General features: G+C 38.8%; 4 protein-coding genes across 4 annotated transcripts; 2 read left to right on the top strand and 2 right to left on the bottom strand.

Moving 5' to 3' along the window:
* The first annotated feature begins 474 nt into the window (after window positions 1-474).
* On the top strand, window positions 475-5,678 carry LOC144666413 (uncharacterized). Its single transcript, XM_078527845.1, has 3 exons — window positions 475-752; window positions 1,295-1,479; window positions 4,717-5,678. The coding sequence occupies exons 1-3, from the start codon at window positions 643-645 to the stop codon at window positions 5,220-5,222; spliced, it is 801 nt and encodes a 266-aa protein (XP_078383971.1). The 5' UTR covers window positions 475-642; the 3' UTR covers window positions 5,223-5,678.
* Window positions 5,679-9,295: 3,617 nt separating this feature from the next.
* Window positions 9,296-29,547, bottom strand: LOC144666621 (uncharacterized). Its single transcript, XM_078528021.1, has 10 exons — window positions 29,516-29,547; window positions 28,816-28,905; window positions 28,205-28,276; window positions 24,952-25,023; window positions 22,661-22,717; window positions 19,713-19,921; window positions 16,596-16,721; window positions 14,403-15,965; window positions 12,961-13,377; window positions 9,296-9,358 (listed from the first exon to the last, which is right to left on the bottom strand). The coding sequence occupies exons 1-9, from the start codon at window positions 29,545-29,547 to the stop codon at window positions 12,971-12,973; spliced, it is 2,628 nt and encodes an 875-aa protein (XP_078384147.1). The 3' UTR covers window positions 9,296-9,358; window positions 12,961-12,970.
* A 14,308-nt stretch (window positions 29,548-43,855) lies between these two features.
* LOC144664999 (uncharacterized) lies at window positions 43,856-44,405 on the bottom strand. The gene has a single exon (XM_078526187.1). It carries the CDS (start codon window positions 44,369-44,371, stop codon window positions 43,856-43,858), a length of 516 nt encoding a protein of 171 aa, XP_078382313.1. The 5' UTR covers window positions 44,372-44,405.
* Window positions 44,406-54,911: 10,506 nt separating this feature from the next.
* On the top strand, window positions 54,912-57,043 carry LOC144666620 (uncharacterized). Its single transcript, XM_078528019.1, has one exon. It carries the CDS (start codon window positions 54,912-54,914, stop codon window positions 56,928-56,930), a length of 2,019 nt encoding a protein of 672 aa, XP_078384145.1. The 3' UTR covers window positions 56,931-57,043.
* Window positions 57,044-58,987: the final 1,944 nt, after the last annotated feature.

Raw genomic sequence — 58,987 nt, 5'->3', positions numbered from 1 at the left:
GGACAAAAAAAATTCTGAGTCCCCGACGGGAATCGAACCCAAGGCCTCCCAGATACCGGTTGGGCGCTCTTACCAACTGAGCTGCGAGAGACTCGTGGTGAGCTGGGCTATCGCAGCTCAGTTGGTTAGAGCGCCCAACCGGTATCTGGGAGGCCATGGGTTGGATTCCCATCGGGAAATCAGAATTTTTCTTTGTCCCATGCTCGTGTCATTGTTGAAAAATGAATCTTCATTACAATCGGAGGGAAACAAAATCAATTAACCCCTCTCTGGCTTGCTGGTATAATGGAGGATAATGCCCTTGGCTGAAAGACAGTCCTCAAAATTTTACTGTTTCCCTCGAGGTTTATTTCCTAATTGCGCGCGCTGTTTATTCATCGAGCGCGTGATTATTCCACCGTTCAATTCTCGTTACTAAGCATAACGCATGCCGCATTTTGACTGCGCGCGCTGTAGAAGTGAAACGACACAGAACATAAACTGCCTTTAACGAACTCGGAAAGATCAAAGCCAGCCGTGTAGCAACATAATATATACAACCAGCATCGTAAACTGAATCTAAGAACGAACTCATTTCTAAGGCGGTCGTCCAAAACTTTGGTCGGTAAAGTCGTTTTTATTGGTTTAATCAGGAGCGAGTGAATGCAACGAAACTCAGAAATCATGAATGTCAGGATTTTTGAAGAACGCACAACTCGATCAAAGTCTCCCAAACGATACAGTTTGAATAGGAAGACCAAAGAAAAAGAGAGGTGAGTCTGTATGATAAAAATTCTGCGATTGTTATATAATAATTGTAGCGAAAGTAGTTTGAGTAGTAGTCGTGTTTTTTCGTAGATATTTGAATTGCTTCTCTTATGTTTCAAACATTTCCCGAAATTATACCGGCGCCCGAAAGTATCGCCGATCGTTGCTTTCGACAAGTTAGAAATAAACATTTTGCACTTGCTATTTCAGATGGACTGGGTACTTACTTTCGGGTAACTTAAACGCATACTCTGATATGTGAACGGATTGAACTACTTAAATTAAACCGAAAATGTTTTAAATGCGAATTTCGATGAATCGTTTGCGTTTGCTGGCCGACGAATTAATCGCAGCGTGTAAATTTGCTTGGAACAAATTAGGCCGACAAATCGTAACGTGTAAACTGGCCTTTTTTGAATTGCGAGGATAAAAATCTGTGGCACTGCAACAGATTTTTAAAAATAGGGCCGATTTTTAATTGCGCACTCATTTTCCTATCAAATAGTGCCGACAAATCATATTAATTTACTTCGCTCTATTCCAAAAGGAAACAACTCGCTGACTTCGTTGAAGTCGAGAAGCCGTCCTCGTCCTTCTCTTTCCGTCAGAATGCAGCAAGCGACAGATGCGGGGAGGAGCTGTCATCCCATGAAGCTCGGAAAATAGACTGCAGTAGAGTGGAAAATGGAAAATCAGCCTCAGAAGTTGCAGTTAGCCGCGATAATAAAGTCTGTAAGTACTACTGTTTAAAAGGACTATGTCACGGATTTTACAAGATTTTTTAACAGCCAAAATTTATATTTGTGTCGCAGGAAACCTAAAAATAATAGTCCATTTGTATTAAAAATTGCCATATTAGAGCACTGAAACTATTTACGAGCCTCTTTGGTTGCAGATCACGGCTCGGATGGAAACGGATTGCAACTTGAAAAAGTAACGCTTACTTTTTCAAGTTGTTTCCACGCGTCTTCAAAAAATCGATATTTATAGCCTTAGCTTGATTTCTATCCGGAAATTAAAGTTATATGTTCCTTTAGATGTTCAAAGATAATGTTTTTATGGGTTAAGTACCTAATTTCAGAACAGTTTAGACCAAAAATCTGCGAATTTTCCTTTGACATAGCTCCCTCTCTCTCTTTTAATTCGCTTTCTCCGAGTAAACAGACGACTTTTTGTATAGACTACAACCTTTGACATAAATAGTTTGGAAGGTTGTAAAAATAACCCGATTAATTTAGCGAAACTGTTTTTGCTCGTAACTCGCCGAGCACAATCGGGACAGGCCAAATCGTGCTTTTATTAAATCGTGTTTTTATTACAAGAACTAGTCATTTACATGAAAACCATTAGAAAACTACCAGATTTAGAACGGGAAGAGAGACATTTTTTTTAAAAAAAATATAGCTTTGTAGCGTTTTTTACAACTAAATAATGAACAAAGTAATTTTGGGTAAAATTTCAGTAACCATTGTAGCCACTAATTAGGGACCGGTCATTATTTATCGCCTGGGGAGGAGTGGAGGATTTTGGAATAAACATGGTGAAATTTAGGTGATCCTCCCCTTTAAACGTTATTCCATGAAGTGATCCCCCCTCATTACTATTGATAACTTTCGTGATCCCCCCCCCTCTCGATGTCTTTGCACCCATTGCATATTCAGTTACCGGTTATGGAGCCCTGACAAAAATATCTTCTGCCAAACCAACACTCCATGAAATTGAAGATTTTTTGTAACAGCATAGCCAACAGATTAACGACTTTGTGTTTCGTTGCAAGTTATCTGGGTTCAGGAACTAGCTGCTTGAACACTGAACAGCAAATGCGATGGGCGCTAATTAAACATGCTAAACATAGATCTCGAGGAGCCGTCAAACAAAGCGAATAGTTTTCCTAAAGAGTGAGAAATACGGAGTGTACCAAAACATTAATAAGTTCATTTCAGGCATAATAAAGAGTTGCACTCGAAGAGGATAAGTTCGCCTATTTAGTACCCGAAACCTGAGAACCCTGTACCCGGAACCTCAGTCCGCTACTATAGGTTTACAAGAGCTGGACCAATCTCTAGGAGAGGTGACAAATGCAGTTTTTAATTATTATCAGGTCTAAATATTAAAAAAGAAAAAAAAAAACATGAAAATTCTCTATTTTTGCGAAGGTTAAGAGAAACGTTCATCCGGGACATCACAAATGTCAAAATGCTTTATCTCCGAAATTAGGAACTGAATCGATACTAAAATTGCACTAAGGTTATTTCTTTTTATACCATAACCGAGAGAATTCTCGCGAATGTCAAAATGGTTTTAGAGACCAACTTTTAGAGACCATAGAAATGACACCATAAAATGTCCAAAACATTGCAGTGAAACCACTCGCCTATCGGCTCGTGGTTCCACTTGAGTTTTGAACATTTTCTGACGTCATTTCTATGGTCTATAAGAATGTAGACCATGGAAAAATGTGGTCGATTTGTTAATTGTCTAGACTGTGTCAAAGGGATAGACCAAACGCACGCAACATATCCCAACATTGTTGCGCACAGCATGTTGCCATCGTTTGGCCACCCTGTTGCATGTTGCAACATGTTGGATGATCAAGTTTGAAAATGGTCAAATGTTTCTCCCAACTTCTCGCAACATTTTTGGATGTTGCATGACGTTGTACTCGATTGGCCATGTTCGCGCAACATTGTCGAGCCGGAGCGTGCGCACAAATTCGGTTTGCGCCATCCAACATGTTGCAGCATATTGCGCTATGCTGCGTTCAAATGTAGCGTCCGTTTGGCCGGCCAGCACCTTCACAACATCTCGCAACAAGACCCAACAATGTTGCGATATGTTGCGTTGAAACGTTGCGTCCGTTTGGCCGGGCTAAAAAGTTTTTAAAATTCCTTCTCTAATTTCAACATTTTTATATTGTATTATTAAGTATAAAAATAAGCGAAAATAAGCCACGACGTTTCGAACTCATCTTGAGTTCATTATCAAGTAGATATGAGTAAAATAACGGTCGAGTTAAGTTTAAATGCTTTTAATTCGCGAGAGAAAACCAGCACTAAACACGCAGGCGGACTCGATACGTGCGAAAGTATTTACCTAATTAAATACCGCACTAACTAACACTGTGAACGCTATTGACCGCGAAACACTGCTTTTAAAATATTCTTATTTATTACACGACTAAGGCGGTCCGAGGGCCAATAACTAAATCAGCCAATCAGATTACTTTATTTCCGGTCCCGCGAGGGCCGATATTTTCCAAGTATCGGACCGGGTGTTGTCCCAGATGATCCCGCGCTAATTCCCGCGCGATTTAGCGCAAGATTTTTTGCAAGATTTTTTTTTTGTAAAATTTTTTCGGAGTTTTTATTGCTTTGAAAATGAAATGACCTTAAACACAGAAATAATCTAACTCCTTTAGCGCACGTAAAAGTTTTGCCGCACATTGTTTTCCACGACATCTACCGGGTAGCAATTCTCAATACACAAAGTTTCCAGTCGTGTAATAAATCTCTTATTAACCAAGCTTGCTCGGGACCGTACTGGGCGAATATTGGCCCTCGGTCTTTTTTGTACGGACCTCGCTGCGCTCGATCCATACTGTCAAGACCTCGGGCCAATATTCGCCCAGTACGGCCCTCGCGCGTGGTTAATAAGATATATATACTCTATCACCTCTATTTGCATTTAAACTTAACTCGACCGTTATTTTACTCATATCTACTTGATAATGAACTCAAGATGAGTTCGAAACGTCGTGGATTATTTTCGCTTATTTTTATACTTAATTGTATATCGAAATGTTCTCTCATTAGAATTTTATATTGTACTTACTTTTATTGTCCCAAGGACCCTATGGATACCAGCCTCGTTGCTGAATGTGCTACCCTGTTTGACTATTAACCTTGGCATTTATTAGCCTATTTGGACATTGAAAATATAGATCAACAGTTTATTTTTGTTTTGTTTTAGGTTTCAGTTCTCCAGTTAGAGAAAAGAAAAAAAGTCGACCACTTTGTCCACCCAATGACACCACAACAAAAACCTCGGCTCCAGTCTCCCGGCAGCCTGGCGTCCCTACAGGCCCCATGGTGCCTTGCAGCCCTGGTGACTTTAGAAGCATTGCAAATCAGTTGAAAAACAACTCTCCAAGAAAATCTGGAAACCCATTCTACGCTCAAGTCCCGTACACAAATTGTAACCCTAGCTATGGCCAACACTATGGAAACTTTCAAGGCATGCAGGGTCTGCAATCCCCCAGTCCTTTACACAATGGATTTGGCGAAATGAGCTCGAGTCATCCGGCTATGATTCGAAACATCCCCCAAGAAAACACTTTCGTGCGGTCTTACGTGACGCCTAATGAAAGTGCAGGCTTCCATGTTGGTCCGATCAGTACGCAAAGAAACAGCGAAGCTTACAACGCTTTCACAGCTTATGGCAATCCATTTGGAATCTTCTGGAGCCGACAGAATTAAACTAGATGATCAATATACGATCAAGAAGGCTTTACATAGAGAACTGACTTCTTGAAATGCTCCAGCCCTATGAAAAGCGCTCTAAAACTCATACACATATATTTGCTATGCGCGGTTCGATACGATGTCGCTTTATCATGCTTGAACTTCTGAAAGTAGACCTAGTTATCATCATTTTCATTATTTGGTAGCAAAAGAAACCAAAACTACTTCGTATTTGACAAGAAAACAGAAGGCATATTTTCATCCGGAGTGGTTATTTTGACTAAGTATATTTTAACTATTTTTTTTACTTTTTACTTTCGTATAATAAGGGATTTTTCATTACGTTCATTACATATCATATGCTTTCTAATTATGATCCCGGCCAGCTAATGTGTTCAACGATACCAAAGCGAAGAAATTTGTTTTGTAATATAATAACAATGATACATTAAAATCTTACTAACAAATAAAAATCCGTAGTTTTGTTAAGTAAACTACTATTTCTTTTTTAAGTGCTATATTAATTAACAATCGTTTTATGCTTCAGCGTGCACTGTTGATTTATGATGCATGCGGGATGTTTGGAGAGCACAAAAAGCGTAAACAACTCTAGGGGGTGGTGGAAGAAATCGGCTTTTCTTTGAAGGCATAGCGGTGCCGGGCAACGGTGCGAGTCTGTGTCAGCAAGCCGTTGCTAAGAAAGACGACACCTAAAGTTTTTGTTTTTCTCAGAAAGATTAAAATGTCAATGACTGCATGCGTGTGAAATGCGAATAGTGGCAGTTTTTGTCTTTGATGTTTCACGCCGCTGAGATGTTTTTTTGCATTTTCAGCCAGATTTCTTACCTGATATTTCACGTCTTTTAGAATGGTTTGGCGTCGTGGAATAACAAGCAAAAAATGTGTCACAGTTGACATTTAGAAACCAAAAAATGGTAAATCATTTCAGAATCATTGGAGTTATTTTAATTAGTATAATTCGCAAGCCTTACTTTTGCCAGAATGGACACCGTTATCATTGTTGTTATCAGTCTGGCAAACTTCAAAGGAGCAAGCAAAATGCAAATAGCTTTTGTGTTTTGTGCGCGGTCAAGACCAAAACATGCGAACCATACAATGACCTTTGTCAAACTATTCACTATGCCCTTAGCAACCATTCGATAGTTACTGCGCACACTAGGTTGCTTGGCACTGCTTTGCCGCAATTTTGAGTCGTAGAAGAAAGGAATTTTCTTCCCCCTTTTACTATGTAATATACCTCGCAATAACCGCGCGTCACTCTTAACAATTCCAACAGCTTTTACGTTTTACAATGTTTATTACTCCTGCTTTTTCGTACTACAAAAATTAACAGTGGAAAAACAAGGGAAATTAAGGGAAATGTCTACAAACAAGTTTTACTTTAAATCAGGCACGTGCGATAAATATTGCTTGTAAGTCGGATAAATATGGATAAATATGAGTTGAAATGGATATATGCTTTGCCTTTTACCAAACATTTACAGAAAACCGTAAAAACTGTCTACATACTTCTTTATAGCAGGGATACTAGATAAATACAAAAATTGTCCTAAGACAATTCTAAATACAGCACGCACAATTAATAATATCAATGAATATAAGCGCACATAAGCCTTTTGGGAACCTCCCGGGGGCCCATCTTCCCTTCTTCCCCCAGAAAGTTCCCTTGTGTTACCTTGTTCCCTGAAAGTAGTACTTTGTTGATTTCTGTGATCCATTTTTGTTACAATATCGATGCAGAAGCACAGCATTTGTTGCCGTGTTCCTAGCTTAATTTCCTCTTATTCTCTTCTTCCCAATTACTTTATGGCTATGTTCTCTTGTTCCTGAAACAACAGCCTGTGTTCCCAGCTTTTTTTCCTTTTGTTCTCGTTTTCCTAATTATTTTATGGCCATGTTCTCTGAAACCCCTGGGTGGCCCCGTTTTTTGCTTAATTTCCTGCCAATACACCAAAAATAGCAAGCATGATCACAAATATTTGCTTGTTTACTTATTCTTTTCAAAAATAAGTAAACAAGTATTAGTGTCTATGATTAATATATATGATTTAAGTTGAATATATATTTCCCTTCAGTTTACGTGGCGAGGTCAATAATGATGCTAGGAAATAACATATGAAGGGACGGATTGATTGTTATGTTTTTCAGTCCTGCTCTTCCATTGTACCAAACGTTACACCAAACTAAACGAATCATCTACAAATATTTTTTTACAGCGGGAACCAATGATTGATATTTCTCTAAAACTGGATAAATATAGATGTAGTAAATATGTATGCTTTGCTTTAAGGCCCTGCAAAACAAGGAAACATGTTTTTATAACTGTTTCCTCGCTGCTTTCCGTATGGCAAAACTGGGAAACATACGCGCGCTAAGAATGTTTCTGGAAACATGTTTCCTCGTTTGCCAGGCCTTTACAGAGAACCTACAAAATTGTCTACCAGTATTATTCTACAGCAGGCAAAGGAAATACACTCGAAACCGTTTTTTAGCTTACGGACACCACCCTATCATGGACCCCTTAGTTCGAAGCACACCAAAATTCATATAAACTCTATCTCTGTAATATGGACACCTCCATTATACAGACGCTCTTCCCTTTGGTGTTCGTATTAAAGAAGTTCGACTGTACTATCGAAAATGAAAAGTAATAGTACATATACCTTTTAAAATGCAAACCTAAATCCAAACGGATCCATTTGTCTGTTTTGCTTGTCCATCCCTTACAAGTGACGTGACTTTTTTTTTAGAAGCGATAAATATAGCTATAACAAGTCAACTTATTGTTTTTTAACCCTAGACCTCTAACAAAACCTTAAGTAAATATGTGCGACTGTCTAGCTTCTAATTCCTTTATAGTAGGCACAGGAGATAAATGTGACAAATGGCTTGAGACATTTTACATCAGTTTGCCACCCCTTTGAGTTTTTTTTCGGAAATTTTGAAAAGAGGATTTACTCTATAATGCTAAAACTCTCAGTAGCTCGGACATCTTGATTCGGAGTCCAGCGCAGTAGCTATTAGGCCACTGCGCCTTCGGCATCGTGTAGAGTAAGTCCTTTCTACTCAGTGCAAAATTATTTCTCTGCGCATTAAAAGAACGAAAACCCTAGCGGGGTCTATCCACCCCCTATCCCCTTGTACCATGGTGGTGGTATGAATTTGCTTGTACGTCCAAGGGTTAAATTACATCAGGAATGAATCAAGAAGAAAAACCAATCGCGTAAATAACAAATATTTTTATGAAGAAAAGAAAAGAATTGCCCTGAGCGGGATCTGAACCGCCTTCCCCCTGAACCCTGGTAGGTTGTGATGATAAGAGCGGTTTTCACTTGAGTGTCGAAAGTAAATTGCTTTTGCTTTGGTTTTGCATTACTACGCTTAGTGATTAGCTTAACAATCTCGCGCCACTTTCTCAGCCAATCAGAACTACAACCAAAACCAATCGTGACTCGCTCGCGCACGTTTTCCCGCGCTTCGTGCCAGCTACATGTATTCGCTTCGAGTTTTAATTGGTTCACTGGATTGTCTGTGTTCTTTGTGATTGGTCAGAGTAATTACTTTGGTTTTGGTTTTACGACACTCAATTGAAAACTGCTCTATTACATAACAACCAAGCTGGTAACGCAATTATTTTAGATGGTGAGTACGCCGTACGTGAGAATCCCGGGATTTTTTCTCGGGTGAGATATCGATGGGAAAGCCTTAAATCCCTCCATAGCCTGAAACTTAAGGATCGATATATATGGTGATTCACAGGCAAATAACCAACTGAGGCATAAGCTAATCGGGAGGGTCAAATTAATGAGATAGACTTATTTTATTAACAGCAACGAATGAAGAGAAACTAATGCCGTAAATAGCAAATATTCGTATAAAGAAAGAAGAATTAAGGTCACGATCAGAGCAACTCTTTCATCAATGATTCCTACATTTCGCTAAGCAGGTTTCATTGTTATTAAAAGTGGCTTAAATTAACTTCCTTAATCAACCGCTGCAGGGAGGTCTTTGTGTCTCTTGTCCTCGAGTCTCTGTTTAGACGAGCTCAATCAAGTGCTACTTTGACCATTAGATAAGTGCTGATACAGTTCCTAATTATAGAGATGGCATCTGATGCAGAGGGCTGATACCTGTCATAAAAGAGTAGATAGTTTTTACTACGACTTATGTCGGCTGGCCATGCCAGGGCTAAATGCAGTGACATGTTTGTGTTGTTGCACGTATATATAGAAGCTGGTTGTATCCATAGAATTTTGTATACCAGCGCTAGAGTGGTGCATTTAAAGAAACCGCGTTTATTGGGTTTGAATCGATTTGATGTAACGTGCGGCTACAAACATCTATGCAGCTACGTCAAGGAACGTTGTATCACAGAAGCATAAAAGTTTACACAACAACGCCGAAAATTAAAGTTGGTAAAAATAGAAAACTGCGGCACAGAGTAATGTCGGTGCATACTAGAAAGAAATAACAACTTTTCATTCATTTTAACTTTCTTTTTCTTATTTTTTACTTGTTGAAGTAAAGGTAAAGTCTGTCTCCGAGCCATGAGGCCCATACAGCCGAAGCTTATCCCGGTTTCCATAGCATTAAGCGACTAGGAGTATTGCTACTCCCCCCTGGATGGGATGCTAGTCCATCGCAGGGTTACCCCCAGCAGTAAATTCGCCGGTACCCATTTATACACCTGGGTGGAGAGAGGCACTGTGAGAGTAAAGTGTCTTGCCCAAGAACACAACGCAGCGCCCCGGCCAGGCCTCGAACCCGGGCCGTTCGACTCGGATTTGAGCGCGCTAACCATTAGGCCATCGCGCCTCCCACACTTGTTGAAGTAAGCTGGCCCTATTCAAAAAAAAAGTTAGGTAAATATTCTAAAACATAACACGATACATGTGTAAAATAAAAAGTCTTGTAGATGTATTTACCAATATGCAAAATTCTACTAATTTCATACACTACCATTCAGCGCTTAATACCTCAACTGGACTTTTTTTAAAGATAGCTCTATTCATGGTTTCTCCTGCCATCTCGCTGAAACACAGTTAACTTACGGGCTTCGAATAAGTACAGTTAACTACTACTACCCAGAACACCTTTCGGCATTGAAGCGTACATCTTTAACATTCTGAAGGACAGCCTTTCTCTAGACAGCTGTATGTGTATTTGCTGGGTCATGTGCTACAAATGCGGAAAATTAAAACCAACCAGCAGATGCTATGGAATTGATTCTGGCTGTAAACTTGCTTTCTGTAGGTTAATAAAGTTAATAAAGCGACTTGGTAAACTTTGGCTGTACCAAAGGGGTGGTGGTTGAGGGTTGATCTTGTCGAGCAAGCTCAAGAATATCTCCTTAACGTCGCGGGGGATACTTGGCCATGAATAAATTCATAAGGCAAAGTTTTTTGCATGGGTACTCCTTTAAAAGTTTATATCTTGGGCGTTTAGACGCTGACTTCGCTAAAGCTTGACAAATAAGCTTACAGCATTACCACAAATACACCTTATTTACCTCCCTGTCGTAACAGGTCATGGAATTAGATATCGGCGCTGATTTCTTAACTTGGACACAAAATTGTCTGTTTTTATCCTTAGGAACGCTTTCCAAGAAAACACGAATGCAAAACCTATGAGTATGGTATTTTTGCTCATCTTAATCCACGGGCTATTGCAGAACGTGCAATGCATTGCAAAATAGTGCATTTTACCAGACAGCGCTATGCACATCCAATTATTGATGCAAAAACATGACGAAGCCTGGTCATAAATATTTCGCACATTTTCGGTAGTAGTCGCCGCACTTTGTACATACATTTTTCATTAAATCATACCAATGAGCAGATCCTGTTCTTTAAGGCCCCGTCCACACTGACTTGGGTAAATTTGAAAACGCATCTTTTTTTCTCCGGTTAGGCCAACCGTCCACACTGAAACGGCGTTTCGGTCACCGAAAACGAAACTTTTCAAAAACGTTCACCAATGAAGCGTATCGTTTTTAATTTACCCGGGTTAATGCGGACGGAAAACATTTTACGTGCAGGAACACTTTTTCCACCAAAATGGAGCAAGAGTAGCTAGAGTGTCCAATAAGAAAGAGACCAATAACACCAAATTTGCGAAGGGGTTAATTTTTAGATCTAAACCTCATGGGAAAAATAGCGTGGCTATGGGAATTATATTGCGTGGACTGCGTGCCAATTCGGAGAAAGATGAAGCAAATGTCGTCAATGACAAATATCAATCTGCTGCGACGGTTTGCGAAGACTCCTCACAAACATATCAAGTAGAACGTCTGGTTCGTAAAAGAAAACGATTTTTCCTAGATTGAAGTTTGTAATCTGCTCACTATATGGCACGCTTGTGTTAAATTTGCTTGCGCGAATGGCAAGCGCACCACTTCAATGCAATATATCTTCAGCAAGTTAATGAACATGCACTGGAACCGAGGAGCAGAGGAGCAGGCCGGAACAAAAAAAATGCTAACGGCCTAGCACAAAATATAAACCTCTTGGTACGTTTGAAAACTTTTCGCAAAGAAAATTGAACTGGCAATTTCGGATCGGTAATTTACGGGTAACAAATTCTTAATGTGCTTTGTGCAAGCGCGATTTCCTTTCTTATTTTGAGCCAATAAAAGGCGCCCAGACGATTGGTTCTAAAAATTATAAATAAATAGTCTTCAGCAAATCTGATGACAAAAGACGCAATGCCAGGGATGGAAACATTATCTGAAAGATTCTAGTATCACAATAACTTAGGGTTCCATTTTTAGTTGAGAACAAATAAATGCAATAAAATGGGGAAGACCAACTGAGATACAGTGGGACCTCGATTTAACGAACCTCTATGGATATTTTGAAGTCCTCGATATAACGAACGATATTCTCAGCCCCAGTAATAGTAAAATATATGGAAAAGAACCTCGATATAACGAAACCTCGTTATAGCGAACATATTTTGCCAGTCCTTTGGCCATTCGTTATATCGAGGTTCCACTGTAGCAAGAAGGAAATGGGCTTGGATCGGCCACACACTAAGAAAACCAGGCACTGACACCACCAAGCAGGCCTTAAAGTGGAATCCGCAGGGGAAAAGAAAGGTGGGAAGACCTGCTAAGACCAGGAGAAGATCAACTGAGGAGGAGTTAAAAAAAGCTAACATCAGTTGGAACGCAGCAGAGAAGGCGGCAGCAAATAGAGTTCGGTGGCGAAGCATTGTTGACGCCCTTTGCTCCACCAGAAGCCTAAAGGAATAAGTCGGTTAAAGGGGAAGTGTCACTGAGATTAAGTGCTACTTGAAAATCCAATGAAGGTGTTGATATTAATTGGAAATCCACTAATAGTGGCCTGCTCTTGCTAAAACGTATTGTACTAGTCATGAAAACTGTTAAAAAGTGGTGTGGCTACTGACATGTAAGAAAAAAAGTGGCCTAAAACTTAAAAACGGCGGGCCGACGTTTTCAAGTTTGATAGTGTTACTTGGAGGGAAATCATTTACAGCTATTGATTATGGTTTATTCACATCTTGGAGAATGGATTTATGCCTTTCTTTTGTTGTTCAAGGGATAGTTTTTTGTTCCGTGAGTGCATCCTCATAATGCTAGCATAGTTTACACAAAAAACGTAGAAAACTTTACACGGCACTGTCCCTTTTATCAGTTTAGCTGCATAACCATAGAAAATGATAAGGCGTATTATTTTATCTGCATACAAAATAGTTAGTAGATTGTACTCACAGTGATTTATTTACAAGTGTGCCTCTTCGATTGACTCATGCACGGTGTCATTAGGGGTTGTGAAAAGCGACAATAACTCCGTTTGTATGCCTTGATCACGTTTTGTGCTGCTGTACTTTACGGCCTGACGATTGTCATCCTTCGCCTCCACTGTCTCGCCGCCATCATCATCACTTCCCTCGTTTTCTTCAAGGGTAACATCAATAGCGCCAATGTCTTTTATAACACCGCTAAGTGTAACCATTTCAAACTCTCCAGTTTGCACTTGGGTTTTAAGGACGTTCGTCCCAGCCATACCAGCAATTTCCCCCTGCAAATCGCTAAGAGGGAGAAGCAGAGCAAGGCAACAAGAAAAAGACCAATGTGGATTGTTGCGCCACTCCTTGAGGAAATCATAAAGGAACAAAGCGTACTCGACTGAAAGCAAACCAAGAATGAAGCTATCTTAGAACACTTTTTGGAAGAAGTTTTACAGAAGGGGAAGTCCCCCTCCCTCCGTTTTCACTCCTGTAATTTTCTATAAGCGGAGGGTCTTATATCCGGGAGGGCTTAGACGGAAAAACAATCCTTTTACCACCCCTGCACAATATTTTGGTCGTCGTTTTTGAAATCTTTTCGATTTTACTGTATGTGTCTGTCAGTTGGAGTAAACGGAAGTAATAATTTTGACTTAATAGTTGACGAACTAAATACAGAAGCACTACATTGTTTGTCTCGATTGTTGGTTTTTAATTCCGAAAGTTTTTTTCTTTTTGTTTCGGAAATAAAACAGTCATTTTAATGAGCAAATCGCACGTGCACGTGCAGGATGATTTTGCTAATCCGACAATTTGTTTGGCGACGTTTTCTTTGTCTTTGCCGTCGTTTTTTAATCGCATTTGCTAGTGTTAAAAGTATTGTATGCTGTTGTTTTTCGGAGGATTCCTGCAGCTTTATTTTCGAAAAATTTCTTGTAATAAAATGAGTCAAGTCTATGAGACTAGAGTTTTTAGATGAATTTAGCCATTTAAGTTCCTAATCCAGAGACCGTGAGCCAAAGGTTTCTTGTACATACTTTTCAACGTGCAGTGCTTTTCCGAACTGCTGTACAGTTTGAAATTACATTAAAAAAATCGTTTTTAGCTTCGCCAAGAGATGGCTTGTGTGTGAAACCCCGCCAATTAACCTTGAATGATAACCTCAAGGTGATACAACTCATACCGTCAAAATACATGATACGCGGCTTCCGATTGGACGTGGAAAAAACAATACGTGCGATTTGATTGGCTTACATCAGGTTGCGAACGAAAATTCGCAAGGCCATCACTAAAATTGTAAAATTTGTTAATTTTGCAACTGCATGCATTTCTGGACATATTGTAAATGAGGTATGAACACCTCACATTTTGTGTATGGGCTCGTTCTGCGCTAAAACCTATTTAAAAATATACTTTTTATCTTACCGAGGAGTTGGCCTATCACGAATGAATTTGCTGCGAATATCAATATAATGAATAAGTGCGCGTCAGTATCCGGGCCAATCGTGCCTGTTACATTCTCTGCGGGAATCTTACTCGTTGCTCCAATAACCAAGTTGACAACAGTAACGGCAAGGGACGTCGTCATCAATCTGTTTTCCGTCACGTCTTGTAAGGGTTTCATCCAGGCGAAAAGAAACCCATACATCCCCGCGATGACTAACGCCAAGCCAATGTAGGACCTGCTCTCTTGTTCTACAAAAATTAGGCCACATGTTAAGATTACTTTACGAGTCATTTCAACAAGTTCCCAATACCACGAACGGGTTTTGTAATTTTCAAAGAGAAAACGCAATCCAGATATCATTTCCTTGTTTGAACGCAAATCCTTCGGTGTGCCTCCGTCTTCTGTGGCCAACCGTGCTCTTCGTTGTCTCCAGAGAGCGATAAATGAGGCGGCAGGAAGGGCAAAGATATAGACCGTAGAAATGTATGCCACGATAAGCATGTGATTGTATTTTTGCCCTTGACATGGTACGCTGTAATCTGCTCTCAGGAACTTGGAACACAAAACTTCTTTGTCATCTCGGCAAAGTTTTCTGCATGCGGGTGGCAGGACAGACGCTGTCTTGTAACAAGTGCTAAGATGCGTTACGTACAGAAAGAAAAACAGATTCCTGTACACAAGCTCCTTGGATTGCAAGACTCTTCTTGACTTTTCTTCTTCCTCGAGGTTGTGATTTCTTGAGATGAGCAGTTTATGAACTCCATAAGCAATGGCTGAAAGGCAAATTATGGCAAAATTCATTGCCATAATTGCAAAAAGGCTTCCGAAAGCATCCAAGTGTAATCCAGAAAAAAGACACTGGATGGGTGCTATCTGCAGCACGTTCAATTGGAGAAATCCTGAATACTTAGCGATAGTCTCAAGAGAACCGGGCCACTCAATGTATGAGAATACGTCCAGCAAACCATAGGTGACCTGATAGAAGCCAATTAGGATCTTGACCTTTGAAAAAAACTTATCAATCAGATGTTGTTCATCATCTTTCTTATTCTTCTTTTTGCTTGTCCACACCAAAACGGCAATGGTAATGAGAACAACGGAGAAAATTATAGACAGCTGAGTCACAATCCATGTCTTTGAAGGGCATGATGTGCAGAGTCGAAACTGTTTGTAGTATCCTAAACTGCAAACACTACAAAGTGGACCTTCGTACCCATTATCACAGGAGGAATCAAGACCACCTTTACACGACTCTTCTGCTTGGCACATATAGGGCGTGGGTATAGGATAAGGGTATTGTACATGGAAAGCATCTAAAGCTGGTGAAGATGACAATAAGTTTTGAATAAAAAGTTTGTAGCGATCATTGTGACTCTTGTTTCGCCATTCCCACCAATGACCAGATTTCAGTGAAGCATAGTCATCTTGGCATTTCAGTCCTCCTTGGCCACATTTGAAACATTGTTCAAACATGTGGGTTCGATAATGTCCTTCCAAGCATTTGCAGGCACGTTTTCCAGCAAAGAAGTCAGTTTCTGTCCCTGTTGAAGATTTAAAAAAACATATATATTTCTTTTAGGATTATTATAGTATACTAATGCAAATACGACACTTTGATTGGTTGAGCTACTCGTATACTATCAGCTGTTGGTATTTGAGTTCTGAAAGCTCGAAATGTATGAATCAAGTGTAAGAAAAAAAGCTCTAAGACATTCCGACGGTCATCTGAAGTATTGCGAAGATTGTCGGAATACACTTGTTGCCTGTCAAAGATGGCCGGAGGTCATTAAATCTGAGAACCTTCTAAGATTTAGAAAAACACCCAACTTGTGGGCTTGGGACCAACAACTCCAAACCTATTTTACTCATCGCCATATAGTTTGAATTGTGACTTAATGCCAATGTTTTTTTCTTTTTGTATTTCCTTTATCGGGTTCGACGTCTCAACTTTATTTTCCCTCGAATTGAAACAAAGTTAATTAAGGGAATTCTGAAATGAGCTAACGTTGAAGTGGCCTCCTGCGGAGACGTTCTTTGGGCTACGCGCGTGACGAGCCCAGAGAACGTCTGCGTGGGAGGCTAACATCGTAGAGAAACACCAAGTTCCACAAAGAAAAACTGGTCGGTCCCAATTCTCATAGTTACCACGGGCCCTAGTTAATTTTCTTTACCTAAAGGACAAGACTTGCAGTCTCGATGTTGTGTTCCAGGTGTTTTGTCATATGCGACAAAAGAACCATTTGGACATCTCCTGCAGGTTTCGCCGACGTAGCCAACGATGTCAGAGTAAAAACCTCCTGATAAATGACAAGCACAATTGATTCTATGTTTTAGTAGAAAGAAATAAGATGGGAAAACGTATTGTAAAATACATTTGTTATAACTCTTGCGTGATGATATAAGGACCTATTTCAATTCCGATTTTGGCACACAATTTTCTTTAATTATCTCACTGAACAGTCAGTTTGGTGATCCACCGTCTCTGTTTGTCTTGGCAGTGTAAGCGAGACATGTTATTTAACTTGCGGAAGAGCTGACGTTTCGAGCGTTAGCTCCTGTTAGTGATAAAGAAGTATTTGTGTGTTGGTAGACTGCAAAACAGTCGTATCTTTTGCGAACGCGCTCGGTGTTGAAACAAGAGCGAGAGGTCTGGAGCCAATGTCAAAACTATGGGTGAGACTGGGGAGAGACGCTAAAAGATACGACTGTCGGCTTTCCATACGTTGAATTCGTTTCGAATTTCCCGTTCTCCCAGAAACGGAAAATTCCCATTGGTCAATTATGATGTTACCTGTCACCAAAAACTCTTTCCCCTCGTCAAAGATATCGACTCCGTATCAATTTGACAGTGAAAATGCTCTTCGCGCGAACAAAATGGAAAAGACTTGGATGCGCTTGCGAACGATTTGGGTTTTGTATTAAAATCAGATCAAAAGGAAGCTCTTTAATCAAAGGGTAGGGATGTTTTTGCTGTTGTTTCAAAGGCCTTTGGCAAAAGCCGCCAACCATTTGTCCTGGCAAAGAGTTCAAGCTCGCTGAATGCAGCTCTTCAACAGTCCGACGTCGACGCGTCTTTTTGCTTTGTTCATCGTCGTGAGGCGGGTTTCTTCGGTGTTGTTTGATCCATTGGATGAATAGAAACAGACTTCTATTTTAAACGGGACACATTCTACCTTTTTCACGAAAACTGAACAAAATAAAAAAAAAAATTCGTTGGACTTTTAAACACTCTAGTTCGTGCGTGGACAACGTGAAAATAAACAATGCTATCAATTAAAATATGGGTGGAGGTGTCGAAATTTTTGACAACTCGGTGACATAACTTGGCCCCCTGGTCGGAACAAATTCGTTGTATGGAAAGCCGACAGTCGTTTTTTCTCGCCTCGCTCGCCCTGCGGGCGTGCGAGGCTCGCAAGACGATCGGCGCTTCGCGCCTTCGATAAGCGCTTTTTCCAACGACTTAAGTTGGATATGTCGGCTGCAAAATACTATAAAGATTTCGTAACTACTCTTTTTCTTTGGCCATCGAAGCTTAACTAAAAATAACACGCAAAATGCCATAAAAAACAATACGAACAAACGCATTGTTGAAACATTATACCTTTTAACTTGACGTTTCGTATGTTTCTACATACATCTTCAGAGGTGACAGTTGATTTTGGACAAACAAAACGTAGATTGCATGACAGAAAAACTGAACATTTCAAGGCAATTACAAGTAACAAGCTTTAACACGGCCTCCAAGAAAAGCAGCTTTCATTGTTTTGAATTTTTCTTCTGTTACGTTGTTACTAGGTAGCTTATCTTAACTTGTCTAAAGTGAGTTTTTACAAGTGTACAGGTGTACAAAGTGTACTTTCTGCTACTATTATGAAGACTGAAAACGAATCGATTTGGTGTTACATATTGCAATCATTACATCATTTCCTAGTAGCAAGCACCTGCACTTACTTGAGTTGGTCTACATTAAGGCCATCACAATAAAATGTTTCGTTTCCCATCGCCTCGTCTCTTTTGATGGTTTGTCGGTCGGTCGGACAAACAAAAAAAGAAAAAAGATGGAACACTTGAAGAAAGAAAGCCTCGGGTTACGAATGCGAAAAGGTGGCTATTTCGTTCGTTATTTCCGTTATTCTTTCTTTAATCAAAATTAAAGGCAAGGACATCACATAATGTCAATTGTTGTTTATAAAACAAGATCGTGTGCTTGTAAATTAAAGTACTAGCTTCTTTGACTAGTGAATCTGCAATTTTTTTTTTACTTTATTGGTCGGTCGGGCGATGGGAAACGAAACATTTTATTGGGAAAACCTAAGTTAACCCTCGGACGAACATGGAAATTAATACCATAGTAACATAGAAATCTCTAAAGAAATTTCGTGTGACTGTGTAGCGCATATAACTAGTGAATTGAAAACGATAATTAAAATGTAAAATGCGCCTGATGGTAGTATAATGTTTCCATACGTTTCGGGGCTACAGCCCCTTCTTCAGTGGAAAATGTGAAATGCCATCTAAGGGGGGGGGGGGGGGGGGTCAAAAAAAAAAAAAAAAAAACGCGCGCGCAAAAGACCAAAAACCGAACCAAAGTAGCAGTGTGGTTATTACGGAAATTAGCACGTGCGCGTGATCAAAGTATTTGAAAGTTTACAAATCAAAACGTACGCCACAAGCGCGCGCGCTTGTTAGAGTGAACATTAGAGAAGATCAAATAAAGGTAAAATCCACATTTAGTCCACGAGGTCGCATGGTCTGGTGCCGGAAAATCAGCTTTGCCTCAAAACGCTTCCTTTCCATGGTGTCAGTAAGTCCGGCATAATACCCCCATCGTGGCACAAGGGGGATGGCGGATGGATTCCCCTCTTAAACTGTTGGCCAACTCGTGTTGGCAAACTCGAGTTGGTGTGTGTGAACGACGCAGAAACGGCAATCAAGTTGGCCAACTGTTGGCGACAAAATAGAACTTGTCTCTATTCTCACCAACAGTTGGCCAACTTGTTTGCCAACTATTGTTGTGTCGTTCAGACACACAAACTTGAGTTTGCCAAGATGAGTTTGCCAACTTTAGTTTGTCGTGTCATTTTGCAATATCAAGCATCTTAGGTTTCCGTTCTATTAATGCGTGGCGATTTTTTTACACTGAGTAAAACGCCCATAGCTTACTTTTCAAAATAACATATTTTTTGTTGTTGTTGACTTTAATGTCATGTTACGTTGTATGGGGTACCAGAATTTTTTTTGGTCAGCGACATTTCATAATTTGGTCACCAGAAGAAGTAAGAAGTTACCTGGAGGACAATTCTGACATCCTCTTTTTCCCTTAGTGGAAGGATCAATAAATGTCCCAAGGGGGCACGGTATAAATGTTGTGTTGAAATCTTCATAGGCATCTTTTTCTCTGAACCCTGAAGCCAGAAGAGCGGAAGCATACGCTGACCCTGGGTGAAAAGTGGGATAGTCGACGCTGATAGCTTCTGAATCGGAAATGAGAGGATTCCTAGGAGAAACCAATCAAAATTGTATTGAAAATGAAGTTTCTTTCTATCAATCAAGCCTTTATTTAACGTTGTAACGCTCTCAATGGCATAGCGCCAGCTTATATTAGTGATTTAAGAGGCCGTTTTTCTGAAAAACACCCACTTAAATTCGCATCAAAAAATAATTTTGCCTGAAACTCTGGCAACTGAAAGACTTTACCGACGCTAGAGCTAAAACAGGTTTCATCGAATTTGAATGGGTGTTTTTCGGAAAGACAGCCTCTTAATTAATGTAAGAAAGCATGCACTGTATAAACTGCGCTCTATAAATTCAGGTACGCTTCTATTGCACCCAGCAGGGGAAATGAAAAAGTCTTTTGCAATTGGTAACAGTTCTTTCAGTGTATCTGCACCTACACTTTGGAATGCGCTTCCACCTAGCCTGCGAAATATTAGTTATATTTTTATTTTTAAATCTCGTCTTAAAACTTATCTTTTTAAATTAGCTTTTAACCTTTAGATCTTGTCAATGATTTTGCTCTCGATTAAAAAAAATCATTTAACGAAAAAGTAATGCCCAGAATATTAATGCCTTTTCATTAAGATTGATCCATTTTATGCCATCGTCGTTGGTAGGTTGCATATCTAGTTTACTGCTGCCTATCAAACTAGCTTCGGATTTAGTCGTGATTATCTTAAGAGAGGGTAATAAATAAATTTCTGGATTGATTTTAAAACCGTATCAAGGGAAGCCAGGTCTTTAAGAAAAAGTGGTTATCATCGGCGAATAACTCGAGCTTTTTATGTTAGACACTAAATCTTATCACAAAAATAAAAAGGAATGAGGAATTGGGTCCCCTTGTTACCTCTCGTTATGCTGAAAAGATTTGTCGCGAAGAACGCAAGCGCCGTTTCCACAGAGCAGAACACTGATCTTTTTATTATATTGAATTACTTTGAAAAATGTGATTGGTCGAGAGCATTCAGTCAATATAATAGATGTGAACTTGACATATAACATATCTGCAGCAATATTGGGTTATATGTCGATTCAAGTCCGCTTAGTTTCACCCCTCGTCCGAGTAGTGCTGTCAAACTTTTGAAAAATGGCCGAGCGATCCTTGTCCGAAGGGAATGAAAGTTTTGATCAAGGATAAAGATTCTAAAACACCAAGAGAACAAAAAAACAAGTGTAAAAATTCTGATATTATTTGAGGGAGAAGAACCTGGAGGAACCACGAGATAAAACGACTTTGGCCAATGTTCTGACGAAGTTTTACGCCGGCGCTAGAAAAAGTGATGGCAAATTGTTTGAAAACGTATAATAAAACAATTATTGAATTCGAATTTCGCATGATATCGTGAATTATCAAAACCTCGTGTCTGTATTATCTGTATAACACAGACCTCGGTTTTGATAATTCACGATATCATGCTCAACGTCATCCAATAATTGCTTAGTGTTCGCAAAAACCAAACGCGTCAGAGAAGCAAAAGTAAAATTACGTTCTACTCTATTGAAAGCTCTCTCGAAATCGGCTGCGTAAAGTATAACCGATTTATTGTTCTTCATGGTAAAATCCATTATGTCGTCAACGAGACTTAAAGAGTCCTTGATATTTCTACCTTTGATAAATGCCGTCTAGTGAGAATGTTGTTCAATTTATTGCATCAAATATCGGACGGAAATTGTCAACTTGTACAGAAGTTCATAATTCTAAAAGTCTTCATCAAGCATTAGGGCGTGTAGGCTATTGTTCTACCAAACCGTGCGCGCAAGATAATGACATAGTTTATTACGAAATATCTGAACTAAATTGGACTCTGCTCACGTACACATCAAAATTTCAAACATTTTTTGCAATAAAAAGGCGGTGACCTTTTATCTTGCCGTTTGCAAAGTTCGAACAGCTTTAACTGCACACTAATACATCTCTACGAGTCATTCAGTGTTAAAAGGAGCTCAATAAAGGCGAGGAAAAACAGGCAATTGTTTGAAATTACTTCACACAGTCAGTCCGAAATAATAGCGCGCACTTGCTTGCTATAGAAGGGATAATCCCGTTTTTCAGATCAAGTTTAGGTCAAATAAAGTTAATTTTGGTTAAACTTTTTCGTTTTGTCATTACTCAGCACTTCAGAGAACCTCGCTTAGATACACTGTACAAATCTTTTATAGTTTCTGTGAGAAAATGTGTGGCTTAAAGTCGAAATTGAAGTACTTGTTGCGAAGCCAAAAATGTTATTGCGTGATCGGTATTCGTGTACAACTCTTCGCGATTGGCAACTTGTTCGCGGAAAAAACGTTCTAAAAATAGCCTACCTACGAAAGACACATGTACATCTCAAGTCCCATATCCAGAGATGTAGACTTCTAGCTTATGAACTTCTTATTTGACTGTACTATATTTATCAGCAAACCAAACCCGACTTGGGCTTTTCGTAATTAAGATCCATCGCTGATGGCTTTTATCGGTATGTGCATCCAAATGTTATTAGGTAGGGGGTGAACCAAGGTTGCACTTTGACAACGAAATTAACTAACCACCTTCATCAAGGAAACGCAGTCTAACGGCATCACCATCCATTGCCAGGTTTCAAACAACATGTCCACTTGTTAATTCTAAGGACAATATTAGCTTAAGGAAAAAATAACTCTTGTTTTATTCCTATAGCTCAAAAACGGGTTTACTTCAATGTTTTTTTTTTTCAATAGAAATGTGCTTAACTTTTCTTTTTTTTTAAATCTGGTTACTAACAGATATATTTTGAATTTCTGATTTTCGAGTGTTTGAAAAGTTCGATTCTTCATCACCCTGAAAAAATAAGAAACCAAAATAAATCAAGAATATGTTATCTAGAAAGCGTAGATTAAAGTTTTTTACACTCTTGTTTCGGGTATTAGGCCCTCCTCTTTCTTCTTTGAAAATGGAATTTTTCAGTGAAAGCCTAAACCTCTCCCTTTGTCCACGTTTCGTAAGCGATGCCTCCCCTTAGCGACTCTTTAAAAAAAGCAAAACAAACAAACAAACAAACAAACAAGCAAACAAGAAAAAAAAATAAGAAAAACAAAAGCAAAATATATCTAGTCAAATGAAATCATAATTTCAAAAAAAAAAAGAAACTATTTAGTTTCAAAGACATATTTCCACAGATCTTCTGTCCTCCGTCATTGTCACGTATTGCTGATTAATTCCGTTACATTTTTTTCGTTATTAACATTTCCACTTATTATATATTCAACTTTGTAACTTGCGGTTAATAACTGAAAATGGCAGAGGATCTGTCGAAAGATATCTTTAATAATAACGAGTGTTCCATTCGGAGAGTGTAGTGTTTGAAATACATGTAGCAACTAACTCAACGGGCGGTACCGTTAGGCATAAAAAACACTTGAACGACGATAAGATACGTTATATCACACTTTGTGAAATAAAATCATTTTTTCGCATGTGTCTTCGAAGGGTTTTCCTCCTCCCTTGACCGGTTATACTCATGCTACTAAGACGTTTCCAAACAAAAATTCACGGACCTGGCAATAATAGCGGGCATCTGTGCGGCGTACTTCTTTTCGCCTTTCTTCAATAAACCTAAGTTCAGTGCAGTCACGAAAGAAAACACGGTAGTGGTAGGGTAGAGTGGTCCGCCACTCTCGTCTCACGTCTGTCTCCGCTCTCCGCCTGGGGAGTCGGTGTCGGGGAAAGGTCCGAAACTTCGCTTTCCTGAAAACTGGATGTTCTCTCACGCTCGCTTCTCCTCGCGGGGCAGCAACTTGGGGGGCGACAGAGACGATCGGGCGATCATGGTCCAGCCTTAGAGGCAAAAACCAAACTGGAAACGCGAGGATTTTAATCTTGCATAAATCGATCTTTTGAAGTAGCCCGAGCATGTGAGTCTCTCGCTGCAACGCATGCTATTTGAAAGCCGATCTTTTGATGATGGCACGCTGTTCCACTTCAGTGAGCATTGTCCACCCTGCGTTCCCGGTAGCACTTCCACCTCACCCACAACCACAGCATAAGTGTAGTTCAAACACTACACTAAGAATGAAACACTTGAGGTGTTTTTTTTTCTTTTTCTTGAAAATATAACTTGCTTCCCGGTAAACAACCACGTTACGTGATATGTCCTCACTACGGGTGCCAGTTGGTTTTACCCTGTTACCGTACCCAATCGCATGCTCAGCTCTCTGTCCTGCCTCGTTACTCCTGAGGGACGTCGTGTTTGGGGACTGTCGTACGGTGTTTAGCGGTCGGGCCGCGCGTCGGCGTACTGGATTCGCTGAAATGGAGTGGTTCATTCGCTTTTTTGATTTTGATAGATGAAATTAAAACGGGGAAAAAGGCAGAAGAAGAACTTGGTAAAAGTGTTAAAGACAAGTCAAAATTCGGTACCTTGCAAGCATGGCTTCAACAGAGCGATAAAATACCTGATTTTTAGCTGAATTTGGGTACGGTACTTCGTCCTTTTTGGTACGCTTGGGCTGCATATCAGGCTCGTTTGGTCTCGTCATGGGTATTTTGGCTCGACTGCGTCTCGCCAAAAACGATGCTCGACCCTCGCCTGTAGCGTACCAAAAATAAATTAGATATTAATATGACGATAACGTTTGCTATTGTAAAATGACATATTCCCATATCAGATGTTTGTGCCAGACGGTGATGACTCATCAAGACACTGTTAGTTTTTAATTTGGAAGGTGTACTGGACTCACTTAAATCTATCTAAATATTCATGTTCTTGAATAAAATTAATTTGTTTAGGGTGGCAGCCATGGACAGCTGTTTCGTCCATGTCAGCCCTGTAAAAAAACATATGGAAGCTGTAGCTGGACTGAAGGACTGTCAGGGCAATGCGCACGACTATGAAGTCCTTACAAGGACGAATCAGCTGTCCTTGGTTGCTACTCCATGGTAATTGACTTGGCGCATGCGCATAGGTTCTTGCCAAGGGGTTCCCCCCCCCCCCAAAATATTTTCCAACCATGGGGATGTGAAACGTGACCAAAGCATTCGGATGGCCTATCATTAGCATTAATGGGACACATTACATTTTAGAATCCATGCCAAGGCCAACGACTGATTCGAGGCTCAGTATCTTCAGCTTAGTCCGTAGAAGAAACCTGTTAAAAAGAGAGATGCATATGTCTAGCTCAGGAAGTCGTGGGGTAGCATAAAGCGTCCTTGATACAAAGGGTAGACGTTGCAAAATGAAATCGTTTTTATTTTCAACGCTGATAGAAGAAATAATCCCCCGACAGTGGTACAATGTGTGTGTGTGTGTGTTTGTGTGTGGGTGGGTGGGTGGGTTGGGGTTGGGGGGGGGGGGGGGGGGGCTTTGATTGACCCCACTACGATTTTCGTTCTTATAAGAAAATACAAGGATTTTGCTTTCAGTAAAAGGGCTTGGGATTGTTCTTTAAGAATAGTTTATTTTTTGTTGTTTACGACTTCATATATACAACGTTATCAAGTTAGCCACCTAGGTTCCACCACCTTAGATTTTCTTATTTTATTGGGAAGTTAAAAAATACTTCAGTTTAACAAATACATAGATTGTCCACGGCCCTGTAGTTTTTCGTATATTACTTCGATCGCTGAACGGAAGAAAAAATAAACGGTGAGAAACCAGGACGCCAGCGTAAAACGGAGGTTCAAGGGGGTGCGGGTGGGAGCTTCGCTCGCTCTCCGACCCCACCCCCTACTGCTTCGCACGCGCGCTGGCTTTGCTCCCTGTTTTCTTTCTCGCGTGATCTTTTGCGTTGAAAAAAAAAGAAGCTTTGAACAATCTAAAGAATACAGCCTAAATTTTAATGGGATGTTATAAAAAGTACCAATTTGACAACTGTGTTTAATAGTGTATCTATGGACAATTAGGTCGAAAAGGTTAAGATTTGGCTAAACTTATGTGTCAAAATGCGGTTGATATGGTCATGTCAAAAACCGTGGGAGCACTGTCGATGCATCTTATTATTATACATTAGAATTACTTTGAAACATGTGATTGGTCGAGAGCATTCAGTCAATATACAATAGCTGTGAACTTGACATGATAACCCAATATCTGCAGCAGATATTGGGTTATCAGTCGAGTTCTCCGCTTAGTTCCAAGCCCCTCGTCCGTGTAGTGCTGTCAAACTTTTGAAAATATGGCTGAGCGATTCGCCTCCTTTCCGAAGAGGACTTGAAAGTTTTGATCAGACAAAGATTCTAAAAACACCAGAGAAAACAAAAACGAGTGTAAAAATTCTGAATGATTATTTGAGGGAGAAGAACCTGGAGGAACCACAAGATAAAACCGCTTTGGCCATTCTGACGAAGTTTTACGCCGGCGCTAGAAAAAGTGATGGCTGTCTTCGTTTGCAAATTGTTTGAAAACGTATAATAAAACAATACTGAATTCGGTTTTCGCATGATATCTTGAATTATCAAAACCTCGTGTCTGTGTTATCTGCCTCAGCCTTCGGCTTCGGCAGATAACACAGACCTCGGTTTTGATAATTCAGATATCATGCTCAACCTCATCCAATAATTGCTTATTGTCGGCAAGAAATGAATAAACAACCACAAACGTCTTTGCATCACAGAGTGCATTCCCTTTTCTTTTCCATTTTCTTTTATCTTATTTTAAAACAGAACAAAAGAGGGCGAAATAATGACATTCTTTGCCAAGAGTGTCTTGACTCTTTATGTAAATTTACAACTCCAGTTGGAACGCCATCGTACATCGTAGATTTTGAAATATATATTTATTATAAAAAGCATATTTTTCTCTGACGAAAACATGGAAGTGAAAGGTACAGTTAAACGTATGGTCGATCGCTTCCTGTTTATTGACTTTTCTTGTTAAGAATAAAAGATCCCGTGGGTGGGAGCCACCATTTCTTTTGTATTTTTTGCAGTATATAAGAAGAAAATAATATACGTTCGTTTGAGTTTACGATCTTTTTCATGGCGTTGATAGTTTCTCTTTATTTGAATTGCTTCGTTGTCAGAATAGATGTAATTTTCCAACTCGAGTGGTCCTGGAGCTGAAAACACAAGCTGATGACAGACTAGAAACGAGACTCGTACAGCACGGCGCAGCTACACAACTGTTAGGTCAGACAGTTGAAATTCTTAGTAAATGTGATTTGGACAAGATTTATCTGCTCTTTTGTATTCTAACTGATGAGTGATAAATATTGTTTCTAGGAGAGTCTATTGAGACATCTCTGCGGTCCGCGTTTATTGCTAATTTCTGTTTGATCAGTCAAAAAGCAGGGCGTAGACTTTCTGATCCGGAAAGCTTGGACGACCCTATAAGTTACATGCGACAATGATGTTGTTTATTACAGTAGTTTTACAAACGTCCAGCAAGCATATAACTCTCGTGTTTCGCCAAGTGTGTGTTTTTATGTTTTATAAGCGAATTATTTAATTTTAACACAGCTTTGCCAATCATCTAAACTTAAAATAAGAACGGTCGGAGTTTGCAGTGCTTAGTCAAAGCTACATATGTTACACAATTTCTGTTGCTTGCAAGCTCTCAGAAAAAGACGACTGATGCAAACAGGTTAAAGTTTGAACTTGAAACTCCCGCGTTGTCAGTAGCGAATGTTTATCACTTCTCGTCTGTTGCATCTTTTACAATATATTCAACTGTTGTTTATAGGTAATGTTCGCTTTTATTTTTTTTCCCACGGATGTGAATTAAGACTATAGTTCACTGCCCGCAACTGTTGTAGGTTTTCAAAACACAGAATGATCGATCTATGGAATCTCAATTCAGAAACCTTTTTAAGGTGTTATCGTTGACAAAATTTAATAGTGTGAGCCAGCCTTATAAAAACAGGCTAACCAAAAATATTTACAGCTTACGGGGAGCAGGGATGACGCAGTGGTGAGAGCGCTCGCGTCCCACCAATGTGACCCGGGTTCGATTCCGGCCCGGTGCCATATGTGTTTTGAGTTTGTTGTTGGTTCTCGTCCTTGCTCCGAGGGTTTTTCTCTGAGTTTTCCGGTTTTCCTCCCTTCACAAAAATCAACACTTCTAAATTCCAATTCGATTGGGAATCCGAGGGCCACAGGTTTGTCAGTCGCAAGACTGTTACGTGCTACCCTCGTAAAATAAAGACGAATTTATTTATTTTTTAATGCAACAATGTTGCAAGGCAAATTTAACTGGAACTTAAAAATACTACCACAGTAGATCAATTCTGTGTTCTTTTCCACTCATACTACAATGGAAGCGCAGGCTCTCCATCTAAGCTGGCCGAAGTTAAGCCCTACCTGGCGGTTTTACACTTGAATGCGAATACTTACACTAATAAATGAGGACCGCCAAGCTTGAATGCTTCTGGTTGAATTGTCTCTATAGGATTATCCGACAGCATGCTTGAATGACAAAAGGAAAACAAATATTTATCAAACAAGCATTAAAATAAACAAGCTATGTAGTTGCAACAAAGAACGGCCTTTTGTGCCTCCCTTACATTTCTATTTTTTACATTTCTATTTTTTCAATCAAATCGATGCTTCATGGTGAAAAAAAAAAAGAAATTCGAGTTGTACGTATTCAAAAATAGTTTAATAATTTAGGCTTGGGTAGCCCATGGGCGAACATTTTAAAGGCAGGACATTTTTTGAAAAAAAAAAAAAAAAAAAAAAAATGCGTCCTCATGCGTGCAATTTAAAGCGTATTATCATTATTACTTTATTACAAAGATAGTAAAAAGTAAAACGTGTCAGGTTAACTTTCTTCTCAAATATTAACATTTTAACCTTTTCCGGACAGATACAAAAAAAAGGACAAGAACATAAACACTTACTTTTCCGTCTGACATGAAACCAAGGCTCCAAAGTCGACGCACGTTTTACACTACCACTCTTTTGTTTTGCTTCCATTTTGAACTAGATTACTTCTTACTACTCACATTATTTGTTGTTTGTCTACGCTCGACGCCGTGTGTACGTTATAGAATGCTCGATATGGAATAGTCTTCAAACGATTGCCGCTTAGAAATCTAACAGGCGAGACAATAATAAAAAGTGAGAGTATATATGATTTATTGATGGAGTGTGAGGTCGAGTTATACATCTCGAGTTTCGTTACCAAGCGCGAGGGCCAAAGTGGGAGAATATCGGCTCGAGGTCGAGATTTTGACCGAGGATCCACCGGGTTATTATTATTATGCTGAGCTTTATCTACTTTATGACTCTAATAAACTAAAGTAATTTGACAAAATTCGGTTCCGTTCGGGCAGTCAGTACAAGTGTTCGTGATAAAACATGAAAACTTGTCGTGTCTAACCTATAAAATAGTAAAATGTTGACTGAACTTTCGGCATCCTACTGTTTCCTTCGTCAAAGTAAATTGACTAAAAATAATTATCAAAAAAAGTTTTAAAAAAGTTTAAACTTTCCACGGTCCCAAAGGAATAAAATAAAAGGCAAAAAAAAAAAAAGCTTCAGGAAAGGGCTGGCGAAGAAAAGAAGAGGGACACGAGATATGAAATCTCGAGACTGCCCTTTAATAAATCGCTTAGGGACAGTGAAAAAGTTTAAACTTTTTTTATTTTTTATTGCAGTCATTTTACTCTGACGAAGGCAACAGTCGAAAAACAATCTTTTTACCCTGGGACGTACAAGCACATCCATACACCCATGATATAATGCCCTTAGCTTATTCTACAAGATGACATAGTTTTGGTTGCCTGGACGTCATTTCACGTCAAATGACGTCATTCGAGCTGTTATCTTGGATCTTGTTATCTTGGATCTGTATCTTGGATGTCATCATTTTCTTTCATCTTTTCTTTTCATTTTCAAAAACGGAGATTGATACAAAATCAAGCCAGAATGCTAATGTATTGAAAAAATTAAACAAATTCTACAATTTTATTAAAAAATGGAAGAATAAAAAAAAGATGATTAAAGTGTAAATTTTTGGCCATGCTTGGTTGCAAACATGACGTTGCCATGGCGAATTTAAAAGTTGTGGACAAATAGTTTTCATATCAAAATTTCCGCAAGGGATGAATGAACAGCTAATGAAAGTTTCAGTGTCAAAAAGTAAATCACCTTCTCAAAATTACAAAAAAAAATGCTTAAGATGTAGTGGCATGCACCTTCCCTCCGCCTGTAGCTTGTACGTCCGATGGTTCAGTTTTATAACTTAACAAGAAGCTTTAGAAGCTTGAGAAGCTTAAAATCGGGCGCTTAATAATTAGCTATCTGTTTTGACTTGAACGGCAGGGTACAGTACAGTAAAAATCACTGCAAAAACAGTCACTTAAACCTATTCAGGCCGGAGGGGGGGGGGGGGGGCTTTTGAGGCCCGCGCTGGTTTTGGACGCTTATAACTTTTTCAAGATTCAACCAAACGCTGCCAAACTTTGCGCGTTTATCTAAAATTTATCTTGCAATAATTTGGTAGGATTAGTTATTGGTGCCAGTAACTTGAAATCACCATGGCAACGTCATTTTGACAGGCTTGTTTTCCCAAATTTGTAATTTTCGTGTTTCTATTTAATAATGAAAATCTGGAATGTTTTCAAGATTGCATTACTACTTAATGACATAATGGTCTCAATTTATAAAAATATATTTCGCACAATACAAATAAACGATTGAACTAGACGTCTAGAAAATATAAATTTGTATCACTTAGCAAAGTGCAGCCTTTTCACAATACTTAATAAAGGCGGGGTTTTTACCTGAAGACCAATTTTTCCAACGCTTTAGGTGGCTGACGCATTTCAGTATTTTCCAGCCCTTACACTTTAATGGAACAGTATACAACTCCTAATCAGGTTACTATTGTCAAGAAAATGATCACAACTTATTGACCAATGATTAGGTATTTGTTTCATACCATTACTGTAATAGCAACTGGTGAAGAATAGTAGTACTGACCCAAAGTATAAGGCCTGGAAAACACTGAAAACCATTTCAGCCGCGTTTCAAGGAATCCAAAAAAGCTTTACCTATCCCATATATATTTGTTTTGCAGTATTTTGTTAATTTTTGGACGATTTTGGAGGATGTCTGAGAGGCGATAGTTTTTCTCAAAGGATTAGTAAAATTTAGACAAATAAGAAATATTGGAGATTTAATGTGATTTTAAAATTTGAATTTGTAGTAGTAATTGGACTACATGCTGTCCAATTTGGAAATAATTTGATGAAAAAAATTCCGAGGGCAGCCAAAATTGGACGAGGCCGTAGGCCGAGTCCAATTTGGCTGTCAGAGGAATTTTTTAAATTCTTCTTGAATCTGACAAACTCTTTTCCACTATCTCGTTCGTACTTCATCGCCGTCTTTTCTTTTCGAATTTCAGCAAAAAAAACGACAAAGAATTGCATCTAGCTCATGGCGATGAATATCTGACGGATTTCCTGCTTCGCTTCGCTGCACTTACGTTCACCCAAGTTTTGTACTATTTGAGGTGTTTTGCTCTTGGTTTTTGCTTCTTAGTGTAGCTAGCTCCTCTTCTGACAACGTAGAAAATTTCTCTTTGTTGTTACTATTGCTGAAAAGCTCAAAAAGAATGGAAAAACGTAGCAAACTTGCCTTTGAATTCCGCCATTGTCGACTAACAATGCGACAAGTTTACAGGGCTGACGCTATGGTTTGTGCTAATTGGCTAATATCCGTCACATGTTGTTTTTTCTTTGATTTGATTGGCTGAGACAAAACTGTCCAATTTTTCTTAAATTGGACAGTTTGTGCATTTTACCTGAAAGTCCTAATTGAAACTATCCAAATTTAATCCCAAATTGGACAGTTCTCAGAAATTAAGGAAAAATAGCTGCGCTGACAATATAGAATTTACTGACAGCTATATAATTAGAAGTTAAAATTGGTGGACGGACACCAAACAGTCTCCTGACAACCCGGAGTGCTCTTGCGAGGGGGTCAGCTGTTTGGTGGTGTTTCCATTCTTTTCTTCAATCCCTTCTTTAAATCTCTTAAAGTTCCATTCAAATTCAGGTAGAACCCCACCTTAAGTTTTGTTCTTGTGAGAAAACAACAGAAGTCAAAGGTTGCGTGATATAACCAAGCATGGATTTTAATTCTCCCTCCCTTTCCATCTCCTTAGCCTTTCACCCCCACCTGTCCCTCCCTTTCTACTCTCATTCAATTTAATGTTTGTTTACATTTCCTAACCAATTCAGTATCGTACTAATCTGTGCCAAGCAATCAGATAATAACAGAAATTTGCCTTACTTTTGATCTCCCATACCAAGACCTTAGAGTATAAACCGCTAATAAAACAAAACACACTTGATAATAATTCTCTGAGGTTATACACCTTGCAGTATTAACGTACTAACGAACTTGATAACAAACCCCATGTCGTACTAAGGATTTTACTGATCAACATAGAAAATAAGTTCACAATGGTTTGTTCCCAAAACGTTTTTTACTGTACAGAGGGTCTGTATATTGACCTGTAACTTGTATACCGTATTGAAAAATTCAGAACGAACCGACTTCTGCCCGCTACCATGATATCATGTTGAAAAATTAGCTCGTTCGAAACCGTAGCAAAATCGTTAGAGACAGACAAGATACAGCCGTTTACTGGCAGTCTTTGAAAATCCTGAATTTCGTCAAAATGAGCCAAAATAAAGTTTTAAAATTTCCTTTATCAATATGGTTCTTATCTTTTTATACAATTATATGAACTGCTTTTATGCAGTACTGTCCAACAAAGATTTTAATTTCCCCAAAGTTTCGGGACAAATGGATACAAAATATTTCGTGCAGAAAGTAATTTGATTAAGCGAATGTTTTCACGTCTATAAATACTTCAAGCAGTGAATGAAAAACCGTTTTGTTTTCATCGATGAGAACCACTTTCAAATAGTTAATGCATAAAAAATAACAATCAGATCAGAATACAATAATTATTAATGCAAGGTCTCGCTATTATGTCTCTGCAGAGATACTTCTTTTTTGCAAGTTCAAATGTATGCAAATTTCGTGTGAAATGTAATTCGATTCCATTGTCTTGTTTACAAACTCTTTCTTAAGAAAGTTGTATTTTCGTGAATAAAACCCATTGGCCTGTTTTGTTTTCCTGATCATGTTTTTCTGTGATTTTTACAAAACATGTGGTCTTTTTTTCGGAACTTTAAGTTGTACAAAAATTCCTATTTTGAACACAGATGTCACTTCCGGAATTTCTCATCTAAAATTCAATTGGTATTTAATTATAATTATTCGAAGTTTTCATTTTCAAGTCATCTTTTCATTCGATAGCTTTACTGATCTCGTAAAAAATTCCATTCAAGTTCACACCAATACTGTACATTGCCAATATTTTGCTGACGTCTTGAGAAGTGTCTTACTAACGTCACTAGCCAATCTAAAATATATCCAAAACATGTTGTGCAAACATTCTACTCTTTGTGATAGGCGACTTAGACGCCCAACTGTGCGGAAATGAAAATCGACATACTTCTTGCTAAATATATAAAAAATAGTTTTAAAGTGGAGTCCGCCTCAAAAAAATGTACCGCCAGATCACACTGCTATTTGTAAAAACCAGCAAAGCGTCTAGTTTCAAAGTTTCCCACTAAAACATTGCGTGACATGAATGACGTTACCCCTTTTATTTACAAAAATAGCTTCAACTTGTCAAAGCAACTACAGTTTCACAATGGTGATTATTAGTACTTTACCCCTTAAGCTTTTATCTCTGTCCTCCCGCCGAAGCAAAGAAGAGAATCAGATTGCAGATTAGCCCAAAAGTCGACCCAGTGTTCCTACAACGATTTACTGTCAAAACTGAAATGAAACCGATTGGCCCAGGCTATCCCCGTCATTTTTAGCCGACAGGAGACTATCGTCTAGGACGACCAAAGGGTAAACTATAAATCGGCCACGCCCGATTAATTATGTTGTAACCTTACAAGTGAAATTGTGCGAAAATTTTATTGTTTAAATTTTATTTTATTGTGCGAAAATTTTATTGTGGATTAAGTGAAATAAGTGGATTAAGCGTTAGCCTCAAGGAAGTTATACCAAATGTACACAAACAAAGTGACAATACGTACAGGAATTTGATATAGGTAGTAAAGGTCGTATTTGAAATGGAGTTAATCTGGTTATTCCGCAAAATCCTAGCAATGGGCAAAAAGAAAGAAATTTACATTTATACACCTCATTCGATGGGTTAACATAAAACTGGTTGGAGAATTGCCCACTGGAGTTTTCGATCACAATACTCCGTTATCGAAACAGTAAGTTAGGACACTTTTTTATTCACAGGGCAGGCAGCATTAAGGTGTCTCGAAGCAGTTTTATTCGGACAATGCCGAACATTTTCAGTCACCTTTTCAGTAGTTTTTCCTTAATTGATTAGATAGGATAGATAGATGGACAGACAGACAGACAGACAGACAGACAGACAGACAGATAGATAGATAGATAGATAGATAGATAGATAGATAGATAGATAGATAGATTTTTGACTTGTGATATAATAATCTCCAACTAGCAGTGCTCCTGAAGAAGGCCGTGAGGCTGAAACGTTTAGCATTAAAAGCCCTGAAAATGACAGCTGGAGTTGGAGATTATTGTATCACAAGTCAAAAATCTACAAATTTATTCAATACTCCAAGATGGCATAAGTGATCCTCCGATGCAAGAACCAGAAGAGCATTGTTTGAGGGACCTCTCACACGTCTACTAAAACTAGATAGATAGATAGATAGATAGATAGATAGATAGATAGATAGATAGATAGATAGATAGATAGATAGATAGACTAACTAAATGTAAAAGGAAGTCACAGCACTCAACCCGCGGTCTGGCCAGCACCTCACGCATGCGCACAACCTTTCACCCGGGCAGTGGCAACCATGGACAGCTGTTTCGGCCTTGTTGGGCCTCATCAGCATGGCATAGCTAGGCGTAAGGGTCTCACGTTAGATCATTGACCCCGCCGTTTACTGCCGAGGCGGGTGCTTAGCACCCCTTTAAGCGCCAGCTCCATACTAGCCATATGGTAGCTGGGGTTGGGGACATCGCGTCCTCGGCAATGCGTGTGGGCTGAGGATCACTAAAGATAGATAGATAGATAGATAGATAGATAGATAGATAGATAGATAGATAGATTAAACAAAAAATAAAAAAAAAGCTTACAAAAGTTGCCAACTCATACCACAACAACTTGGCAGGCTCCTTATTTCGTTGTAAGAAAGATCTCTGCAGATGCAAAAGAAAACTGTTAAGACGGATTCGGCAGAAAGTTTACAATAAGAGCATAAATAAGTCCCAAAATCTACTCATAGCACGGTAACATTTTGTATTCTGTTTGAAACATTTCAGGGGAATTTATTTCTCTAAGTGACCCCGCTATTAAATTCTTAAGCATTTTCGAGAAAAGGTTATGTCAACTATGTTCCCGTTTAAACTGAATCAGATCCATTTGTTTCTTGCATACGTGGTCAACTTGAGTGCTAAATTTCCACTAAGGTTTTGCTAACTGTACTCAAACTTTTATAATGCCATGAGTTGTTTTTCTGTGACTTTTATCTTTGCTTTTATTGATCGAATATTTAGCGAGAACCCTCTTCAAAAACGTATTGGGACCGAACTTAGAAACCTGTTGTCAATTGCCCATAAACTAACGCATCTTCAAATGCATTTTCAAGAGTACTTATTGAAATAAGTAATCCTGTAAATGCTGCAGTGTCACTGCATGTAACGCCTGCTTCTTGGCGTTGTTCGTTTGCGGTCGTAATGACTGAATTCAAATATGGGCGGGGCGGGGTACAATTCCACATTAATTGTAAAGCAAGTGGAAAAAATCACCATCAACGCATACGCGTTTATTTCTTACTTTATGCTAACTCGATACAAAAGCTGTTTCCACATATTTTGTTTACACTGTTGGAAATTTAAAGCAATGTAACACTAGATAACTTAAGCACGACAACGATTCCTACCAATAGGCAATACAGGTCGAACTAGACCCCGTGCATTAAAGCAAAAGTTATTCAGCCTCAATTATGGATTGATGGATATAGACAAATTATAATACTTACAGCTGTTGTAGTTTTCTATATTTGTAAAACAACCACTGTGGCACAGACTGCAATCGAATACCGGACAACCACCTATAGATATTATTTAATCTATGATGAGTTTTGTGCAATGATACGACATTTAAATCACTGGCAGAGTAGTGAAAAAAGGACATACCTATCAATCAAACATTTCTTTCAATTAATTATCTATGCGCAGCAATCTCATTAACCCTATTCAGACCGGGCTTTTTTGGACCTTCTCAGACCGGGGGGGGGGGCTTCGGAAGCCCCCCCCCCCTATGTAACTTCTAGAATATTTAAGCAATCACCATGAAACTTATAGCCGAAACTCTATCTTTTGGTATACGTCACGTGGGATGGTGACGTCACATCACGTGACAATTACATCATGATGTCAAAACAGCCGCCATCTTGGATCCGCCATCTTGGATTTCAAAATTTTTCCAAAATGCCAGAAAACCACCCAAAATCACTGCAAAGTACTCAAAATAAATAAAGATGTGCTTTGAACCCGTAAAAATGTAAAAATAATTCCATTTAAGTTGATTTTTATTAACAGAAACACGCAAAATTACACTGTTTGGGAAAACATGCCTGTCAAAATGCCGTTGCCATGGTGATTTCAAGTTCCTGACACATCATACAACCCTACCAAATTGTTGCCAGATAAATTTTAGGAAAACTCAGAAAGTTTGGCAGCGTTTGGTTAAGTCTTAAAAAAGTTATAAAAGTTCAAAGTCAGCGCGGGCCTCAAAAGCCCCCCCCCGGTCTGAATAGGGTTAAGTTATGATACGTAAGTTATAACAACTATAAGTTATATATAGAATTAACAATACCATGCCTTCTGCTTTTACTTATTAGTTTAGAAGTTGACAGTCGACGACTGCGTTTATCCCTGAAGCGCTTCAAATTATCCCCATATTAAAACAAGAGTCTGATTTCATTTAAGATACAACAGGTTTTGTGAAAATATAACTGATTTATTCATAGTAGTTTGTAGTGATATTCTCTGCTGTCTGTGTTGCTTCAGTCGAACATAAATGGAATCAGTCCCCCTACGCGAGTGCAATGACCTCGTGATCTTAGTGGTGAAATAAGTAAAAAGTCTTTCTCAAACTCATTAATAATTTATAGAGTTAAAACAATAAAAATCATAACCGCGAGGGTGGTTTGGATACCCGATCTTAATAAACATAGATTTTACGATTTTATTTCTCCGTTTACTCCATGGTTTTTGTTTCGATTGATAAGACATATCAAACACTCGAGGCAGTGTTTCATCGGCCCGGTTCATCGGCTATTCAAACACCTCTAATTCGTCAAAAATATTTTGCTGTGCGTCGTATTTTAAATTATCTTCTCGGTGTTTGGATATCCCGATGAAACACTGTCTCTCGTGTTTGATATATTACGTATATTTAACCCGCTTTATACGTTACAATTATCCTGCGAAATCGCGCGGAATATCGCCTGATACTTAAACGACGAGACCGTAGGCCGAGTGGGCTAAAATCAGACGATATTCTGCAAGATTGAGCAGGATAATTGTTTTATTAAATAATAAAGATGGTAAATTTCAAGCTCGGTAATAAATAGTGAAGAAATTATTCAACATGACACGAGCGTGGGACAAAGAAAAAATCTGAGTCCCCGACGGGAATCGAACCCATGGCCTCTCAGATACCGGTTGGGCGCTCTAACCAACTGAGCTACTATCTGGGAGGCCATGGGTTTGATTCCCGTCGGGGACTCAGATTTTTTCTTTTTCCCACGCTCGTGTCATGTTGAATAATTTCTTCACTATTTATTACCGAGCTTGAAATTTACCATCTTTATTATTTACTACACATTTGATGATTTCGACATTGCTGATCCTAGCAGTATGCATGACGCGTGTCACATATCAACCTAGTAAATGGCCCAGCTCACAACGAGTCTCTCGTAGCTCAGTTGGTTAGAGCGCCCAACCAGTATCTGGGAGGCCATGGGTTCGATTCCCGTCGGGGACTCAGATTTTTTCTGTCCCACGCTCGTGTCATGTTGAATAATTTCTTCATCAATTGTTTTATTATTCAACAAATTGGCAACGAAACACATTTTGCAGATAAAAAAACTGTTATTATGCAGCGCTTTACAAGGCTTCGGACGAATCTTCGCAACCTAGGTATATCACAGGATATATGTTATGTACGGTTGACAGATAACGTTAACATTTTGACCATATATGGGCAGCGCGAGCACTTGTTGAATAATAATATATACTGTACTATATGCTTATACATTGGTTCATCCGTGTTAAATGGTGGTTATCATGTCTGAATTATAAGCAGCAGACAGACCGGGTCTTGATTCCTTGCCAGTAAACCATTCTTTAACAGAGTGTGTTATACCATGCAATTTAACGCTCATTTGGGTTGTCCCTTTGACGTCATAAGTGTTTGCATACAAATATTCCATGCCAAAATATGACTAGTTTCACCTAGCTGAATATTCCTCGCTGTCATTTGTGTACGTTTTATCACACAAGAAAGCTCACTCCTTACAGATCTCGTGGGCCACTGTCCTCACTTAAAATGCTCGAAGGCCACAATCCCAAAGGGTTATTGGACACGTCACTTCAAGATTAAGGACAAGAGAGATTAAGATCACGACAAACACACACACACATTGGCGTTTTATAAAATAAATAAATAAATTTATTTATTTAGACCCGGTTGAGATTAAAGCTATAAGCTTGTGGGGCTGTGTATTCCCGATCGAATTGGAATTTGGAGGTGTTGGTTTTTATGGAGGGAGGAAAACCGGAGAAGCCGGAGAAAAACCCTCGGAGCAAGGACGAGAACCAACAACAAACTAAACCCACATATGACACCGGACCAGAATCGAACCCGGGCCACATTGGTCAAGAGAGTCTAAGGGGTTACGCTTCAATCCCTTATGTAAAGGGTGTCTCCGAGAGAGTTCGACGTGTGCTTAGCAGAGAAAATATTAGAACCACTTACAAGGCTGTTAAAACACTGGGCAGTATCTTTAAGAAACCGAAAGACCGCCCCTCTTCAAATCAGATCAAAGGAATTGTGTACAAAGTCAAGTGCAAAACATGTGATTTTGCCTATGTGGGAGAAAGTAAAAAATCTTGGAATTCGCGCTGCGCAGAACACAAGCCTGGCGCAAAATCAAGCAGCGAAAGTGCAATAAAACTTCACGCGGAAACAACAGCCCATGACATTCATCCAGATTACGTGGAAATTTTAGAAAGAAACGTGAATAATAGGCAACAACGCCTTTTCCAAGAAGCGCTACATTCCATCCAGGACATCAACTGCGTGAACGAACATATACTTTTTCCGCAAGTTTATTTAGCATTGGAAAAATCCCTAGAGACCGACGGCGTATAAAAACTTATTATGCAAAAAATGAACCGAACCAATTTAACTCTGATGAAGGTAACAGAGAGTTACCGAAAATTCAGTTTTATACGTTTTTAACAGCTTTTTTTAAACCAATTATAAGATCAGATACAAACCGTTTTTAATCACGTTTAAAGCAAATACGTTTACTGATTTAAGCATGTTTTTTTCATAACAAAGTTAAGGGGAGGGGATTGCTGTATAATGTGAGAGGAAGAGGGGAAAACTTTTTATCTCCGGAGAGGTGTTGCGTGTTTTGCAAATCCATACAAAATAACCAGTGACCAAAAAATAGAAAAAGCTCACTGTTAAGTGTGGACAGGATTTGGCAGGGTTTCAAAAAGGGTTTGTGGATCTTTACATCTTTATAACTTGTTAAATTGCAGGCTTTTAATACACGGCAAAATTAAGCATGTTCAATTTTATAACGTCATCTTCTGTCGATTTCACGAAAATATGGGTTTTCTCTACGGTGACAGGAATTAATAATGGTCAAACTGAAGTTGAGCCACAATAAAAAGTGAATATTAAGTTAACTCTTGTTAATGAAACATGCTGATCAACAAGCTCCATGCCATCATTAGCGTGCTAGCACGTCACGAAAATCAACGTCTACAAAACAAAACTATAATATTAATGCGGTACAGAAAAAAATAAATAAATAAAACTCACAGGGACTGAAGCTTCATAATGCCGTCCAAAATGCTTGAAGGTAACTCCTTAAACTGGTTGCTGCCCAAGTACCTATCGCAAAATAATAAAAAAAACGGCAATTATTCCCATTTAGAACTGTAGGATAATTTCAGAAATTTCGTTATGTATAAGAACCTGACTAACAGGATGAAGCAAGACAGTTGGCTGGTAATATCTCACGAGCCAATAACTGGTTAACAGAAATCATACTACATATCACAGTGTTCAAACATGAGAGCCATGGAATGAAAAATCAAGACTGAAAAAATGGTAATTGTGGAGAACAGCTCCCTTTAACCGACTGTCGGCCGACTGTTGGCCGACAGGTTACCGACAGGCCACCGACAGTCTACTGGCAGGTAACTGACAGTTTCCCAAAACATCAATTTTACTGTAAAACTGAGCAGTTAACACATGAGTAAACCAGACGCAGAAAGCGATTAAAGCAGATAAGCATTGTATTTCACTGTCAGTAGTACATCAACTACTTTAATACTAAAAACAAATCGACTCCTAGCCGAGATTTTCTTTCATACAAAGTTCAATTTGTAATAAATATATCACCTGCGTAATTTTCAGTCCATTGGGCAAGCATTGAAATCATGCTCGAAGATGATTTTATCCAAAACTTAGGCAAAAACTGTGCAAAAAGGTTCTCAAGACACGCACTCGCTAAATTCGCCCTAGAATGCTTTGCGAACCCTCAATCAGAGGGGGAATGGGACTAAGTTAACCAATCCAATATGGCTTACAAATATGGAGTAGCTGCGGTTCGCGTAAACTCTAAAAATCCGAGGAATATCAAAGTTATTTATTGTCATTGGAGTGACTCTGCATACAGAAGTACACAGCTATTGCGTGTTGTGTTGTGCACGTTCATCGCCAGAAAAGCGAACAAAAGAGCATAAAATAAGAACCTGTTAAAGCTTCATAATCATTTCTATTATTTCCCTCAATTAACTATGCTTGAAAAACGCACAAACAAACAAGGAGATACAGTAGTTGTTTGGCTTACAGGCTTCGTAGATCAGTTAAACGATTAAAAACTGCCGGATGTAAGTGCTGCATTTGGTTGTTGTTCAAATACCTACAAAAGTAAGTTGTAAAAAAAGTAATCTTTAATGATCAATTCACATCAAAGAATGCTTAACGTATTAACCCTCGGACGTATGGGGTTTATCGAAATTTTGAATAGAAAATTTACTCTACAATGCTGAAACTTTCTGTAGCTGTTAATTCATCCCTTACAGAAATTTGGATATTTAATTTTAACCATGTGTCCATGATATTTGACATTGCCATGGCAAAGTCATAAATACGAGCATGTTTGGCCAAAAATTGTCATTTTTAACATTTTTCTTTATTTTTCCAGTTTTTTGAAACAGAATTCTACGATTTGTTGGTTTTTACATTCCACAACCAATCTTGCTTGATTTTGCACAGGGTCGATAGTAGTAAAGGGTAGTACTATCGGCCGTAGCCAATCAGATTGCAGTATTTTTTGAATGGACCAATCAGCGTCGAGTATTTTGGTCACGTGTCTAATTTGCACATTTTGTGACGTCATCTGAAACGTCATCATAATGGAATGCGGGGAAATGGGGTCACTATCGGCCGTAGCAAATCACAGAGCGGCAGGGATGTCACGCAACAGCGTGACATTATGAGTAAACAATACCGGAAATAAACTGTTATTTTGTTTACACGGCGGGAAGTGCGCATTTTGACAGCTACTTATCGAATGACGTCACAATGCCGACTTTGATGGATGACCAGAAATGAAGAATCGGTAAAAGAGTATTTATTTTTCAAAAATATTATGGATGGCTTGAAGTAGAAAAACCATAGCAACCGAGTGATGTCATAACAACAGAAATTGCAAATAAAAAATTCTAAATCTGTTGTTGTGTGACAATAGGGGGTATCCCCCTTTTGTACGTCAAAAAAAGGAACAAAGTGAATAGCCACACATAAAATGTTCAAAGTATTTATTTTCAAAAACCGGTTTACACTGCGGGACATGTGCCCTGGGTCATAAAGACTGGCGCCCGGATCACGAGGGAGCAAAGCAAGTTTTGGTTACCGTTGTTTGCAGGCGACGCATGTTTTTTCATCTGACGCAATCAAAATAGTGACGTGTCAAAGAGGGGGTGATCCCCTTAATCTGACGTCATCAAATTAGTGGCGTACTGGGTGTGTCCCCTTTCACCTGACACTATCTCAATGGTAGAGCGCTACGAGTGACTTGCCTGGCTATCGCTCTTCCTTTTCTAACATAATAAGTGGGTTAAGGGGACGGGGGTATCCCCCTTTTTGTCCAAACCGAGGGAGGGTTGGAATCGAATCGAGAGTATAAAAATTGAGGGTCTTCACTCACAATTTTCAATCAGTGCTTGGATGGGTTAATGGTTTGTTTTTGTAAGGCAGTAAAGCTATTTACACTTGATGTTTCTGTCCAGCTTTATTCTTACAAGGCAACAACGTTGTTTACACTGGAACTTTTTGTCCAATGGATTGATCCCCAGATCACCTCTCTTTTCCAATTTGCTCCGAGGTACTGGCATCTAGGCCTTTCTCGATTATGCTAGTAAAACTGGCATTTAATGCTACTAGAAATTCTCGCATAAAGCCAAAAAAATGCTAAAATAATGCCTCATTTCTTTAAAAAATGCCACTTGAATTCCAAAGAATGCTTTCAAACAAAACGTACAAACTCTTACATTATATGCCCATATCAACAACAGGCGATACTTAATAATTGTTTGTTTATAAAAAAAATAATAAAAATAAAAATAAATTATTTAAAAAAAATTATTAAAAAATATTTAAAAAATATATTTTTAAAAAAATTAAAAAAAAACACACACAAGTAACACAACACAAGTAAATAAGTAACACAACGCACAAACAGTCGAAACAGACAGAAAACAATCAAATTAAGTAATCAAAATTGTGAAACTTTCGGATTATTTATCCTTCTGAGTGCTAAAGTCTGGATCACAGTCATGAAAAATGACAGAAAATGCTAGCAATTCTTTTTCAAGAAAAAACGAAAAAAAATGCTCGTTTTCCCAAAAAATGCCGAAAAAAATGCTAGCATAATCGAGAAAGGCCTACTGGCATCTCTGCCAATGACGTTCAATACCAGTCTTTTCCAATAGGGTTTGATAGGCGAATCCTCAACGTTTGATATTTTACAAAACATAATCACATAATAATATTAATGAAATTGTTTATATAGCACTTTATACAAAAAGTTCACAATTAAAGAAGAAAATTGTCACATGACCGGCGGGAATCGGCCACGTCTACACTTGCGCATTCTCAGGTCCTTGGGCCCGTGTTCCATTCTGTTCTTTTTCTGTTTGCTTTTTACCGCGGAGTCTTTGATTGATCCGTTCCTTGTTTTTTGCGTAATATTGTTTCCATCATTCGTTGATCCGTTCCCTGTTGTTTTCACGGTATTTTCTTCGGTAACTGCGGACGCGCTCAGCATTATTTGTACGCCATTGTTTTTGCCGAGCCAGGATTCGCTGTTTGTTCTCTGCATAATATCGTTTCTGATATGCACTCTTTCTAACGGCCTTCTTGTCACTCTCCGGTGATTTGTTGGAGCAATCCATCTTGCGTGACATGTCACTCTCCGGTGATTTGTTGAAGCAATCCATCTTGTGTGACATCTTACAAATAATGAGTTTAACCATACGATCACACTTTCTTATAAGAATCGCATGGCTAAATCATTGCATCACACTGCGGCTTCAACTTCTTCTTCTCTTTCGTCTTCTTCTTCTTCGTCATCATCAGGCTCATCGGGGAGTAATTTCTTTGTCATGACTCTGTTTAACAGGAATTTCCGTGAATTTCCGTTTCTCCACCGCTGACTCGGCCGCTTCGTCAAAATCCATGTCGTCTTTGTTAATGAAGCGGCGAAGAGTTTTCATGACTTCACGGTGTAGTGCATCACGTTTGATACGGTGAGTCCATTTTAAACGCTCTAAGTAGATTCTCCGTAGCCTTCTTCTGCTAAGGGGTAATAGGGCATTGAAAGCGGCAGTCTCGGCATAGTCTTTGGTTTTACCCTTATTGAGAAACCGTTTGACTTCTGCCATGAACGATTCTCTGAGATCTGCCCCCACGTTTCTACGTAACGGATCCCACGGGTCATAGTCAGTGTCATCGTCTCCCACCTCTCCTTCCTCTTCGGAGCTGCTACTATTTTCCTCTTCCTCCTCTTCCTCTTCAGGCTCTTCTTCCTCTACATTTTCTTCATCGCTTCCACGTTCTGGCTCTGTGTCAAATATATCTGGTGCACGATCTGCCATTGTCTTTTTCTTCTCGTCAACGTTTCACGCAAGACAGCGTTGTCTCAACTGAGCTGGAGTCGTTTGGAGTGATTTTTATATACAATTTTATTAGCGTTCAAACGTCCTCTCTCTTTCTTCGATACCAGCGTGGGTATCCTTCGTGCGTCAAGAGGTTACTAAAGACCCGTTTCCTGTCATCACTAGCGGGGTGCAGATCCAATGCCAAGTATCCAACAGGTCGCTCCGACACTTTTGTCGGAGCAAAAAATACTGCAATCTGATTGGCTACGGCCGATAGTACTAACCTTTACTACTGTCGATTTCCAATCGACCTCAATTTCCGATATTTTCTGATTTTCTAAGAAAATCGTGAAATCCAAGATGGGTTATTTAAGATGGCGGCTGTTATGACGTCAGATGACGTCATAAGACCTCACAGCCTACACAAACAATGTCATCTTGTAGCGTAAGCTACAGGCCCTCTACAGAGTGTAAAATAATTTCGCTGTGCTTTAATAGAACGAAAAACTTTGGGAGGTGATCCATACACCCCCCCCCACCCCTTGTACGACGGCGGGGGTATGAATTTGCTTGTACGCCCCAGGGATAAAATGAAACTGCTGTACTTTAAAACTTACAATAGGAAAGAAAATTTAAAGTTCTTCGGAGTAGAGGAAAATACATGTACTGTCGAAGACATCGGAGACGCGAACATGGATGGTTCGCTGTATACCAATAAAAAAACGGAGCATGCCATGTATGATTGTATTATAACCAATCACAATAACATTCAGGACACGCAAGTAATCCGAAAAACCACAAACTGATTACCATTGCTGTCTGCGGTTTAATTTTTTCCCACCTGATTGGCTTTATTCCTTGCAGCACAATAATAATAATGCATAAATATTTCTGGTGTTCATGGTTTTCTGCGTTTCACAGAAAGGGCACTCGTACCTAAGCCATTCGTCAAAGAACCAACCTAGTGACCATGGTTTTACAGGTTATTCTGTTGGTCTGGTAACCTTTTACATCATAAGCATTACCGCAACTTGATCACAATGTGGGTTTTTGGTTGATACCACTACTGTAGCACCAGCTTATAAGCTGTGGTAAACTGGAGTGAAGATAAGTTCTTAAGTATTTAGAATTGTGTTAGCACAATGCAGCTTCAATGACTGAAAACGAATCACAAGGCAGGACCGGTCTAAGTCCCCCCCCCCCCACCTGGTGTAATAGGCTTATTGTTGTCTGGTTAACAACGAAACCTACTTACAGCCGTTGTAGCCGGGTATTTTTCTTGAAAACGCGCACAGACAGCTTCTTCAACTGGTTGTTTTGCAAGTATCTAGTAACAAGCAATCACAACGAACTGTTAATTATATGTAAAATAATAAAATACGTTTTGAAACTGTGACACGCATTTGTAAATGGACTGTACGTTGTCACCAGGGTCGCTGTGAAAACAAAACCAATCAAAGGGCAAAACGGGGGCAATACACTTATCTTAAACTGTTCTTTTACTAGCTTGATCGTTGGATTTTGTACTTCGCATGTGGTGTATTTGTGAGTTTTTGCAAGCAAAGTTTGGCCAATACAATTATCATTTGATTTCGCCGGTGCTAGAAATTCTGGGCTGCATAAAAAAAATGTGAACGCGAAGACAGTTTGTTTCGGCAAGTTTGCGCGGAAGTGAATAGTCGAAAATCAGGAAAAATAAAACCAGACCACTGGCAGTTTTAGTGTTCTGCTTACATGTGACTAAGAATACGTGTATACGTTACATAATGAAATGCTGAAATGCAAACACAAGGAAAACGTGCAGTGTACTAGATAACCAAAGCACTTCTATTAATAATTGTGACAGTAAGGGAAACAACAGTTTCTTGGAAAGGATTCCTTAAACGAAGGAAAAAATGTAATAAAATCCCCCAGTGTAAGCAAAAATAACAAATTCCTAGAGAGAACCCTCTGAACGTGTAAACGAAATTCTTATCGTTTTATCTAGATAAATCATTGTGCCTTGCTTTTAAAATAAGAAATTTAGACCTCGAGAATTAAAAAATCGGAAATTCAAAAAATATATAAAAATGTTAAAAAAAGATTAAAAATATCACAAACCAATATTTTATAATGAAGCTAATTCTATTTTTGGAGTTCAATTCGGATCTTTTGTTGAGGCCCTGAGGATGACGAGTACTCAGCTGGGAGCACCAGAACGCTTCCCTTGTGAGTAAACGCCTATGAATGTGACCTTTACTTTCATTTACAACTTCTTCGAATGGATGGAAACCCTCCTCAGAGTTTTCGTTCTATTAAGGCGCAGAGAAATTATTTTGTACTGAGTAGAAAGCCCTAAGGTGACGTATTTTGTGCTGGCTGTGATGTCATTGGAGCCGCTAACTCGGATCCACCATCTCGGATTTCACCATTTTCTCAGAAAGTCATGCACAAAATAACGGAAATTGATGCAAAATCAAGCCAAAATGCTTATGGAATGTAAAAATAAACAAATCGTTTAATTCTGTTTAAAAAAACTAGAAAAAATAAAGAAAAATGTTAAAAATGACGATATTTGGCCAGACTTGCTTGTAATTATGACGTTGCCATGGCAACGTAAAATATCATGAGTACATGAAAGAACATTTTCTAAAATTCAACATTTTCAACAGTGTTTGCCATGGTCTTGTTGGAAAAGATTTCAAAAAATTGCAGGATCTTAGTTCATAATTTGTATGCATTCGTTACGTGTGTGAATTTACATGTATTGAATGTTTCTATAGTGCGTTTAACTATAATTTACTAGCAGTACTAGTACGACCTGTTCCCGAAGAATAGAAGCGAGGGGTTAAATGTACTCACAGAAACTGTAGGTCAGTCAAAAATTTAAAAACACCTGCAGGTAAGCGTTGCAATTGGTTGTAGTCGAGGAACCTACAATAGTAAATTTTTAAAAAGGAAAATTAACACCTCAAAATCAGGTTACATTAATCCTCGCAGAGGAAGTTATATTAACCCTCACAAGTACATGCTTATTCATACCCCAAAATATTTACGGGGATGGTAGGTGCAGGAGGGGGAGGGGGGGGGGGTGGTTGGTGGTAATGGAATCCTTCCCTAAGGTCTTCGTTCTATTAACCCTTGATATGCTTAAATTACTCCTAAAAACGCGTTTTTTAACCGTTAATCGATTTTCTTGGCTCTACGGTTTTAAATTTCTCTAAACTTTGCTAGAGATCCAGTTTCTGACACTGCGGTAAGTTTTTGATGAAATTTCCATGTAAAAATGTACAACATTTTACTTTTGCTGAACCGTTCCGATTTTTCTTCCTAGCTCCTTTCCTTTTCGTTTTTCTCTGCTTTCTTATTCGCTCAATCTTTTACTCTGTGCACGCCTTCTATTGGCCTGAAAAGTTTTGATGTTAATCAATGGAAAACCCTGTAAAGGAGACCATGATCAAGTGCGGGTATACTGGCCTGTTTTAGCACCAATTTTACACCAAAATCTGATCACGTTTTTTTGATTAGCTCTGTCGGAATGCAGTCAATGTGCAAGATGGACACTCCTGTGGAAAGATCTATCCAAACTCTACAAGTTGTACATCACAAAAATCTGCTGACGTGTAAATTGGTGATGTCAGAAGTGGTTGAATGGCCATTCCTCCAAATCCCGGAATAATCTGGACTTAGCATATTAAGGGTTACGGCACAGCCACATTAAAGGCCTTAGCTTTCCTTCTGTATGTATTTATTTTTGTGAAGTAATGTTCAAAATAGCTGATGATTTGTTGCCGTGTTAAAATAAAAAATAATAGATTGTCTACCCATCCATCCATACAAGATGAAACAATTTTGTAACCTTGAATTTTTTTGTACCTTTGAGGTATTCTGGCTTTAAAGAGCAAAGCGCGCGCGATTGTGTTATTTTAGCGAATGTAAAACAGCGGGGAAATCAATCATTTGCGCGAATTTACAAAAAAAAAAAAACGTTCCCACAATGACCGCGAGCTGGCATGAAAGGTATGGAACGAGCTGTGAGTGTTTTTTTTCTTACATCATAACTCACCTGATTTTGTGAAACTTGCTACTGGGTGAAAACAATGCATCGATTGATGAAAGTTGGAAATTGAAAATTGTCTGAACGAGCTTAATAACTTCTTGGATCTGTCATCCTCCTTTCCGCTATCTCGTTTGTATTCGTCGCCCTCTTATTTTTCGAATTTCCACAAAAAAAGACGACGAAGAACTGCGTCTAACTCGTGGCGAGGGATATCCTTCAGCGTTCTTGCTTCGCTTCGCTGCACTTGCGTTAAGCCAAGTTTTATACCCTTGGAGGTGTTATGGTCTTGGTTTTGGCTTCTTAGTATAGCTAGCTCGTCTTATAATAACAACTAAAAGTTCCCGCCATTCTCAACTCACAATGCGACAATTTTACAAAGCTGACGCTATGTCATGCTTTGTGTTTATTGGCGAACATTTGTTCTAACACTCTAGCAATCAACCCATAATAACAATAGAATTAGGCTTAGGAATCGAGCTTTTAGTATATTCTGCACCAAAACAAAACACACTGAACAGTGAGATTCTTCGATTTGTTTGTACGTGATATTTTTCTTTTCATTTAATTCTAGATGATTATTATTGTTGCCGGCACAAAATAAATGTGTCGAACTATCATCATCATCATCATCATCATCATCATCATCACCATTTTACTGGTCATTACTGTTACGAGATATTACCGAAGAATAGAAGCAAGAGAATCAAATTTACTCACAGTGCAAATACGTCAGTCAAATAATCGAAAACTCCTCCAGGTAAGTGTTTCAATTGGTTATTGGACAAATGCCTACAGAAGTAGATTAAAACCTTAAAATCAAGTTATATTAACGTTGCTTGGTTCCTAGGCCTCTATTTTCGTCATGGTCATCTCGCTTTCGGGTCACGTAGTCCGAGCGAAAAAGTGAGACCTAGACAAAAACCGGGAAATGAGACAGATTGTCTCAAGTTTGTCTCAAGTTCGATGAGCGCGAATCCAACTAAAGTCCGCCTGTGGCGGAACAATTTGGACAATATATCGATAAGTTTGAGTTAAATCATTTAATGTATTTTATTTCACAAGTGGGAAAAGAGGATATCGTCGAGAAAACGAATATTTTGCGACAAATTTGAAGGTACGTCAGAGGGAAAGCAAAATAATATAACAATAAACAGAATTACTCCAAGATAACGAGCTTTCAGTTAATTCTGCACCAAAAGCGAAACATGCTAAAAAGTGGCGTTTTTTATTTATTCGTACCTGATATTCAATTGTGTTCATTTAATTTTATTCTTGAAGTTTTATTTTATTGTCGAAAATAGTTTAAATTGTTCACAAGGTGCTACTGCCACGTCATATGTTCCGTACAAAGTTGAAGCAAGGAGCTAATATACATACAGTACTCTTAGAGATGTCAGATTATGGAAAACACCCGCAGGTAAGCGTTGCAACTGGTTATTGGACAAGTACCTACAAAAGTAAATTAAAACCTTAAAATCAATTCAAAAGATCAAAATACAGTTGAAACATCAAGATCAAGTTTTATTAACCCTCACAAGTGCGTTCAAATTCATACCCCCGCCATGGTGCATCGGTGTCGGAGCTGGGGTTGTATTTTGGAACAAAACAGAGACTTTGCAAATGACCTGAACGCTGTTATCTTTTCTCCTTTCAGAACGCAACGATTATAACAGTTTTCAGACGATGTGACGAAAATCTGTATGCGGAAATCAAGCTATTATCCAAAAGGCTGTTTTCAGATAAGCAAAAAAAATTTAATTGCACTATATAACTTTCTCTTCAAATTTTGTAGTAGAAAAGAATTACCGACTAGTGCTTAAGGATAGGTCATAAAGCAAACTTTCGAGAAAAAGACGACTGTCTTCAGAAGGTTTTTTTCGGCTCGTTTATTCTTTTATAACCCATTTTTTTATAACCCATTTTTCTACACGTACACTTCAGTTAGAGTAGTCATCCATATTGCTCAACTTTTTACACTTACATTTGGTTTGCACTCTTACGTTGCGTTAGATTGTGCTTACCTAGTGTCACAGATATATTTCCTGTATAGCAACATATTGCATCTCATTTTCTCACATAACGATAGCCTACTGTCCTTGTATCACAATATGACGTCACTTATTATCATCCCATACATAACCTCGTTAACCGCATACATACATACATACATACATACATACATACATACATACATAGACGTTATTTTCTCTCGAATTTTAGAGTAGCTTATAACCGCACACGCGGTGTGCCAGACTGATGTGACCAGACTGATGCCCCCGCTCGGTCAGACCTCGCGTCAATCAATGTTTAAAAGCTATAAATTAGTTACTTATGAAAAATTTACCACTATTTTGGTCTTTAATAAGCGTGTTAGTGAGAAATGTTCTATTTTTTAGCGTTTGACTCAAAGAAAATACTAAATTTTCACGCTTTGAAAGAAAAATATGCTCTGTCACAAGGCATTGAATAACGTCGGCCAGACTTCCAGTCACGCAATGTTAAAAAGCTATTAATCAGTTACTAATGAAAATCTAACGAATCCTTTGGACTTTACTAAGCATGTTTTGTGTGATATGTTGCATGTTTAAGCGTTGTACTCAAATAAAATTCTAAATGTCCACTTCATTTTCTGAATGACATAATGGTGTTAATTTATAAATTTTGCGGGAATTTGGACGGAATTTGCATACTGTGAAATGCTACACTCGGTGTTTTGTTATCGTTTTAACCCTATTCCGACCGGGGGGGGGGGGGCTTTTGAGGCCCGCGCTGACTTTGAACTCTTATAACTTTTTCAAGATATAACCAAGCTCTGCCAAACTTTCTGAGTTTTCCTAAAATTTATCTGGCAACAATTTGGTAGGGTTGGATGGTGTGTCAGAAACTTGACATCACCATGGCAACGGCATTTTGACAGGCATGTTTTCCCAAATTTGTAATTTTGCGTGTTTCTGTTAATAAAAATCAACTTAAATGGAATTATTTTTACATTTTTTCGAACATTTTTATTTATTTTGAGTACTTTGAAGTGATTTTGGGTGGTTTTCTGGTATTTTGGAAAAAAATTTTGAAAGCCAAGATGGCGGCTGTTTTGACATCATGATGTAATTGTCACGTAACGTCACCATCCCACGTGACGTATACCAAACAAAAAAGAGTTTCGGGCATACAATACATCCTATAAGTTTCATGGTGATTGCTTAAATATTCTGGAAGTTACATAGGGGGGGGGGGGGGGGGGGGGGGGGGGCTGGTATGAGAAGGTCCAAAAAGCCCGGTCTGAATAGGGGTAATTGCCAGTCGCTTTTTCGACCGTCCCATAATACCAAAAAAGAGGAAAAAAATTTTGGTGAATTAAATGGGCTCAAAAATGCTCCTGGCACAAGATAAACTAGGAAACACAGTCGTTGACTGAATTATATTTTTTTAATGCAAATGAGGGATATTAAAATTCTCACTTGCCTGATGTCCTGGCTTGAAGCCAGACATTCTATAACTGCTAAAAGATTTATCACAGCATCATCAAAACACACTGATAAAGTGCAGGGTGTATGTATGGGAGGTCTGTCAGCGTCAGAATCAAAACAACAACAAACGCTCGCAATGCATGCCGGTCGACAGAGAGTCTTTAACTTTAAATTGTTCACTTGGTACTACCTTCACGTCACATTCCCGAGAAACAGAAGCGAGGGGATTAAATTTACTTACAGTTCTTTCATTGAAATAAGATTATTGAAAACTCCCTCAAGTAAGTGTTGCAATTGGTTTCTGGTCAAGTTCCTACAAAATGAAATTTAGAAAATAGAAAAATCAAGATCATGTTCAAATTCATACCCCCAACATGGAATAACAGGGGCAGGGGTGTGGATTGTTTGGTAAATCCCACCGCTCCCCCCCCCCCCAGATAAAAAAGGCACCGTATAAATTTCTCTTGAACTTTTGTAATAGAAAAGAATTAGCGACCAGTGCATGGTTGCAAAAAATAAGGATAGGCCACAAAGCAAACTTTTGAGAAAGGGACGATTGTTTTATGAACTATTCACTCTCTAGTTTTGTAGTTAAAGATTTATTTTAATACAGAATAGAAAATTCTTGAATTAATTGGGCACGAAAAAATACTGCTCCTCGAAACATTTTAAGAGACATGTACTAGGTTTAAGTAATGTATGGAATAATGATAGGTGGTGTCATGTTGTGCTACAAGGAAGTAGGCTAAGTTAATATGCGAGAAAATGAGATGCAATACGTTGCTATACAAGAAATATATGTGTCACTAGGTAAACACAATCTAACGTAACGTAAGAGAGCGAAGCAAATATAAGTGTAAAAAGTTAAACCAAAATATATATGAAAATTTTGATTGACGTGTAGATAACAAATAAGCTATAAAAAAGAAAAACGCACAAACCTTATATAAAACGTTTTTTTATACATCCTATTTGTATAGATATAGTATCTCATGAACAGGGTCGTACAGTTTGCGAGTAAAGTCATTTATTTCTTTTCCAAATGGGCCAGATATGATAAAAAAAACGCACCCGAGTGCATTGTTGAGTTATATAAGCACTTGGGAATTTTTAAGAACACGAGAGAAGCAGCGTGAATTTTGTGATGCCGCGTAACTTTTTTAGTGCTGAAATGCAAATGATTGTGGTGGTGTTTGCGTTTGATGTTTTACGCCGCTGAGATGTTTTTGGCATTTTCAGCCAGATTTCTCACCTGATGTTTCACGTCTCTGAGAATGTTTTGGCGACGTGGAATAACAAGCGAAAGATTTGTCACGTTTGACATTAAACAACCAAAAAAATGGTAAATAATTTCAGAATCATTGGAGTTATTTTTAATTTGTATAATTCGCAAGCCTTACCTTTTTCCAGAACGGTCCCGTTATCACTGTTTGTTGTTTTGATGTTCGGTAGACTTCAAAACAGCAATCAAAATGCAAATAGCTATTGTGTTTTGTGCACGGTCAAGACCAAAACATGCGAACTAAACAATGAACTTTGTCAAGGTATTCACAACGCCCTTAGCAACCATTCGACAGCTACTGCGCAGTCTCGGTTGCCTGGCACCGCTATGACCACTTTTTGAGTCGTGAACATAGGAAGTCCCACCCCCCGGTTTTTATTGTTTGATTAGCCGGGGGAAGATACTTACAGAGATCCGGTATTTGCTGGTAGTTGTCTTGGAACAGACGCCAGATTTTTGTTCTTACAGTTGACCTCTACTAAGGTTGGATCAAACCGCCGAGGGGAACAAAGGCATGGTTCAGGGCATGCTGATAGAAAATGAACAAAAAAGAAACACCCTTCATAGAAAGAACTGTGTTTCTTGAAAGGGCAAATGCTGTTCAAGACTCATTTCTAACTGTCAAGTTTTTGAATAATTTTGTATTAATTTTTCATGTAGTAGAATTACTCAAAACTTGTAGACAAATGAAGGATCAGTTATCTAACTCAAATTTGTTTAGTTGTGTTTGCAACAAAAAAATGTGCCGTTCAAAATTTACACGTACCAATGAAAGCATATTTTATCAGCAGGATGTTTTTTTTCCATAGTTTTATCTCGGTATAAGAAACAGAAGGGGTGCAAGCTTGGTTAAATATACACTCCTATATTTTCCCCTATTCAAGACCAAATGTCTCCGCTTTTAGCTTGCTGTTAAGCTTCATATCAAAAGTCATTGCTGAACTGTATTTATGCTTTTCTATCAAAATCAGTGCACTGACATGCTTTCTTCAGTGGCTATCTAAAGCTTTCGTTAGCCACCTGTCTTGGACACTTCTAAAAACGTTTGACGGAATAATCAGCTTTAAGGTGGATTTCCACTGACGCGTAAATATTTACGTACGTAAAACGTGCGTAAAAACGATACGTAGGCAAATTTCCACTGTCGCGTAAACTTGAAGTAATAACAAACGTTTCCTTTTTACGTGTGTTGAACGTACGTAAATGCCCGTTATCCTGAATTATCAAGTTGGTGAATAGAGTGTGTTATTGGCGGCCATACTAGGAGAGTAAAACAATAAATTGTTTTTCCTTTGGGAAAAAATCATTAACATTTTTATGCAAATATCTTGTTGTTTGACTCTTCCAACATGGCTGCCATGAAAACACTGTACCACACGCTAGTAAAAGAAATGCGTGAATATGACCAAGAGGCATTTTATAAATACTTCCGAAAGACACCATCAACAAGTAAAAAAAGATTTGAGGCGACCTTTCCGAATTGCCGGTTCAAAGCCTACGTGACCTGACGCCAGGCGTTTACTTTCACTACTTCGTTCGACGTTCGTGTAGTTTGGTTCTGTACTCAGTTCTATAGATTATTGCTGGAAATGTTCGGACTTTCTCGATGAGAAGTGCTTCTGCATCTGAATGTTTCAGTTCGACTTTTTTGAAAGCACTCGCGATCGCTACGTGCGTATGTACATACCAAGAAAAAAACGTGGCATTGTAAATTGAATTGGTATCCTTCGTAAGAAACAGTACAACGAAATGATGCAATGTCACGTCAGCAAAATCTCCCGCTTGGTTTCAAAGAAACTTGACGTCAACGAGCACATAAACAACATGTCCTCTTATCGCCTTTCTTTCTTCGAGAAGCTTGTTATCTGCAGAGGATTCAAATTCTCTCTGCCTCGAAAAGTCTCACCAACTGAGGTTCAAGCCAGCTTCGAGAAAGCGTACTGGAAAATCGAGCCGTTATTGGAAGATCCTGCCTCGAAGGAGTTGGCCAGTTCGACTTTACGCTCAATCGCTCTGAATTACATCCAGCGAACATGTCCTAATCCACCCAAGGCGCTTACGAAAGCCCTTAATAGCTTGAAAAAGCGTGATGACATCATTATCACCAAACCTGATAAAGGGTCTGGAGGCGTAATATTGGACAAAACTGACTACGTACGGCTTCTAAGTGCAGCCTCAGTTGATGATTCTTCGAAATTCGTACAAGTTGATGAGAAGCGTCCCACAACGCGTGGCCGACCACCGAAGCATTTTCATCCGCTTTTTGAAAAGGAGAAAAGTCTGGATTCAGTCTTACATGAAATATTACCCGATGAGATTGCTAAATCACTGTCACCCAAGAGTTCCAGGCTTGCCCATCTTTATGGCCTTCCTAAAACGCACAAAGCCACCCTAAGCGTGAGGCCTATCTTATCAGCAACCGGGACTTATAATTACAATCTCGCAAAATGGCTCGAAGAGAAGTTAAAGCCACTCTCCATGAATAAACACACGATAACCGATGCTTTCAGTTTCTCCGATGAAATTCGCACCGTCCAAATGGGTGAGAATGACATATTGGTTTCGTACGACGTCAGTTCCCTCTTCACCAACGTACCACTGAGCGAGACTATTAACATCCTGGTTGATAAAGCGTTTACTGACGATTGGTTCAACGAAACCTATGGCCTAGAACTACAGAGAAATCATCTTACTACTCTTCTTGAAATAGCAACATCTAATCAGCTTTTCCAATTTAATGGCCAGTTATACGAACAAATAGACGGTGTAGCAATGGGCTCCCCACTCGGCCCACTTATGGCAAATGTATTTATGTGTCACCTCGACGAAAAGCTTACATGCGACGACAAGATGCCAAGTTTCTACAGAAGATACGTTGACGACACTTTGGCTAGAATGCCCAGCACTGAGGCTGCAACTGAATTTCTCACTACTCTCAATGGCCTCCACCCGAACCTTTCGTTCACGATGGAGCTTCCAGTAAATAATAAGATCCCTTTTATTGGAATGGATATAATCATGAATGGACCAAGGCTCGAAACGGCGGTTTACAGGAAGCCCACTAACACTGGTCTTCTGCTGCACTTTCATAGTCATACTGATAAACGCTATAAAGACTGCCTGATCAAAACAATGGTACATCGAACGCACACCCTCTCGTCAACAACAGAAGCCTTCAATGAGGAATGCGATAGATTGCGGTCTATTTTCACTCGACTTGATTATCCCCTGCCCGTTATTAACTCCACCATCAACAACTTTGTCCGAAATGTCTCCGCAGATACATCGCAAGAATCTGAAACTCATCGTGTCATCCGTGTTAGCCTCCCGTTCAAAGATCAGACATCTGCCAATGCAGTTAGACGGCATTTATGCGATCTAAGTCACAAGATCAACGTCACCGTGCAACCAGTTTTCGTCAGCAAAAAACTGGAACAAGACCTCAATCCTAAGGAACAAAAGCCGGCGATTGTGAATCGTCATTGTGTTGTTTATTCTTTTTCATGTAATCTGTGTGATGCAGATTATGTCGGGTACACAGCCCGACACCTACACAAACGCATTGCTGAGCACAAATCATCGGCGATTGGAAAGCATTTCAAAGAATCTCATGGTGATGTGAACCTCCTCAAGGAAAACCAATTTCGTGTCCTGAAAAAATGCCGAGGAAAATTTGACTGTCTCATTTACGAGATGCTATTTATAAAGAAACTGCGACCAAATTTGAATACGCAGGCGGACTCCATACGTGCTAAACTCTTTGTTTGACATTGAACATTTTTTACTTCACAACTTTTATTAATTAATCTCCATTGTCTATTTTTAGTATTTATACATTTTATCACATATTCTCTTTGCTTAATAATGACGTTAAGTCAACGTCGAAACGTCGCGTCTTTTTTAAATTTTTGAACGGAGTTTATAATGCTTTTAGCGAATGTTTTATCGCAAATTTTTATTGTAAATTGGAAATTGGACAACGTAAATTCGAAATTTTTACGAACGTTAACGTGCGTTAACAAAAACGCGACAGTGGAAATCCACCTTTAGTCAGCAGATAGTCGAAACAGCTGTAACACTGTTGAAAACGTGAAAGACAGAACACTTTTTTATTATTTTTGAGATATATTTTGACGGTACATCTGTCTAATCGTAACGGTTATGAAAGCAAGAGTTGAATTCGATAGCCCGAGCTATGATATATAAGTTGTATTGCGTTACATAATAATTATTACATACCGTATTTTCTCGATTAAACGCCGGGCCCCGAATAAACGCCGGGTCTCCAAGGTAGAGTGGTAAGTAAGCCTTTTAGACATTTATTTGAGGTATAATATGCTTTAGGTATGATGGCAAGATACATTCATGTCACAAATAATGACTAAAAACCCTTGTTTAATAAACATTTTGCTCAAATAAACTGCACCATTCAAATAAACGCCGGATCCACAGAACCAAGTTTGAAATAAACGCCGGGGGCGTTTAATTGAGAAAATACGGTAAATGTCAAATTTGTAACGGAACGACACAAATGTTGAAATCAATGGCGCATATAGAAAATATATCGAGAAACATTATGTCAACTTCGATTTACTACAAAATATAAAATCTACTCTAAATGATTCAATGAAAGTTAAGATGAAATGTTGAATGAGTCTTATGTCATGTTTTTTTGCCACCCCGAGCCCTTTAAGGCGTTATTTTTGCGTTATCATTTAGCGACCGGTAGAAGAGAGATACAATGTTTCTCTATATATTTTCCATATGCGCCATTGATTTCAACATAACCTTTGTCAACAATTATTAACCACGAACACATAGGGTGGCTATGCTTAGCTTACAAGGAAAGCTCTTAATTTAAACTATCAACCCAGGTTGGGTTTTTCACATTTTATGTTGATAGAGATTTATTTTAAAAAGAAAATTGAAACGATCAATTAAACCGAAGGTACGACAAGACTTTGAATTCTCTGTCAAAGAAAAGTGCCGACTTTCTTCCCCCTGCATTCACCCTCACCCCCCCCCCCCTTTTAATTTGCACGTCCGAGGGTTAAATGGCTAAAGTGATCAAGTGATCCCCTTAAACCACCTAAACATAAAGAAGAGTTTTCATTAACCAAGAATGTTTTTGGCTTTTCCCTTCAACTGTTGGATATTATTTTGTATAGAATGCTTTGTTATGAATAAATACAATTTTTAATGTTCAAACTTACTGTCATTATTTTTCCTTAGCGTATCTTGAAGAGACGTCTCAGCAAAAAAAGCTAAAAGGTGTACATCAGGTAAGAGAAAGATTTGTAATGAATCAGTTCCTGTTCTTGTTGCATCAAGCTTGATTAGAACTCAGTGCAACGAGAAAGAAATTCATGTCAATATACGCTTAAATGACACGTGATAAGGGACGGACCATTATTTTTTTGGAGGGGGGGGGGGGATGAAAAATATTGAAAAAAATTGTTTGCAGGACCTGGAAAGACAAAATAAATTGTTTGCAAAAGCGATACGTATAATAAAAAATAGTAAGAATTTCGAAAAAAAATGTTTGCAGAGGTGCATAAACTAAAAGAAAAAAGTTTGCAGACGAAAATTTTTCATCCCCCCCTCCCAAGAAAATAATGGTCCGTCCCTAAGTGCTTCCACATACCTAACACAAGGATGGCAGCCCAGACGATTCCCCTGGATGACATTTTCGAATCAACAATGGATCTGAAATTATTGATATTATTTTATAAGTAAAGTGATCATTTTGTGCAAATGTACCGCCTGCATTAAAGAGTAAACGGCGTTTAGCAGTGACTATTTGAAAAAAAACAACAACACGAATT

Source organism: Oculina patagonica, chromosome 9 (genome assembly GCF_052425735.1).
Source record: "Oculina patagonica isolate OP01 chromosome 9, crgOcupat, whole genome shotgun sequence".
NCBI classification, from domain to species: Eukaryota; Metazoa; Cnidaria; class Anthozoa; order Scleractinia; family Oculinidae; genus Oculina; species Oculina patagonica.
The sequence above is the reverse complement of the archived record's forward strand: the minus strand, read 5'-3'. Positions and strand labels throughout refer to the sequence as shown.

What these genes read in the sequence shown, in the direction of transcription:
- LOC144666413 (XM_078527845.1), top strand. Translation starts at nt 643, where the DNA reads ATGCAACGAAACTCAGAAATCATGAATGTCAGGATTTTTGAAGAACGC. An exon ending in AAGACCAAAGAAAAAGAGAG is followed by an intron (nt 753 to 1,294) that starts GTGAGTCTGTAT and finishes CTATTCCAAAAG; the next exon opens with GAAACAACTCGCTGACTTCG. An exon ending in TAGCCGCGATAATAAAGTCT is followed by an intron (nt 1,480 to 4,716) that starts GTAAGTACTACT and finishes GTTTTGTTTTAG; the next exon opens with GTTTCAGTTCTCCAGTTAGA.
- LOC144666621 (XM_078528021.1), bottom strand. Translation starts at nt 29,547, where the DNA reads ATGGGTGTATGGATGTGCTTGTACGTCCCAGG. An exon ending in ATGTCAGAATTGTCCTCCAG is followed by an intron (nt 16,722 to 19,712) that starts GTAACTTCTTAC and finishes GTCATTTATCAG; the next exon opens with GAGGTTTTTACTCTGACATC. An exon ending in CTGCAAGTCTTGTCCTTTAG is followed by an intron (nt 15,966 to 16,595) that starts GTAAAGAAAATT and finishes AATCTTCAACAG; the next exon opens with GGACAGAAACTGACTTCTTT.
- LOC144664999 (XM_078526187.1), bottom strand. Translation starts at nt 44,371, where the DNA reads ATGGCAGATCGTGCACCAGATATATTTGACACAGAGCCAGAACGTGGA.
- LOC144666620 (XM_078528019.1), top strand. Translation starts at nt 54,912, where the DNA reads ATGATGCAATGTCACGTCAGCAAAATCTCCCGCTTGGTTTCAAAGAAA.